General features: G+C 43.2%; 2 long non-coding RNA genes across 2 annotated transcripts; both read left to right on the top strand.

Moving 5' to 3' along the window:
* Positions 1–49,566: 49,566 nt before the first annotated feature.
* LOC135304102 (uncharacterized) lies at positions 49,567–57,075 on the top strand. The gene is made up of 4 exons (XR_010365544.1): positions 49,567–49,759; positions 50,006–52,046; positions 53,479–53,583; positions 56,757–57,075. It is a non-coding gene; the product is annotated as an uncharacterized LOC135304102 (long non-coding RNA).
* A 2,332-nt stretch (positions 57,076–59,407) lies between these two features.
* On the top strand, positions 59,408–71,696 carry LOC135304582 (uncharacterized). Its single transcript, XR_010365908.1, has 3 exons — positions 59,408–59,960; positions 60,064–60,138; positions 70,911–71,696. It is a non-coding gene; the product is annotated as an uncharacterized LOC135304582 (long non-coding RNA).
* Positions 71,697–72,089: the final 393 nt, after the last annotated feature.

The following is a 72,089-nucleotide window of genomic DNA, read 5'->3' as shown; positions in this document are numbered from 1 at the left end:
AGCTCTCCCAGCTCGGGGTATTTACACAGCACTTGGAGGAAGCATCTCCGGAGCTTCCCCGCCTGAATCCAGCGGGAATTGTGCATCGGGGATCCACGCCACCTTTTCCAGGCCCTAAATGAACAGCACATAATGTCAGTATTTAGAACTTGAGGCAGCAGAGCATGTGAACATTTGTGCTGATAAAAAGAGTTGGGTGCAGTTCTGATTTAATTCCTGCTTGTTGCAAAGTCACAAGAACACAAAATTGTCATCTTTAGTGCCACAGGACACAAGTGACGCTGTTGAGACAGGGAGGGAAAGAAAGACTCCAGTCTTCAGATGGATCAGAAGGCTCTGATCTAATGAAGGCTCTGATTTAATGAAAGTACCCGGTCTTTTATAATGTGACTCGCTAAGGTGATCCTTGATTGGTCTCAAAGGAAAAACATCTCACACTATTAGCAGCTATGAAGAGCAGGTTGTGAAGAACCATAACTATAAACAATCGTTACAGAAAGAGAGATAATAATTGCTTGAATTCTTTCGTCTAGGATTCCCAGGCTCATCCTGGGAGAAATTGTCTCTTCTACTGAACTGAGAATATCCACACACAACCTTTAAACTCTAAGTTCTTAAACTAGGTCTCGTGGAGCGCTTTTCAAGGAGACAGTTCGTTTGGTAATTCCAATTTTAAGGAGGAAATTCCCGAGGACAGTGATGAGCAGCAGGGCCGGTGCCTGGTCCCCACCCCGCGAGCGGGGCAGCCCCGGGGCAGCGCAGCCGAGGATTCTTCAGGCTCCAGTGCCGGTGATGGCCGTGCAGGAAGGTGCTAAAATCTCACCCTGATATGCACAAGTGCAAATCGGGCTTAGACCTGAATGTGCCCGCTCGGAGGGATTTGGGGCAGGATGCGGATGAATGGGGCCAGGGCTCGCTGATGGCTGTTTAGGGAAGGGATTCCCGGGGATCCATGGCTGCAGGGCACGGCTCCCACACACACACCGTGCCCGGGCAGCTCGGGAGGTGCCCGAGGGGCATTGCCGGGGGAAAAGGATTTCACTTGCCAGAAAAAGGAGGCTCAAGGGCTCAGCTCATGGCTGGGGTTCCCATTTCCCACCCCGAGGGTCAACTGGAGAGCTCCAGGGGCTACTATGAGCAAACAGAATAATTAATTTCTACCACGCAAGCTAGGCTAAACTCAGGTTTTGAGAATTATTCCGTATTAATTGCACATTTAGAGGGCACCCTCATTGAACAATCCCAGCAGCCAGGGAGGGTGTCTGCCACTTGAAGGGCATTGCAGAGGGAAAAGGGGTGATGTTACTTGCCAGAAAAATGTGGCTTAAGGGCTCAGCTCATGACTGGGGTACCCATTTCCCACCCAGAACTCCCGAGGGTCGCACTGGAGAGTTCCAGGGGCTATTAATGAGCAGGCAGAACAATTAATTTCTGCCACGCAGGCTAGGCTAGGAAAATGCATCTTTTGAGGACGATTCCGTATTAATTGCACATTTAGGAGCCACCCTGATTGAACAATCCCAGCAGCTCGGGAGGGTGTCCCGAGTGCTGCCGGAGGGGCACTGCAGAGAGAGAAGGGGTGATTTAACTTGCCAGAAAAATGTGGCTTAAGGGCTCAGCTCATGGCTGGGATACCCATTTCCCACCCCCGAGGGTCGCACTGGAGAGCTCCAGGGGCTATTAATGAGCGAGCAGAATAATTAATTTCTGCCACGCAGAAACGCGGCTGGGAAAACTCAGGTTTTGAGGATGATTCCATATTAATTGCACATTTAGGAGCCACCCAGACTGAACAATCCCACGGGAGCCGAGCCCACGGGGTAAGGGCAGACCCTCCCCGGTGCCGTCCCACTGCAGCAGCCCGGGCGAGGTGCCAAACCTGTGCCCTGCAGGTGTGACCAGCCCGTCAGTGAGCCCCAAAGGCACCTCGGGCGGTGCTTGGCGTTGATGCTATCGGGCCATCAGCAGCGGGGGGTGCTGGTACCCCGAGCTGCGGAGCCCTGGGAGGAGCTGCAGCCCATCCCGGCCCGGCTGCTGGGAGGGGGCTGCATTCCTCCGCTCCTTCCAGCCGGGCGGGGACCGCGGGCTGACGGCTTTCATCTGCCCTGCTGATAAGCAGACAGCATCCAGGCAGCCCTCCGACAACTTTCCCCTCTGGAAAAAAAGTCCTTCATATTCACGCTCTACCCAGGAGGGGTAAACGTGTGTACAGAAAAACGAGATGCTGAGGGTTCTATCAGGGTTATTTTTGTCCTGAACTGCATCAGAAAACCTCTCATGGCAGCCTAGACTTTTGCCAAGTGCTGCTCGCTTCCTTGGAGTGGGGACATTGTCCCAACATAGCGATGCCTCCTGCTGTGCCACAGTTTAAAAATGAAATTTCGCCCAGGCACGAGAAAAACAAAACAGAACCTCTCAAAAATGACCTGATTGCCAAAACTGATCAAGCTGTAAGATTGATGCAAAGAGTAAAAAATAAGGAGCAAAATTTCTTAAAGTGATGTGGAAAAGGGCGATGGGGCTGTCTAGAAGCAAAGGCTGTCCCTCTGATTGTAGCACGGCACTAGAGAGGTGAGCAAAGGATTCAGGGTGTGCAAATAACACCAAAGGTGGAAAACAGCTTTTTTTTTTTTAAAAGATCAACTGAAAATTTTGACCTGTTAAAATGTGAGGTCAACTTTTTGATCAGTGTGGTTGTCCTGCCTGATTTCCAGCACTATGTTGAGGACTTCTCACAAATACTTTAATCAATTTCTAGATGATCAGTTGTATCTGATTCAAATAACGTTTGGCTTCCTTCCCCAATTTTTGCCTTAATTTCTTATCTTTGGCGTTCTGTGACAGCACTGGCCTTTTAAATTAAGTGTTTATGGGTGGAAATCAGGGTGTATGTAGGTGACCTTATCTCAGCAGAGCTCTAAATCACAGGGCACCATCAGGAGGTGAGGACTCAGCCCATCACTTTAGCAGCTATTTTGTGTCTGTGCGCGCTGACTTCCAGTCAGACCACTTCGTATCACCAGTACCGTTCGCTCCCAATTAGATGTTTAAATTAACCCTTCATTAAGACGACGGGAGGTGACAGAGACACGTTTCACTGCAATGAATAGAGATCAGGGCTACGTTCTGCACCTCCCATTGTTCTGGATGCGGGGCTGGAGATACCTGCTCCAGAGACTGGAAATGAGCAGCTTTGAGTTTCCATCTTCAAAGGATCTGGGATCACGTCTAAAATCTATTTCCTCCCAGTCACACACAAACATGTAACTTTTGGAGAGTAACATTTTGGATTGCTGGAAGGAGAGCATGTGGCCAAAACTGAAATATTCTGCAGAGTATTTAGCACTGAGGTATTTGTAACACCTCATTTCTCATGGTGACTTTGGGCACAGTTTTTACCTGTCTCTGCCAAGGACAAAGATTTTCCTTTGCATTTGGATTGGCACATACTGAATTGGCATTTTTGCAATGCACTAATTTATTTATTTTTTTTTCTTTCTTTGAGGTGGTATTAAATTGAAAGAAGTTTGATTTTTTTTAATTATTATTTTTAGGTCCTGTGCAGAGATGTGTGTAAATTGACCCGAAACACAGCTACTTGGAGATCATTGCACACGTTGGGCAGCATGAGCCCAAGCATGAAGGAATGAGATCTTCCTGCCAAATGCGTGGCTGGCATTTTGTTAATTATATATGCTATTTTATAGGCTTAATGCTCATGCCATGGCAGTGCCCAGAGACCTTGGGGTACAGTTTCCTGCTAAATCTGGTGCTGCCTTCTGTTATGCACCAGGGCTGAAGCTCATTTGGTCACCTGGATTAAGAATCTGATGCTGCTGACCAAGATTTTTCTTCCAGAATATTTTTTTTTCAGCTGGATTAACTCTTGCTAGTTGCCAGTGTAAGAGAGTGGTTGTGAGCAAGGAATGTGGCATGAAGTGTTTTGGTGTAGCAGAGATTTAAAGCAGTGAAATGCTGCCTGTAGGTGTGGCTGGGGAATTTGTGATTCTCTGCTTCACGGGCACTTGTAAGAGAAAAAAGGGATTTAAATAATACTATATCAATGTGTGTGTTGGCCAGTTTTTCCAACAAGCCGAGTATTTTTGATTCGCCTGTTTATTTTCTGTGCTTTTTTTTTCTGTTGCTTTGGGATATGAGTGCAGTAGAGACAGGAATATGCATAAAGATTTTCAGTATTGGGGCTAAGCACAGTCCTTGCTGCAAACAGGTCTGTCTTGGCTATGTGAGTTAACATAATTTTTTTACTTTTTCAGGATATTAAACAATTAGTTTTTAGCATACTCTTCTATCTTCAAAGTCTCCCAGAGTTTAAGTAGCTTTTGAAGAAATAAATTATATTTTTATAGAATATTTTTTATATTCTATGAAATTCTATTTTTATAAAGTCTTTTTCCCATAGTACCCTGTGTATTTTCCTCAAATATGAGGTTTCCTCTCCCCCTTTAAATACATTGAAAAACAGACTTGTATTCATTGCTGCTGTATTCAGAACAGCAGAGTTTTAAATTCTTCACCAAAACCAGCACTAATGTCTGTTGGCAATATAGGATTCTGTCACAGTTTTCATCCATCTGGGTGAACTTCCCTGCAAAAGGATGGGCTGATTCCCACAAGAAAATACAGTGATGGGCAGCTCTGAATTGCTGGGAGAGCTGAAATCTTGGTTCCTTCTTTCTTCTTCCAAAGGTTGGAGGTGATGGCTGCAATCTCCAAAGGAGGAGAGCGGCCTGGGAGGGAATAAATCAGGGACAAGTTCCCCTAATTTCTTGGAAATATTGAATGGTATGAGTTACATGAGCTCTTAGTTCCATTTCCAGGGAATGGCTGGGCTGGAAGAGACAATAAAACCAGCCCTGAGCAGGGACACCTCCACCAGGTTTCTCAGAGCCTTTGTACCTTTAAAATCTGCTTTATCTGTGCCTCTGGTCTGCTGTGCTGGGCATTTCCACTGGGCTGCTTGATTTTTGCAAACTGGTTTTTAAAACTATTTAAGGGATTTGTTTTGGAGCCCTCCAGTTTCTGCCACCCTGCTGGAGTTGGTTCAGCACCTCCCCAGACAAGAAAATGGACAAAGCCCCTTTCCCTCAGTGTGTGATGGACAGGGCTGATTTCAGCTCCTTGTGTCTAGATTTGCTCTGAATCACCAGAAAATTGCAGAAAGGGGATGCCTGAATAGAATGTCTCTGCTTTGATGAACTCAGCTTGCTCTGTGATAATTTCAAAATCACAAAACAGATTTTCTCCAGGATGTTTTTAAGAATTGCTGGGTTTTTTTTGTGCAAACCACATCATGGGAAATGCCAGCCTGCAGGAGTTAGATAAGTCACCAAGGCTACTTGTAAGAATAAAGGTAAATAATTTCAGACCCTATTACTGTGTTATGTTAAAGTAAAATAATGATTGGGCTGCAACAACAGAAAATTATCTGGAAAATAGTTAAATCTTGAAATATTTTGAGAGTTCTTCCAAGAGTGGCAGTGCTGTGCTGGTATTTTTCCAGATGAAGTGGGGAAGTGAAGTTCCTCTAGCAAAGGCAAACTGATTTCTCACTCTCCTGGTTTTTACTCAATGCAGTGGTGATATTCCAGCTAGGAACGTTTTCTGAAGCACACTGTATTGTGTCAAAGGGTGTCTCAAGGCAGCAGCACTGAGGAAACCACTTCTTCATGGCTGGTTTAGGGTTAAAAGTAGCCAGGTTCTGAAATGTGTGTGTTGCTGATCATGTTGGGACTATAATCTGTATAATTACAGATAAATTTATTATTGGTTGGGGGAAATCTAACTGGAAATGAGACATCATCCAGCACATGTTTAGCTCTGGTAATTTATTTTATGAAATGATAGAATTGTGAGGTTGCATTATCAGCTTCATGGATTCCATATTGTGTCATTTATTGATTAGGTGCCATTGCTAATTTGTCATTTTTTTCATAATTTTGTCCTAAAGCATTACCGTTAGCCAAATTTGTCAAGTGGACTCATGTGACCAGACATGCTGTCAGTTCAGACATTTAGAAACAGAGTTGATGCACAGAATTAAGGTGTAATAATTGTTAGAATACACATTGCATTTTTCCAAAGGGGCAAAAAGAAGTCTCACTGAAATGTTATCTGAACCATTTTTGAAAAGCTGCTTTTTAAAAGACAATAATGTACTTATCAATAGCATAAAAATGATCTTCTCAAAATCCATTTCAGGAACAAAGATCACCTCAAAGTACCTGAACTCCTTTTTCTGTGTTCTGTGGGAAATTCTGTGTGTGTGGAGGTGAGAACTGCCCAAAGGTGCTATTTATTTGTTTGTTGGGATTTTGTTGGGATTTATTTGTTTGTTGGGATTTTGTTGGGATTTATTTGTTTGTTGGGATTTGTTGGGATTCCTGCAGCAGCAGAATTCATCCAGGAGCAATCACACTCTCATTTAACTTGGCTCCTGAGAAACCCAGCCCTGGTGGTGTGGTATTGGATTTGTGGGGTGCCCTGATGAAGGGAGGAATGATGGATCTGACTCCATGTTCTCACAAGGCTAATTTATTATTTTATGGTGCTATATTATATTAAAGAATAGTAAACTAAAGAATACAGAAAGGATACTTACAGAAGGCTAAAAAGATAATAATAAAAACTTGTGACTCTCTCCAGAGTCTGACACAACTTGGCCCTGATTGGCCAAAGAGTCAAAATAACTCACACCAGAATCCAATGAAACAATCAGCTGTGGGTAAACAGTCCTCAAACACATCCCAAAAAAACCCAAAACATAGGAAAAGCAAATCAGATAATTATTATTTTCCTCTTCCTTTGAGGTTTCTCGGCCTCCCAGGAGAAAAATCCTAGGCAAAGGGATTTTTTCAGAAAATGTGAATAGCACAGTGTGGTTTAACCCCAGCTGACCACCCAGCCCCACTGGTCAGTCTCTGTCCCCTGGTGGGATGGGGAGAGGATTGGAAGGGTGATGGTGAAACAACTCAGGGGCTGAGATAAAGACAGTTTAATAATTAAAACAAAAGTTGTGTATGCAAGCAATGCTAAACAAGGAATTCATCCACTGCCTCCCATGGCAGGCAGGTGCTCCAGGAAGGCAGGGCTCCGTCAATTACTTGGGAAGACAAACCCAGAATGCCCCCCTTCCTCCTTCTCCCCAGCTTTGTGTGCTGGGGGTGATGCCACAAGGTCTGGGGTATCCCTGGGGTCAGCTGGGCTCAGCTGTCCTGGCTGAGGACCCAGCCCCACAGCAGCTGCTGTGAAGGAAATTAACTCTACCCCAACCAAAACCACAGACCTAGCTCCAAACCTTGCTTTTCCACCTCAGATTTGTGCTGAGCAATACCACCAGGAGCATCTTGCCTGTGCAGAGATGCCCTGGAAGGGTTGCTGGGCTTGTTGAGGGCTCCAACAGTGCAGCACAAGCAGGTAATTGCAGAGAGGGAAGGTGTCTTCCACTAACCCCAAGAGAAGGTTCAACAGAAGGCTTTTAGAAATCTTTCCCCCCATTTTCTCCACACTGTAGCCAGGGCAATGCTGATGTTTAACAACAACACACAAATAATGGAAAGTCAGGGGGCGTGGGGAGCTTTTCAGAGCCCTGTTTCCTGCCATGTGCAGAAGATGTGAAGGTCTGTGTGCTGCCTGCTCACCTTGCCCTAGAGTTGTCCTTGTTTTCTCTCGATTTACCTACTGAAAGGAGAAGGACAAATTAAGGCCTCTCTTGGGTACTAAACTCAAGACTGTTTTGTGTAGCTGGAGCTGTGCTGATAATTTTACAGTTGGTTAGCAACCAATGGCTTCATGGAGCCAAGGTGTAACAAATCTGAGAGGAGGTTTTTTCCTGGGAGTAAAAAACTCACTTCCTCCTGCAGTGAGCTTTCTTTGGATGGCTCAGAGGTTGTAGTTTTGGATAGGAAATAAGTAGAGGTTCTCAGATGTTTGAGGTCTTGGTTCACTGCCATAAATAATTTCTTAGGAGTTGTGCTGTGGGGTAAGGTAGAGAGACACTGCCTCACTTGGTGCTGCCTTTTCTCTTCATCTTTCCCACTATTTGCTACTGCTTGATTCTAATAATCAAAATCCAAAAATTTAGAGCATTTATCATCCTACCGGTATTTCAAGTGACAGCAAGTATGAACTGTGACCCACAGGAAAATCCCACTGGTCTCTTGCAGAAATGGTCAGCATGCTAACAAAATATCCTAGAGAGCAAAGAGCTCCTGCTGGCTCTTGGGGAGTATCCATGTAAAAACTTTTTCAGAGCCCTGTTTCCTGCCATGTGTAGAAGATGTGAAGGTCTGTGAGCTGCCTGCTCACCTTGCCCAAGAGTTGTCTTTGATTTGTGGTGGGGGATGCAGGTGAGAAGACCATCCAGGGGTTTGTGTGGGTGCAGGACAGATGTTCAGTCCGTGTGTCTGAACGCCTGAGGAATTGCCTTCTGCCCAGCAGCATCACCCAGTGCTGTTGTTGCTCCCTCCCTGATGGCTCATTGTTACCTTGCATAACTCCAGCTCCTAGGGAAGGCTGGGAAGCTGACACAGTGAATAGATCATTACCTGTAATAATCAGCAATTTAGAAATTTGCCTCTAAGGAAAGTGTTTGGCTCTCTTGTTTGTTGGGGGGAAAAAAAAGACAAAGTGATAATTTCTGTAATTGGAAATCTCTTTTCATCCAGGGTAAGGGCACTCTTACGCTGAAATCACTGTCATTTAATTCTCACAGCATCTTTGTAATTTGTTGTGGGTTTAATTGCTGTTTAGATGAAACATTGCAGAGCAGAAAAATCAAGTTCAGATTTTTTTCTCTTTATTTTTCTTCTTAGATTACTCACTGTAAAATGCAAATAGGAAATATGGAATGAATAGGAAACTTTGAAGCAAACCCGCTGAGATTATGTGGAACTTAATGTAAAGCAGCAAAGAGTCAACAGTAATAAATGATTATGTAAGGATTATTAAATCTTAATTTAGTATTCATACAGCCCACATTTGCAATTTTTTTATATCTAATTGGCCAGTGTTCTGTGACTGTGAGGCAAAAATGATGATCCAAACTCATAGCTGTTCCGATAAATGGAGATATCATTAGCAATATGAAGTAGGTGATCATGACTTCTCTCTTTTTCATAAATTACACTAAATAACCATAATGCTGCAATTTAGCGGTCCAAAGTTCATCCTATTCAGCAGGCCATCCATAGTCAACAGTTTAAAGAAAGGGGACCTGCTGAGAAAATGGTGGTCTAATCAGATGCCATAAAATCTGGCTGATCAGATGAGCCCCATTTTCTTTTTTTGTAAGGAGATCCTAATGAAGCAGAGCATTGAGGGGATTCACAACTTTTGTTCCTCCATTTGATTATTCAGGTTGGCTGCACCAAGTTCTAAACTAAGCAAGCGGGGTCTAATCCTCTGGGCTGTTTGCATACACGCTGTGTTTTACAGGAGACTTATTAAATCCCACTTTGCCAGCCCCCAAATTGTGTGCGACTTATCTCCAGTGCAAATGATCAAAACACCCAGAGATGCAGCAAATCAAACCCAGCAATCGAGGAGGAATCTGCTATTATTGTCTGCTCCCTGCCTGCTGGCTAATTTACCAAGCATGGCAAAAATGAAAAGTACTTCACAGTGCACTTCATGAATATCTAAAGTGGTGCAGAGGAGAGGGGATGCTGGCTTTGTGCTCAGCCAGAGGTTAAACTTCCAAAGTTTGGGCCTGTCCTTGGTTATAACTAAACCCTGTAATGTCATTTGTAGGGATAAAAGTTCAGCAGTGCAACCCTTTCTGTCCCGTTGTGGCCATGGCAGCTTTGGTTTGGCTGCCTAAAATGCACTGGTTTAAGAAAAATACATGGTGCTTTCACTTTTACTTGCATTTAAATGGGGAGATCCCTTAATTTTTTCCTTCCCTTTAGCTACTGTGTATTCTTGGTATCTTTGTGTGTTGCCCAAGGCAGGGAATTGCTCCCTCACAGAAAATGTGGGGCTGGATGGCAGCAGCCTGATGGAGAGCTCAGTGCAGTCAGTTTTTTGTTGAAGTCTGAGCCTGCCAGGCCTGCTTTGAGAAGTGGTGATCTCCTGCCCTCCCCAGTGATGGAACCAGCCACAGAGCCCCCATTTACTGTCACTGTGAGCCAGAACACTGGAAAATTGCTGCCAGAAACCTCCCAGATGTGGCTCCTCGTCCTCTTTTCAGATCATTGCTGTAAGACTTGGAGAGGACTGTTTGTCAGAAGAGCTAAACACAAACAAGCCCTGGTTTTGTTCTGTAAAGGATGCAAAAGTGTAATGAGCCAAGTATGCTCCTGGGAGGGATGGCCTCTACTGAGGGTTTTTTTTTCTGATTACAGATGCAGCAGGTTCCCTTTGCAGCCTTAGACAAGAGGGGAATTCCTGCAGGAATCCCAGCTCCAGGGCTGTGCTGAACAAAAGGAGAGGGAGTGTGCTGCCTGCCATGCTGCTGCTCCAAATAAATCCCTGCCCAAGGAAAGCTCAACTGCTGTTTTAGCTGGGACCACTATTCCTGTGCCTTGGTTTGCTTTGTCCCATAGAAGAAGCTTCTTTCTATCTAGTATCAAATATTTATCAAATATCTCTGTGTTTATTGTTGCCTCCTGACACCTGTGAGCACTTTTGCATATGAGCACATTAATTCACTTTCTGCCAAACTGATCTCACTACTTTGGACATTGCAAGTCCTTCAGAGTAGTCATTGGCTTTTTTTTGCACTTTCTTCAGTATTTCTTTCTGTTTCAAACCCTTGGAGAGCAGTTTCTGTTCCTGCTTTCACCCTGTAACACGCCTTGCTTTAATGCTCTGCACTGGCTGTTGGGAAGTCAAAACTCTTGTCTCAGTTTTGCCTTCTTTAACCATTGTTTCATCAGAGCCCTTCCCATATCCTCCCCTGTAAGCAGCTGACCCCCTGCCTTTTCTCACCCCTGCAAGCTCAGCTTGTCCCCAAGCTCTGCTCTTGTCCTTGACAGGTCCTTGGCTGTGCAGTGTCCTCCCCACAGCCGGCTGCAGAACCTTCTCTGCTCACCTGTCCTGCACTGATGGCTCCAAAACTGCCACAAAAAACGGTCCTGGGGGGAAACAATGGGAATCGCTGGTGTCTACCTGCCTTGGTTTCCCACAGCCTCACCTGGCTCTGCAGGTGTCTGGGTTTAGGGAACCCCACCTCTGGCTTCTCTCAGGGTGTCTCCAGGACAAGGTGCTCCCAGGCATTTACAGCTTCACAGAGATCACCACTGCCCTGGTTCAGCAGCAGAGCTGTTCACAGGAGCACCCCCAGGCCAGCTTCATGTTGACCAAGCTGGGAGTGTTTCAACCCTTCCAGGGAGCCTGGTTTGCTCTGGCTGGAGCATCTTCGGAAGCAAACGTGTGAGTGGTGCTGCTGGGGCTGAGGGTGCTGACCTTTGGCAGATGGTGTTGCAGAGATGCTCGGGGGCAGGCTCATGAGCAGGAACCTTTTCCATAAAATTGTCATGTAGAGCATGATTTTCTGCCTGGATATGTTTACACCACAAAAAGAATATATATATTTTTTAAATTTTCCAGTATAGTTTGCCATTGTTGCATAAGCGATTGTGTCCTCACCACATAAATCAGTATAATTTGTATGGCAAAATTCTAGTTTTAAAATTCCTTCTGCAAAACAAAGCACAGATTGCCAGTTTCTTGAGGCAGAATCTATTTTCTATTCTATACACACTGATTAGATCTGTAAACTTTCCGAGAGTTGTAGATATTGAGGACATAAAAATAATTAATAATGTTGACTTATCTACTATCTACCTGTGCAGGAGAAGAAAATCTTCAACAAATAAAAAGCACTTAACAGCCAGGCTGTGTGTACATATCAGAAAGAGAAACTGTTAATTCTCAGTAGTGTGATTTTTTCTGGGGAAGGAGGGGACCTAAGTGAAAGGGAAATGATCAACAGCTGTATTTTGAGGGCAGGAGATTGCTCTGATCTGTACTATTAATTTTTTGGAACTCTAGCACAGCAGGGATTTGTTAGCTCACACAGAGTTTGGTTGAAACATGCTCAGTACTTTGTGTGTGCCTGATTGCCAAAGCCCTGAGATTGGTGGCCTGCTAATCCCAGTGACACCACCCCTACACCACAGCCAAGTGTTTTGGAAGAAATCACATCCTTTGCCACCCTTTCTCATCCCAAAACTGGTGAAATGGACCATTTGTGAGCAGTTGAGCTGGGGTTCTTTCTCCTCTGTTGTACTCACAGACAGTGCTCAGAGGGAATTCTCATCACATTTCTCTGCAATGGTTGTGGTCACCTGAAATCGTTTCAAGCACCAGATTTATAGATTATTTTGTAATTATCAGGATCTCCAGGGCACTGAGATTTATTCAGCCAACTGATTTATGTTACTCAAACACAGCTGTTTAATAGTATTGAAATATTCCTAAGTTTTATCAGGTCACATTACACGTGCTGGGATGGAAAAGCTTGTATCATCCTCTGTTTGCTCAGCACCTCTCCCCTTGAATAAATAAAATATCCTAAAGTTCCCAGTGTCAAAGCAATGGTTGATTAATGACTTTCAGGCTCTGGTTACATCACAGAGTGCTGGACTGCCTGATCTCCCTCCCACTCCTGCATTTTGCATGTTCAGCCCTTTAAAACATGAATGTTCTATCTCCAATTTGAACAAACCAGACCCAGAGCTGTGATCAGGGGCTCCCCAGCCTCATCCCTGACCCCCTGGCAGCTCCAGGTGAGGTGGCCTGAGCCCGTCCCAGTGGTCAGGGTTAACCATTCCCCAGGCTCCCAACTGCCCCTTCCTCAGACCTGAGGTGTTCCAACCCGGGCAGCTGGCCTGGCCTGTGACTGCCTGCCTGCCTACATCAAACTTAACTAAAGGACATCATGAGTTTTAAACTTTTAAACAGTTTTCTTTGTAGGTCAGGTGCTGCTTGAGCATCCAGACATACCCAGGAAAGTTTGTGAGGCTGCTTAAGAGACCTTTACAGGAGGTGCTGCTGTTGATAAGTTGGAAAGAACAGCCCAGGAGTTAAGATTATACTTTCAAGGTAAAATATTTTCCCTCCTGTGATGTTACATACTCGGGGGTTTATTTATTTTATTTTTTCCTGTTTTGAAGAAAACAACTCAGCAACGCAACACCACAAAAGCGACACGCACATGTTCAGCCTCCGCAGGTTTAGACTGATGTTTTACTTGAAATAACACTTTATTGATGTTTGGGATCCCCCAATTTCCAAGAAGAAAAGCTGATTATCTTCGGAGGCAGTCTTATAGAGAAGAGCAGACCCCCAGCAGCCTTCCGCTCCAGACTGGATCAATGCAGAGAAGTGCTCTTTGATGGACTTTCAGGGCCTGTGATCTCCCAGCCCTGGGGGTTTAAAGGATGAGCATATCAATCCAGGAGCACTGAACTGCATTTCCATTGCACCAGGGCTCCTCCTCCTGCCTTTGTCCGGACAAACTCGGCTCCTCCTACTTTTGTCACTATTCTTTCATGCTTTGTTTAGCAAACACAAAAAAAGCTTTGTTTGTTGCTGGGTCTTTTTTAAGCTTTGCATAAAACAGTTTAAAGTGCCGTAATGCTGTGTACCTGTGATCACCTTCAGGGTCAAAATCAGTTTACAACAGATTAACCTATTTATCTTCCCCCCACCTCACCCCTGGCTTATGATTTGCACAAATACAAATCGTTGTTCTGATGAGCACAGTCTTCCTACTTTATTCTGAACTCTGACTTTGCAAGAATCTCCAACTCTGCGGATTTCCCTGGGAACAGTTTTCTAGAAGGCAGCACATGTGTGCCTGCCTTTCTTTCCTGCCGTTGTCCTGCTGTGTTTCAGCATTCTGAGCAAGAAGAAAACTGGTCACATGGAATTTGTAGAAGTTTGGGTAGCACTGGTGCAATCATTTTGGTTGCCCTAATAGCATTAAATATATGTGTGCTTAGTGGTGGTTGTTTTTTTTTCTTTTCTTTTTTTTTTTTTTTTTTTTTTTTAAATTAGGTGTAAGTCTTACAAATAGAGTGTTATAGATTCCATTTCTGGTATAATCTCCCTCTAAAACAAACAAAAAACCCCCATTCTCTGTGATATTTCCCCATCTTCCCACTGCTTTGGGGTAGATCATACCGAAGTTTTGAAGTGAGAAATGCCCATCAAGCACTGCAATTCTTTAATAGCGAAGATCAATGAAATATCTCAGTAGCAGAACAGATTCTGCATTACCTGCATTTTTTAAAGCCACTCCCCATGGAAAAGATCACTGTCCATGGGAAAATAAACCTGTATTTATTCATGTTAACCTGGAAGTAGCAGTGAAGTTCACACCCAGACTCCCCACGAGTGTGAGCACACACTTAACAAACCCAGGAGCTGAGTGGCTCCCCAAAACTGCTGAGGAAGTGTAGCTGGGAGTGAAGTATAGCTCTGAGGGAGGTGTAGCTCTGAGGGAGAGAATGATGTTGTCTTGCCACATCACACCCCAAGCCACCAGAGAAGCTCCTGAGAGTCCCGTTAGGTGAAATTGTGGAGTAATGCATCACCTGGGAGAATCTGGTGTTTGGGCAGGTGAACACTTCCTGCAGGGCTCCTTTCTGAACTATTTGTAGGTTTCCCATAAGGAAATCTTCAAAATCCTAATGTGATTGAGCAGATCATACTGGGGTGTTGGACTCAAACCAGTTCTTTTCCAGCTCCCCCCAAAAAGAAGAAGTTGTCTCCTCTACTCCAGGAACCCCTTATGAAATCCTTTTGCTAAAAAGGACAGCAGAGCTACAGTCCTGTGCTGATCTTTTAGTATTTCTGGGCTGTCTTGCTGTAGAACACTGATCCTAAAGCAGTGCAAGATCCCAGGAACAGGGGCTGAGAACTCGTGCTGTGCCTTGGAAACTGGTGCCAAGAGCTGCCTTTTCTGAGCAGGCCAGGCAGGAGCTGGGGTGGTGCCACGTTCCCTCAGCCAAGCCCCAGGCTACTGCCAGGCCTGGAAAGAGCTCTTTGGGATGGGCTGATCCTAATGGACTGGCTGCAGCACTTGGCTGTTATTGATCCCTGTCCTATTTCCCAGAGCTGCTGAGCCTAAGGGAAACTCCTGAAGTGGGTCAGCCTTCCTTTCTTAGGCTGACAGGGCGAGCCCTTCCCAGCTCAGGCTGATGCTCACAGTGGAGCCTTTTCTGAGGGCACAGGCACCGTTTAAACTCCCAGCCTGGATGTAAGAGGAGCTGTTGATTTTTATTCTGTGCCTGCAGCTCTGCAGTCCTGGCACTTACTGTCCCAAGTGGGCTGCCTTGGGCACAAAAGTAATGCACCAAAAGGCAGGGGGTGACAGAATTAACTGTGCTCTGAGCATGAGCATAATAACGAGCACAGATGATGGGGGCTGGCTGTGAGAGAGAATAGGAACAGGGATTTTGGGACACAGGACCAGCAGGTCTCAGACTGGCTTAGCCATCTTTGGCTGTCTTCTGCACAACCACACTTCTCTCAAGTGTGAAGAGAGTGGGAGAATTGGTGAAACAAATAAAGACAAAGAGCCAGCAACTCAGGAGCTCCATGAATTTACTGCCTCCACTGTGTCACCCATTTGCAGCAGGATTTCTTGGCTGTCCTTACTCTAAATCCAGTTTGGCAGGGCTGAGGCTGGAGTAAACTGCTGAAGACTTAAGGGAGGTAAATGTGAGGTTAAGGGGGGAAAGGTGTGTGAGGAATGATACTCACTTCCAAAAATTTAAAAGATTTATTAAAATCTTATCAAAGATACAACAGAAGACTGAATAGAGTCTTCTCTATATAGAATAGAGAAAATATTGAATATAGAAAATATTATGGCGCCAGGAGCAGAGGATTTTCCCCACCATGTGCTCATCCACACAATGGAGGGTCTGCCTTTTAACCCTTTAGCTTCCCCAAAGTTCTGTACATCCCCCTTCACTGGCCAGTTATGGAGATCACTGCCTGACACCTTGATTAGAGGTCAGGTGCTGCCACAGTAGTAACAAGCCAGCCCTCCCAACTGTCCCAAACCCAGGCCACCCCATAACAACAATGCAAGGGTGGTAAAACATAAATACAAATCTATAAAACTTCTCTTAACATATATTATACATGATTATTATACTATTATATATTATACATGATATTTGCCTTTTAATTGTGAGAGTCAGCCATGGCATTACTCATCTGTCACAGGTGGGGTTGGGGCAGGGCGCTGTGCTCTGTTTGAGCCCCTGGCTGCTGCAGGTGCCTCCAGCCAGGACAGTGAATTTCCCCTTCCCTCTGCTCCCTGAGGTGCCCTTTCCCTCTGCTCAGGGTGACCTAAAGTTTCCTGACCTCCCCAGCACTCAGCTGAGCCACACGTCCCAAAACCTCCATCACAAAGGCAGCGATCAGCCCCTCTTAGCAACCATCAGCACACAGCCTGTGTCCTGCTCTGAGCTCCAGAGCTGGATGCAGAGCTCAGTTCAAGGTTTCTGCCTCACCTCTCCAAGCCCTTGGCTTGGTCATTCCTCCAAGACAGCTCTGCTGATAAAATGGGGTAAATGATGATAAATACTGGTTGTGAATCTTCTGTGGGAATTTCAGGGCTCTGGGAGCAAGGCACGTTGGGCTCCTGTCTGTGGCATTCACTTTCTCTGGAAAAATCCCTTTGCCCATTACTTTTCTCCTTGGAAGCTGAGAAACCTCAGAGAAAAATGAAAACAAATCTTATCTCATTTGCTTCTCCTGTGTTTTGCTCCTTTGGAATGTGTTTGGAGATTGTTTACCAACAGGTGATTGTTTCACTGGTTTCTGCTGGGAGTTGTTTTCACTCTTTGGCCAATCAGGGCCAAGCTGTGTCGAGATTCTGGAGAGAGTTACGAGTTTTCATTATTATCTTTTTAGCCTTCTGTAAGTATCCTTTCTGTATTCTTTAGTATTGTTTAGTATAGTATTCTTTAATATAAGAGAGTACCATAAAATAATAAATTAGCCTGCTGAGAATATGGAGTCAGGTTCATCATTCCTCCCTGCCACGAGGGTCCCTGCAAATACAATACCTGTCCATTTGTAAATGGATTTTCTTGAGCATTTCTTCTTCGGCTCTCTCTTTTGCTCATATGCACATAGACACAGTGAAAAAAAATTAAAATCTGCCCCAGATATTGATAATATTAAAGAATAAATTGTGGTTTTGTTCCAGTTTGTAGGTGTTTTTAAAGTATTTGAGTGCAACTGGAATGGGGCAATAAAAGCACATAAGGAGATCTCAAGAAGCTCAAAGTTTGAAGGCTGAATCCGAGTCTGGGAATGATCCATAAATCAGAATGCTCCAACCAGCCCCTTTGGAAAATACAATCCCATAAAACAACATTCAAACCTGCAGGCCATGACACAGCAATAAAAAATTATCCAAAATCCCATGTGGCTAAGCAAGAGATCTTCTGAGATCAAAGCCTGACTTTAACTGGTCTGAATCCAGTTTTTATTTGGGAACTAATTCCTAGTTCAAACATTATTATAGACCAATCTTAGGAGGAAAAATAAATTTAATACCAAAATAACCCCCCCAAAAATTGGTGCCTTGAATTACTGGTTTGACTTTTGTTGGATGAAATGGAAGAGGATATTTCCTAATGATCTAAAATTACCAAAGAGGATAAGATGACAATTAGAGCATTGCACTGGTAATTTCTACTTTATGGTAAAGGGCTACAATAATTAAGATATCACGTGTCACTCACAGATACCATGTTTGAAGTCCTTCAGTCTCATCCTGGTGTCAGTTTTTAACTGTGGCCCACAGTTCAGTGGCTTTTTGCTCTTTAGAGAAGAAAAAGATGAGAGAAATTCACCATCATCTGTGATGAGCGGTGAGAACAGAGCTAAGTAAATTTTAACAATTGAAATCAGAGGGAAATGTGCTAGAGAGTGACTCTCCTCTCTTCCTTTCAGAAATCTGGTGGAAAATATGATCAATCCCTGCAGCCTCAGAAGAATCAATTTACCTTACATAATTTCACTGTATTTCACCGTTTGTGGACCATGTCTGATGTGGAACAGTCACCTAAGTTTTGGGGAATTCTCTGGCTTTTTCACACTTAATTTCTTCCTTAACATTGTATTTCAGCTTGACCAATTAAGGTCATCTAGAAAGGAAACAAAGTTATTCAGACATGGGTCAAAGGACTGCACTTTCCTCTTTCCTGGAAAAGGTTTGAAAGCCACTTCATCCTCTCCCTGTGCTGCTGTAACAATTTTGGCAACTGTGAAGAGCTGCTCCATTATATTTGTGATAACTTAGCTTTAAATAATTATCAGCAGCTTCCTCAGCCACCTGACACTGGTGATCTGTAGGGTTCCAGGAGTTTGTGTGTGCATTGTGGGCATGAACAGCATTTTTATCTGGGACTTTGGGTAATTCAGGAAGTTTTCCTGGACAGGAAAGCCAGATTTAATTTTTAACATCCATATAATGATTCTTGTTATGTTTTAGGTTGTAATAATGTTCTCAGGCTTTCATTTTGGTAGAAGCAAATACTTTAGTCCTGAATAGGTGTGTAGGTCTGATGTATGCCCAGACTGTGATTTGATGACACAATTGGGACTGTGGATTAAGGCCTGCCACTAATTAGGATTTTTTCCTGCCCATTTTTACACTGAGGGTGTCCTGAAGAACTATGTTCCCTCTTTGAGTACCATGAATCCTCCCCTGTTTATTTTTCATTCACACTCCTCTTCCCTGTGCTGGAAACCAGAAATGAAGTTAAGTTCCTGCAGTGTGGACTTTTTACTCTGCGTTAGGAGCTTTGGGATTTGTCCAAAAAAAATGTGACCAGCTGGTTGAGGGCAACTTCAGAATATTGGGTACTGCTTGTGGGAATGCAACAAGGATAAAATTTTGGGGACAGAGTGAATTTTCCCAAAGGGAAGGAAGCAGCAGCCAGCATTGCCATCACTGTTATTGTTTCTGAAAACATTGAAAATGTTGAGTCTGACAGTCAAGGCACCAGTTCAGCTCCTGCAATTCAGTGCCCCAAAATTCAGCTTTTCTCTTTGGGTACCCCAGGTGTGTTCATCAGAGCTCTGAAAGAGGACTTTCTAAAACCAAGGTGGCATTCTAAAGACTTCTTCACTTCTGCAGAAAACCAATTTTCATATGGTTGTTGCAGGTTGGGTTGGGGTTTTCTGCCCCACCACGTGCACAAACTGCTGCTGGTTCAGTCTATTTTAAAAGTAACTAATTTCTGGCAAAATATTTGCAGAGAACAGCTGTTTGCTTCAGCTTTCTGAGTGGAATTTTTCATTCATTTTGTCTCACGGAATTTTTACAGGAGGTTATATTGTTAAAATTATTTTCTCTACTTAAGCTGTCATTGCCCCTTTCTTTCAAAGGCTTATTTTGTGAAATCCAAGTTTCCATGGAGATTTTATTTAAATATTTCCTAGCTCTTATTTAGTTCATAAATCAGAAATGGATAAACTACACTTCTTTCTTCTTTAAATGTACAAGGACATTTTTTTGAAAGAGGATGTTGTTCACTGGCTTGTCAGTCAAATGTGTATTTGCAAACACTGGGGCTGGGGTCTGGCAGGGAACAAATTCCTGATTTGAAGAGATTTATTTTATTCACTAAGAAAATTGGAACCTTCTGACTGGCAACACCATACTAAACAAAATATAGATCAGCTGATTTCAAAACACCAGAAATGCTTTTTTCCCCCTCTTCCATAGTTTGTGTGATATATCATGTTTTAAAATGAAAATATTTTATTTGAACCTAAATGAATGGAAATCTCAGGCTGGTTTGAATACCATGAATGTAGTAAAAAAAAAAAAAAATCTGCATATTTCTAATGTGATGAAAATATTTCTAATAACGAATGAGAATCAGCAGGAGAAACCTTTGCTAAATTAATGTCTCTATTAAACGTGGGCACTGGTAGAAGCCAATTTTATTAAATTATATTTTATTGCTATTTTATGACATTCTTGCCCATAGTTCTAGCTCTGCTCAGGGAGAAAGGGAAGCAATGCTGTGTCCAGGTTTTTGACCCTTTGGATCAGCCCTTGCCAGCTCTCTGCCCCACTTCACTCCAATTTTCCTGCATGCCTTCTCAGACTGGCCAGCTTGTCTAAATTGACAGATCAGGACAGATAATTAATCCAAAGCACCCCAGACTTCCAGTTTCTTTCCCAGCAAAGAAGGCAGGCAGGGAAGTGAAGGAATTTATGGCAGAAAGGAAATTCTGACATTAGTGGGGCAGCAGAGGAGCCAGACCTGTGTAAAACTCACACAGCGAGGCTTGAGCACTAAAAAAATAACATTTACTTGGGCAGTAAATTAAAAATCAGCTCCATTTTCAGGTGAAAGAAGGAAATAAAGACAAGGAGAGAGAGGATGATGAGGAATCCCTGCAGTAACCTCAGCCCAGGGCTGGATCTTGGAGCACAGTGGCAGCACCACCAGGGAAAAATGGGGAATGCCAGGGGGTATTCCATACAGACAACACAGACAGGGCTGGGTTTGGCAGCTCTTCAGGGAAATCCTGCCACTGAAATGATCTTCCTGGGCAGCACTGTGACTTTTGGGGATAAACATCCTCTCTGAGCATTGCTGGTGTGTCCTGAACCACAAACTCCTCTTTGAGACCCCCCTAATCCTGGCATGGCTCATCAGAGTGTTCAATATCCTCCCCCAAGAGCACCACGATAAATCTCTGCACAGCCTTTCTCTCATTCTGCTGAGATGGGATGAGAGAGGAGAAATAAACCTGTGTTTTAGCAGTGAGATATTATTCCAGCCAGAGGAGGGCTGGGGAGGTGGGAAATGCCAGCTCAGGGCAGGCATTTGCTCCATCAGTTGAACACTTGTCCCAAATGATGGCTAATCAGAGATAAAGCAGGCACCAGCAGTGCAGCTTCAGTAGTGCAGCTCCAGCAGATTTGCAAGGGAAATTCAGATCGACAGGTGGTCCTTACCTTTGGCAGAAGGTCAAAAGAACATCACAACTTTCTTATCTCTCTGTTTTATCTGCTGAAGGCGGGGGGAACTGGGGAAAATATCTGAGTTTTTGTAACCGTAGCCATTTAAATAGAGACTCACCATTGCAGGGACTGAATGATGTTTTCAAGATCTTAAGGATGGCAAAATTAAACTTTTTTTTCCCCACAGTGCAGGGCTGCAGTTTAGAAGCTTGTTCCCTCCATGGAAAAGCTATGAATCCTGATATTCAACTCCATTAATATATTTTTTAATGTTCCTGTGGTATTATTTTTGTCAGCTTTTTTTGCAGAAGGAAAAAGGGTTTTAAACTATAAATTTTATTGATTCTCCTCTTCTGTATTATTTTTCCCTTGTTCAAACCCTACAAAAATCTTTGTTACACTGAATAACCCCAGTAGCTCAGGTGAGATAATGATATAATGATTATATGAGATAATGATTGATCCACACAACCCTTGGTGCCAGGTCATTGCTGGATGCCATGGTCAGGATTCACATCCTGATTTCTGACCCTCCTGCTCCTAAGGAGGGGAGGTTGGAGCACTAGAGCAGATCCTCAGCAAGATCTCTGATCAGATCAACTGCAGATTTTTCCAGTCTGAGCTATCTTTGGTGTATTGCCATTTCCAGGTGTCATTTCTGGGGGATCTGTGAGGATGGGAGAAGTTTTGCCCTGGTGCCAAAGTATTTACATGTATTTTTTTCCAGCAAACCATGTCCACTCAGGTGGTTTTCTGTGCTCTGAGGTAGGTTGGCAGTGGGTACAGAAATCTCCACATGTTTTTCTGCCACCTTCTGACACACAGCTGGAGCTGTGTGGGTGATAAAGTGGCTGCAAAACCTCTTAAAAAGAATATTTTAAATATAATTGAAGGAAAAATAATTAGATAATTCTCAGTTGAAGAGCCAGAAAGTGCTTTGTAGAAAATGATTTGTTGTGTTCAATGATGAGCCACATATCAGAGCTAAATAAAAATCATCAATGTTCCTTTTCTTTTTGCAAAGTAAAAAGTTCTGGCTCATTCATGGCATTGTTGCACAGATGGATGAGGGGGACACAAAGTAAAGGTGATTAATTAAAAGAAGAGGAAGAAATAGAGGGTCAGGAGAGGCAAATTGATGTGAAAGACAAGATAATTTGTACTCTCTGTGCTGTGTAATTGTAGTAAGTGTTCCAGCTGAATTTGTTGTTTGAAACACATGCCACAAATTGTTTATCCCATGGCACAGCTACCTTGGGCTGCCAGCTGAATTTCTGATTCTATGACAAAAACTTGTGTTTGGTCTTCCTAAATGCTGAACATCCCCTGTTCCTGAGAGCTTCAGAGACCCAACAGCCTCATCACTGTCTGCTGCTTCTTCTGGCTGAGCTTTAGCCTGGTTTTAAATTTCTCCCCCTGATGGTGTTGCTGTTTCTTCCTTGGGAAATTTTGGAATACTTCAAGATATCTTTACATCTGCTCCTGTGGCTAATTCTTTGAAGAGAAATAAGGGAAATATGACTTTCAAACCACTGTTTAAAAGAACAGGAAGGTTCATTTTAAGAGTTTGATTTCCTAGTGAAGAGAATCAGCTTTGTTTTTAGAGCAGATCTAGGGATCTGTGGGCAGGCAAGATATGTTTGAGTTCCAGTTTACCAAGTTGGAGCAGAGCAGGTAAATCTTTGGTTCACATCCTTCACTCTTTTTTGCCTTTTTTTCCTTTTTTGTGTGATTTTTTTTTTTAGGAAACCTAATGAAGGTAATTGACATTTAGCAATCAGGTTTTAGGATCTTGACAGTTCTGCAATGTGGTTTCTGTCACTGCTCTGGGAAAGCAGCACTGAGGAGGAAATGGGAGCTATCATGTCATGTGGATGAGTAACTGGCTCAGACAGAGCTTCCTTTGTGTCAGTGCTTGAAGTCACACTGCTGTCTTATTACAGCCTGTGGCTATTGCAATAAAAAGCAGGTGCAGAGGAGAAATAGGAGGAATGGGAAGGTTTTTAAAAATTCCACTTTTTTATACATTAACACTCATTTTTTTTTAAACTAACTGTAAGTCTTGGGATATGTTTGAATTCTTCAAATCTCAGTACAAAACTGACAAAATAGATTTTGTCTGTGGTGTTATAATTTACTTTATCAGCAATGTCAGCCTGAAGCAGATTTTTAGCAGTCACTCTTGGCTGTTTGTATCACTTTAATCCCACAGAGGTAAATGTTTAGCTCTTAGGAAAATGACTCACTTGTCTTAGGTGTTTGCAGCTAAATATTTATGTTCTTTTAACCAAATAATAAGAAACAATACCCAATTTAAATGCTTGCCATATTCTAAATAATAATTTGCTTTTGAAGAACACTATTAAAACTAAGTACAGAGTTGAGCACAGAAATGCATTCACCAATTCTCCCTGCTATCAATTTGGCCGAGTAAAAATCCTTCAGATGCTTGGCTTTCTGTGTTTAGCTTCCCATTCAATTCCTGCTTGCTGTTTGTTTTATTTAAGCTCCTTTATTTCCTTGCTGGGAAGAACTCAGCAGAACAGCACTGGGAATTAATTACAGGCTCAGGAGTGGAGCCCCTCAGATGTCTGCACAGCTTCTCAGGCACCAGAGAAGTACAAAAGGTTCTTTTGCAGCATCTGCCCTGTGTGGCAGCACAAAATTTCAGGTAGTCGTGTAAGTTGCTGTTGAGAGCCTGTAATTTTGACTGATTTTTAAATGAATTGATTATTTTGACTGATTTTAAAATTAATTTAATTAAAAAAAATCTATTTAGGAGCAGCAGTCTGTGTTTCCTTGCAGGGAGCAATCCTAACTTCAGACCAGTGAGCAGGGTTTGCTGTGACAAGTGACTGCTTCATTCCTGTAAACCTGCTTTAGAGAATTGATCATCACAGCCATCCCTGACTTCCCTGGGACAGCACCTGGATGCAGCAGGGCCAAAAGGGGTGGTGGGAGTTCTTTAGGGCCCTGTGCCATTGATAAAGATAATTCAGCTTCTCATCAGCAGCCCTAGGGAGGATTAAAATTAAGATTAAAGACTAAAACTCTCCAGGAGTGCTGGTTTGGGCAAGCATGGCTCAGTGCTGTGGGTTTATTCTTCCAGGGTGTCGTGACCAGGTTGTGGGCAGGTGTTGGGAGGCTGAGTTACCTCAGGCTGGTCAAAACCATCAGTGTGAGTTTTCCCAATGTCTGTGTTTGCATTGCCATGCTCTGCTGGCCTTTGGAAACACTCCAGCAGCATTTCCTCACCTCTGAGAGCTCAGGCTGCCCTCAGCTTGGGGGCTCCCCATCCCTGGGGTGCCCCAGGCCAGGCTGGACAGGGCTGGGAGCAGCCTGGGATGGTGGGAGGTGTCCCTGCAATGGCAGGGGGTGGGATGAGGTGAGGTTTGAGGTCCCTTCCAACCCAAACCATGGTGGGATCCTGTGCCAGGATGTTAGCTCTAGGCAGAGACACCAGTGCATTTCTTAAATTCCTAACATTTCCTGTAGTAACTGGTGAACAAGCCTAAAATTAGTTAAATAATTATGGAAAAACTGGAATTGCCTGTGGCTTTAAATTGTCTCAGCTGAGCTTGTGTGAAAAAATGTGTCTGTGGTGCTAACCCTGTAAACTGAAAAATCAGGAGTTCCCTTCCCTGTGGGGTATTTAAACCTGTCTCATGCTGGGGAATACAGATGAGAAAGGCAGATATCAGCATATTTGAAATGGCTGGACTTACATCAGCCCTGGTATCAACCCTGTGCTTTCTATACAAGCAAAAACCTTAGGTATTTTTATAAAATGTCTATTATTATTATTATTATTATTATTATTATTATTATTACTACTACTACTACTACTACTACTACTACTATTTTTTTTATGACAATGCTAACAAATGTTTCAAATTGCAGGAAGTGTTTCAGGGAAATAGTTTTTCATCTTGTTTGCCTCTGGCACTGTTTTGAAAAGGAGTACTAACAAAAGTTTATTGTGTGTACCATGTTATCAATCTATATGAAAATGCTTTCATGCTCCCAGATTTTCTCTCTCTGGTACCACTTATGAGGTTTGTTTCTCTCTTCTATCAATACCATCTCATTTATGTGCCTGGCATTCTGGAACTGATAGAAATATCACAGTTAAGGTAAAAAAACAAATAAAAAAATCAAAGTAAGCCCTGTTTCCTTGTGCTCAAACATGTCCCACAGTCTTGATAGGTGTGAAAATTAGAGGTGTGTTGCCAATAGGTTAAATCATGGAATGGAGTGAAGATCACTGATTTTAATGTTTAAATAGTCCCAGCACTGCTTGGGAATAGCTGCTATATATCAATTACACACAGAGTAGGAAGTTTGGAGACAACTGGTACTGCTAGAAATTCTGCCTGTCAAATTTGTCATAGTTTATTTAATTACAAGTATGAAGAAGAAACAACCTGGTAGCTTTTCCCAGTCTCCCCCCCAAGGGCAGATGGGTATTAAAGCCAATTCAGTCTGTTTCCTGATTGCTCCAGGCTACAGAAAATTGTTCCCCAGGGAGGAGAAGTAAATCAGTTATGATCTTTAGTCTCTCAGAGGGAGATTAGAGCCACCACACTGGTGAAACAGCAGTAGGCTTCCTCTGTGTAACTGATTTCACCTTTAATCCTGCCATTGATTGAATATTGCTAAGAACACTGCCATGCATTTTAAGGTCAAACCCATGATGAACACCCCAGGGAAAGGAAGTTATTTACACAGAAAGGTAAAGACAAGCCTTCGGCTTTACTGTTTCAAAAAAGCAGTGAAACATCTCCTTTGGGGAAAAAAAAAAGAAACTATTCCAATTTCAGCCATCAACCTTGCCCAAGTTTTTGTAGGGCTGCTTATCACAGTGGTATCTGATCATCTTCCAGGTGATGTGGAACAGTGAAGGCTTTTGTGGGCTCCACTAATGTCTCACTCTTCTTTCTTTTCCAGGTAAGGGTTGTCCTTAATGTGAGGCTTTTACTCTTTACCTGTTGGTATTAATTTTCTTCTAGGATTAAGTGGAGTTAGGACAAAAAGTGACACAAAATTTGCAAGTGATTTTATGGCAGAAGGTGCTTTTATAGGGAGACAAAAAGTTTCCTAAAACCCCCTAAATTTTCTGCTACTGCTGAACCTCCTCTCTTAGTCTGTCATTTTGCTTTTCATATCCCAGCATGTTTTTTTTCTTTTTTCCCCTTTGAGCTATTATTAGTTTTTAATCAGTAAAAGAGGAATTTTCTATCTTTGCTGGACTGGGAAGCACAAAATGATCCTCACAGGAGAGCTTTGTGTGGTTGTATGGAAAAGCTGTGTGCACAGAGCTGTGAGAATTACTGAGTACAGGCCATGAGGAATGGGCACAGTGTCCTGATGGGGCTGCAGGTGAGGTCTGGCACAGAGAGCTTCTCTCTTGATTTTATATTGCTGCCTGGAAACACTGATTGCTCAGAGGCTCATTTGCCTTTTCATAAGGATGCACCCACCCCTGGAAGGACAGTGAGGGTAATTTCTTCTGCCCTGGGTGTTTAGGTAGGGCTTGTAGGGCTGTTTATTTGACATGACACTTGATTAGGTCTGCAGATGTTAGTCCACTGAGGATTTATAAAGATAAATCTCTTCTTTCTTTTTTCTGATTATTTTGTGATTTCCTATATCCAGCTGGAGCATGATTTGTTTCCAGTCCTTCACACTTAAAATGAGCCTCCCTGGTTTTTCATCATAGAGGTCTTCCTCTAGAGTGAGAACTTGTACTTACATCTCATAATTATGTGTTTCTGTCTCTGGAATGCAGATCTGATCTCTTGGACTCCTGTTCTCCTCTCCAAGTGTGCTTCTTACTTATACTGAACATTGTTGGGGCAGAAACTTGGAGCCAGCTCTTAAAATAACTTCAAAACTTTTGGGAATTCTGATAATGACACATTCCAGATAATAAAAGCCAGAGTGAGACCTAGAAATCCATGCAGGATAGGTACTTGGAGATAAATGCCTAGACTGAACCAAAGCTGAGAAAAATTAAATTAAATGAGAGGCAGAAAACTGCTTTATGTTTGGGACAAAATCCTGCCTTCCCCACCTGATCCCAGAATTTCTGAGGAGATTTTGGCTGACTTAGGTCCCCCTGTGTCTGTTTGTTGCTCCCTCCCCAGGACCCATCTCACGTGATGCTCCTCAGTGCCAAATGTCCTTTATCCAGAGCCTGGGTCCCTGCCCTTTGTTCCTCTTAATCCCAGCACTGTGGGGATGCTGGCAGGGAATTCTGGGTGTGGGACATGATTCCATCAGTCCCCACAGAGCTCCATGCTGAGCTCTGCCTGTGCCTCCCTGGTGGCTGCCCTGGGCAAGGAGGTGACTTGGCCACCTCCCCGCGGTGTCACCACGGCAGAGCCTGGCCACAGCTGCAAGCCAGCAGGTGCCTGGCAAGTCTGGGGACGTTTAGAACCTGCCACCAACACCTGGGCTCGTAGGGGAGGGTGTGGAGTGACTCCAGCAGCTCTCCAGGAGCAGTGGACAGCAGCCATTTGGGGTGTCCCCAGCACCACCAGCTCTGCAGGGCTGACAGCATCCCAGCAGGGCCTGCAGTACCCCTGGGAAGGGCTGCAGAAAGGGCTGCTCTGCAGGGCAGAGCTTTTCCTGACCAGTGCAGACCCCAAACTAACCCCTGGGCTCAGGCTGACCTTCTCCTCTGCAGACAAGGACAGCACCCAGCAAAGCTAGCCACGCTCTCAGGGGCTCTGGGTAGCAGGGCAAGCCTGGCTCCTTCCTGCCCCTCACACAGGGATTTGCCTTTTAGATGGATTTTCCACCCCTGTCCCCTTCTCCTGCCTCCTGCTGGGGGGAGGTTTAGGGCCAGGACTCCTGTTTGCATCCCAGGACTCTCTGAGGGTCTGGGGGCAGCAGGCAGAGGTTGTGCCCCCCTTGGCAAGGAAGTGTCTGCAGAGCTGCACTATTTTTTGCAGCTCTCATTGTGGCAGGAGGGATTTCCTCTCCTTTTTTTGATATTTTCCTGGCTTACTTCACAGCTCGTTGCTGTTCCCAAGCACTTCTCTGGGTTAGCCACAAGGTGCCATCAGTAGACACTGCTACACCAGTACTGGGGGCTGGAGACACAGAGAGCCAGGAAAACCACCCTGGTGCTATGGGAGGGAAAAGCTAATTAATAAAAACCATAAACAGAAAGAGATCAAAATACAAAGGAAAACACACCAAGGACAGGCTGCTGCACCTCTGTGTCCCTTGCAGGTTTTTTACTGCAGCACTGACAATCTCATCAGTTCAGATTTGGGGTTTTTTGTTAAACAGGTTTTAATCCTTCTTGCCCCTAATGCCAGGGGCATCAAGCAGTGTCTGTGCAGCCCCTGGTCCATGGTGCTGGCTGCTGGGAGAGCACAAATCAGAGGGTGTGACCCCTTCCTCTGAGGCTTCCCATCTGACCCAAGGCATTGAGCACATAGAGGGGAAAGAACTGGAAAAGGGAGAGCAAGAATAGGTTTGGATACTGTGGTATTCACATTCTCTGAAAAATCCCTTCACCAGGATATTTCTCCTGGGAAGCTGAGAAACCTCTGAGAAAAATGAAAACAATTCTTCTCTCATTTGCTTCTCCTGTGTTGTGCTCATGTGGAATGTGTTTGGAGATTGTTTACCCACAGGTGGTTGTTTCATTGGGTTTCTGGTGTGAGTTGTTTTCACTCTTTGGCCAATCAGTGCCAAGCTGTGTCAGGGCTCTGAAGAGAGTCATGAGTTTTCATTATTATCTTAGCATTCTGTTTGTATCCTTTCTGTATTCTTTAGCATAGTTTAGTATAGTATTCTTTAATATAATATAGTATCATAAAATAATAAATTAGCCTTCTGAGAACATGGAGTCAGGTTCATCATTCCTCCCTGCCACAATGGTCCCTGCAAATACAATAGGATCCCCTTTGACTTCTTCAAATTCAGAAAAGCCATTCTCAGCCTGCTTGGCTGGTTTGCTGGTAGACAATTGGCCAATACCACAAAATGTCTCTCCAGATCTTTCACTATTTGTTATCAATCCCACTGAGGAATGGGGTGTCTGGACCAAATTTCTCCCTGAAGCACCTTAGGAACCTCAGAAACTGGAAATCCTTGGCTTGGTGAAAATGGATTTTTGTATAATATTTGATTGTCTTGGGTCAAAGCAAAGTAAAGACAACATTACAGATGTCACCCCAAATCACACCTTGTACAAAAATGCGACATCTTGGTGCAATTCTGAAGAGATCTTCCTGAACGTGAAAGAGAATTTCCTGGTGAGATTTTGCAGTGCCCCCCTCAGGTGTCAGCTCACACAGGCAGAGGCAGGTGCCAGTGAATTTACAGAGCAGCTCTGGAGGGAGTCATGCCTGGGGAACAGCAAACAGAAAGGGAAACCCAGGACCCGCCTGAAATCCCAGCAGCAGCTCTGCTGGAGACAGACAGGTTTTGTTTATAGAGCAGGGCAAATTGAAGTCTTTTCACGTGTGTGATGCCTCTGCAGATTGTACAGTTGTTTTCTGACAGGCTGAACTTTGGAAATTGGGATGGAAGTCCTGGAAAAGCAAGTTATACTCCATGGGGAAGGAGAGGACACAAAGATCTTCCCAACAGGAATTGTTATAGTTTTGCTGCGTGGCAAAAACTGGGGGGTAGGGGCTGATTGTCACTGGTCTGGAAAGGAACAGCCAGGACAGGAGTAGTGTCAGTGGAAGAAGTGAGGAGGATGAGGATGGTTTTGGAGGAGCTGCCATGCACAAAAGCACACCACGAGTGCCAGAGCAAGGGGGTGAGTGGGAAAGCTTGGGAGGAATTGGGCAGTGAAGGTGAGGCATGTGTTGCCTTCTTGGATGTGAGGAACTTCTCCCTAATTGCATTTCTGAGTGCCTCTGACACAGCCTGGCTTGTTTGCCCAGTTTCCTTTTTGGCTCCTTTTACAAATTGACCCATTTGCTTCACTTTGTGTATTTTTAATTTTCCTTTGCAAAATAGGCACACTTTGGGCTCATTTGGTAAATTAATATTAGTGTTTCAATAAGGCTGCTATCAGTCCTTATTTTACTCTAAATCTTTCCTACAAGTTTTTCTTTCTCCCTCCTCCTCTCTATGACTAATAGATATAATTTCAACAGTTTGACTAACTGCCGTGTTATAGAAAAGGCAGTAATTTATACTGATGTAATGGCTGTGATAAAAATCATTTGTGTGCTGATTTTATAAATTAGGTAGGAAATGTGAGTGCCTCTGAAAAATGAAGTGCTACCACATGAATTCCAGTGTTGTTAATGCTTCATACCTTTCTGCTTCATTAAACCAATTTCACGGGGAGATGAGTTAGAGGAGGAAGCTGTGCTGCTTAAGAGAGGCAACAATGGTTTATTGAAAGAAATGGGGATAAGATTAAATTAAGTGCTACTTGAGAAATATGGAAATACAAAAATATTCAAGCTTAGAGATGGCGAATTCAAAAATATGATAAGTTAGCTCTTTCATACCCAAAGAACTGTCTCATCATAATTGCATAGGCTGAATTCACAGGCTACTAATTAATATTGAAGAGTTTCTTGAACCACTCTTATAAATGAATCAGAGTGCCCTAGAACTAATTTATAACTATTTCCTTTTGGAAATCAAGACAACTTAAAATGCTGCTTTCTGTGCATTCCTATCTTAGCTGCTAAATCATTTGAAATTACTTCTGCTGTATATTTTATATTTATTTATTATTTCACATATTCCATTTATCAGCTGAATTTAAAGGGAAGACTGAAAAAAAGGTGTAAGATTAAGAAGCCTTCAGGTCTGGTAAGACCCTTCTAATTTAGGATAATGATCTGGAGCAGCCTAAAATAACTTTCCTGACCACTTTTTGATCTGAATTCAGCTGCATTGAAACCAATGCATTTCAGTTTGATTTATATCAGAATTTTTTTTCTGATTAAAGCTGTGGAATATGTAACTTAAACAAGAATATGTAACTTAAGAAAGAATATGTTTGTGTCCACAGAAGGCCTTGGAGATCAGGTATGATCTGCAACTAAGAGGCTAATTGATTTTTTACCACTTCCATAAAATAGCTGCAGCTATTTTTTTCCCCCCCTCCCTTGAGGACGAGAAGTTTTCATTCTCAAACCACTAAACCCTATTTGTCCTGTGGATGGTGGAACATGTAAATACAAAGGGAGTCATTCATTAAATAAGAGGCTTATGCATACACAAGTTTTAAAAAATGCATAGTTTCAAAGCCCAACTGCGAGGCTGCCATTTTCCCCCAGCTCACAATGAGAACCCTGTGTACAAGTGACCCAAGTGCTGGGATTTGGGCCAGCTCCCAGATTAGCACAGAAAACACGTCCAGGCTCCATCCCCTCCTCCCCGCGATGCTAATGGGGGCTCAGACTGTGCCCATGGGGGATCTCAGGGACAGCAGCCCTGCCCTGGTTTCCCTCTGTGTTCTGGGGGTGCTGCCCACATGACCTGCTTTGAAATAACTTGTGGTAGTTGAGACAGAGAAAATACAAAGCAACACACTCCATTTTCAGAAGGCTGTTTTATTATAGCATGCATGTTTTTTGTACTTTCTTACAAAACTCATAAGTTTACTCATTGGTCATGAGAGACAAACAAAGTGCTTATTAGAATAAGCAGTTGCAGGTTTCTCTTTTTTATCCTTCTTTTTTGATTTCTGTGTCAGCTGTTGGAGTTCTGGATGCTGAGAATTTTACATATTCTGTAGAGACAGACTCCGACTCCCAGGACAGCACTGCATTTCACCTGAGGCCATGGAAAAGACTTCCACAATTGATTGATGACACTAAGATTACGAGTGTGTAGTTGGTTAAAAATGTGTAATATCACAAAGTAGAAAACTTAGAGTTTGGGGGTTTAGAATATAGTGATATATATGCAACAAGATGGAAGTTTTAGAGCAGAGGCAGGTTATTCTTCTTTACCTTCTCCTTCCTTCTTTTTCATGATCTTGGTATAAAATTCTTTCAGGGGTGAACATGGATCCTCTTACCCAACTTCCCTCTGGCTCACAGAGGTTTCTGTAAAAGTTCTTCCCCAATAACCCACGCCACAAAAGGGAATAATGTGCCAGGCAGCTCTGGGGCTGCCTCCTGCCAAGTGCTCTCCATTCCCCAGGAGGAGGAACCAGCAGGGAGGATGCTCAGCCCTTCCCTGAGCAGCTCTGGGCTGCCACAGCACAGCTCAGGGCACTCCTGCCAAGGGTCTGCCCACCAAGTGCTGGGCACCATCCACTCCTGGTGCTGCTGGAGGGCTCCAGTGGGATTTGGCACTGCCAGGACTGGCCTGGGAGGTGTAATTAACCATTCAGCTCATCTGCAAGCACAGTGCACAGCACTCAGAGCACTCTCTTACTTCTTTTAATCCCTTTCTTCAAAATCTGTTGAAGGAAGGAAGGAAGGAAGGAATAGGACAGCAATAAAAATGGATTTCCTGCAAAAATTCTGAGAGTCCAAAGCCTTTGTCACTGCACATAATGAAAAGTTACAGTCTTAGAATTTGGAATTATGTGATATTATAAAAGTAGCCATTTACTTTTACATTATAGAAATAGCATGTTTTGGCAATTTTTTTCAGAAAAACAAAAGGAACATGTACATGTCCATCAGGATTTTTAGTACAGACATCAATTTCCTAGGAAAAAAATGCTTTGAAGCAGCCATAATTGCACAGGATGCATATGGCTTGTCTTTGAATTACTCCTCCTGTGAGGTTCTCCCTCCTAACTGTATCAGAATAACATTTTTCATTATCCTGTAGAGATATCAGGATATTTTCTCTGCAATTTGGTGAGTTTTCAGAGGTTTGAGTATGGCATTTCTTTCTCTGTAAGTTTGTTCCTGCCCATTTGCAGCCAATCCTTCCTCACCCCTGCCTGGATGCTCAGGATGGAGCTGAGGGTGGTGCTGCATGTGGTGAATTCCTGCCTGCTGGCACTGCTGTGTCACTGGTGGTGGTGGTTGTCACCCAGGCTGCCAGAGATCAGCTCTTGCTACCCCTTTTCTCCTCTGAGCAGTCATGGAGAGCTCTGCTTGCTCCTGGGAGCCTGTCACAAGTCTGAGTTTATTTTTACAAATTCAATTTCTTTCTCCCTTTGATCATGTATTTGATTTTATCCCTCTTTCTCTTTTGAATAGGGTTTTTTCCCCCCCCCCAAGTTTGTTTTCTTTTTTGGTCTCTTATTTTTTCCTTATTCTTTCCTTTCCCCTTTACTTTTTCATCTCTGTACTCTGCCTTTTATCCTGCACTAAGTGAATGCAGCTTGTTTTGAGTCCAGGAATAGAAATGCTTGCCACTTTCCCTTTGCTCTGCTCCAGGCATGTGTAAAGCAGCAGATAAATGTTGACAGCATTTTGTCTTTGTACAAGTTGGGCTTACTGCAGGCATTGAGTGCAAATTGCAGAATAAATTCACGTGCTGAATGCTGGAGAAGAATTACTTCAAAGATCTAATAATGGGGAACTGAAGCTGCCCACAGTTGCTAAAGCATTTAGCTTAGTGAGACACTTATAAAAGGTAAACATAAGCACAGAAAAGAGCTCTGTAGTTTGCCTGTATAGATTCTTGAACTCCATTCTTTTTTGTATCAATGTGCATTTTGAATCAGTTCATTAGAAGAGAATGAAAGATGGAGTTTGGTTTACAGTGGCCACAAGATTTTGGCACATCATGAGATATCTCACTCTTTTAAACACTGAGTTGTACAAGAAAGTCTCATTTTTTTCTACCCCCAATTATATTATTACCCTGGTTGGTTTTAATTTGGAGGCTTTCTAGCCTGCAACCTCAGCTTGGAAGAATTGCATGCTTGCTTTTATTAGAAACTGCTTGTGCATCTTGGGAGCAGCTTTGCTGTTTAAACTAGAAATGTTTTGGGATTTGTTTCTATATTTTAGATAATCTGAATTGATTTTAGAGATTTCATGGTAATAGGTGGCTATGTCCAGAAGCAGAGCTTTGTAACAAAGTGTGAAATTCCCAGGATTGAAGCTCCTGACTGGCACAGTTTGGGTCAGTTTGACACAAGTCTTGCTACTGCTGCTTCCAAATTTCCTTCTCTTTGAAACCATGGCCTGGCAGGAGAAGGGGCTGAAATATTCTTTATCTTGTCCTAAATTATTTCTTCTCTGTCCTTCCCAGCTGATCTCAGGTCCACGTGTGAGATTTAAATTCTCCTCTCTCACTCCCCACTGCCACATTGATGATTCCCTACCCTCAAAGCTGCTGGTGCCAACAGCAGGGATTGATTTGTTTTGCACAGTGGAAATGGCAGGGCTTGGTATGCTCAGCCCATGGAAAATCTGGACACAATGAAATGCTTTAGTGGCTCATCTCTAGGTGAGTCTCATGCACATCTCTTGCAGGGTTATGAAACCAAACTCTCCAGAGTGCAAAACAAAAGTCTGAATAGTTCTGTGGCCCTGCTCATCAGCTGGCCAAAAATCATCAGCTCATTGGGGCTGGCTGCCTCATGCTGTACACGGCACTTTCTGGAATGTTTTATTCACTCACTGAGCATTTTGAGCCGTGGAAGTGACTCATGAGCACAAATCCCAGTACATTTAGCCTTTTTCACTTTAGGATGTGTGTTTCCAGCATCAAACATTAGTTGGATTTTCCTGTCAGAATAGCAACCTCCAAATGTGTAGATTTGGTGCCAGCATCAGAACAGACTGGTAGAAAATCCTCTGTCTGATATCAGAATAGGGAAAATACCAAATACCTTTATTTTCTACCCCCCCCTGAGATGCAAGTTGAGACTTTTGAAAATGACATTTAAACTTTTATATTTTGCTTGATTTCACAGCCAAGACACCAGGCAGAAACCTTTGGGGGCTTTTAGTGCAGCTTTTCCCCTTTAACGAAGTTGAGCACAGCTTGTTCACCACCAGCTTTAATTAGTTCCTCACCACCCCTGTGCTTACCAGGCTGATGATGCTACTGGTAAAGCAGATATAAAATTTACTCACCAAAGTTTTTCGCTCGTTAAAGTCTAAGCATCAATCATTTTTAAACAGCAGTGACAATCCTTGGTTAGCAGAAATGTCAAAGAGTGGGTGGAACATTCAGAACAAGGAGTTATCGTGATATCTGGCATAGAATGGGAGGGAAAACACGATCACAGAAGGGATCAGTGATCAATGATCAATGATCAATGATCAATGATCAAAGATCAATACCATTTGTAGGCAGTAAGAGGCCTCCCATTAACCCCCCCAGCCATGGCCCTGAGGTTTGCATGCTTTCTTATCTGTTGACATCAGTGTTTCTTTCATGTTATTGACCTGCAGGATGGTGAGGAACTCAAAAGTGCTGCTGGCAATAAAGTGCCCAGCTCCAGAAATGTGAGAGGAGAAGTTAAACTGAGAGCTCAGCAGGGCAGGAGGGGGTGAGTGAGCAGACCTGGCCCTGACAGACCAAATCAGCAGCACAGGAAGCAGAGCCTCTCTGTTCAGGGGTTTTTGCAGGAGGTTGCTGCTCTTTGGCTGTAGAAGTGACACATTTGCCTTTTTCTGAAGGTGCTGGTCTTATTTTCCCCAAATGTGCCATAGTAAAAAAAACCAAAAACACCATGACATGCACCAATGATGACTTGCCCTGCCTTTATCCCTGTGTTTCTTTTCTGCTAGGAGAAATGCTGCACTTGAAAATCTTGTGGTTGATGACTTAACAGAGTTTGGCATCTTCTGGCACAGCTAAATATATTTTAATGCCAGGAAAACATTTCACAGAACAATGGGCCTTCGACTCTCTGTTGGAACATTTAAAAAAATGTGTTATAAGTTAATTTTAACATCCAGCTTCTCTGTCTGTTGTGGAACTATGAATCTCCTTCCCTCCTTAAGAATTCTAAATCAAGTTGTGGCCTATGTAGCCTATTGTACAGACCCTCATAAATGGAAATAGTGCCAAAATAGGCCATCAGGAAGGTGCTGCTATAATTAGTGCTCTTGCAGAGAAAGAGAGAAAAGTATTCTGAGGTTTCTTCTTCCTTCTATGGATAAGAAATATAATAATATATTGCCTGATGATAGAATGATTCCAATGCAAATGGCAGGGGCTGGTGGCTTATTTAACAGGCCTGGCCTGTAGCAAGCCTCCCTTCCCCGCTTCAGTTCCAAATTGATTATTTTAATACAGAATTCCTGAATGAAAGAGGTTCTTGGCCTTTTCCTGGGCTGTTGAATAATGTATGTGGGAGAAAGCAAATAGAAGCAGAGGGTCTCAGCTGCTGGAACAATGGGCTGAGCACAGAGCTGAGGGGGCACATTAGTTTATCATTGCCTTGTCAATCCTCATAGGCTGGGAATCGTGGGATAGCCTGGAAAGAAGCAGCTGCTGAACGTGTGGTAAACTGACCGGGGCACTTTGGAGAGACGACTGCATTTACACATCTGAAAACAAGATATTGATTTTCCCCACAAAGCTGGGCAGAAATAGCCGTCCTGGAAAAAAATATATCTGGATGGAGGCTCGTTTGCAGAGCCATGGTTCTGTCCTGGCTGTGCCCAGGGCTGGGAGCTTCCTCGTGATGGGGCTTGCAAATCTAAAAATAGGCTCTGCATAAACTTTGCTTTTCCTCCTCGCTGATTTGCCTGACCTCCTAATCCTTTTAGTGATTCAGTACAAGTAAAATGTAAATGCAAGTGAGCTTTGTCAATGTTCACTAAAAGATTTTCCCTCGATTTCACTTCTTTTTTATTTCATATTTTTAAAGTTACATATTCCCTTTTTGGAAGTGTTTGGTTGATCTTGAAGATACATTTGTGTGATGTGCCTGATACCACAGCTCTGCCCTTTCCAATGGAAGTGGGATTCACTTCTGAACTCCAGTTTTGGTTGAGGACACATCCTCAGGCACAAGGGCTTCTTTCAGAAGTGACAAAAATAAGAAAGTGAAGCAATGCTTGACACAGGCAGAGTGGGATGATTAATTGCTTTAAACAAGGAGAGGTTTAAGGCAGAGATGAGCACACATTTCCCGGTGATTAATATTCAGTAAGATGCTGATGTCTTGCTCTAGGCCCAGCTACCAGGATGCTTTTCTGTGGCTTTATTGCCACATGTTGATGATTATTATTTCAGCTAAGAGAAATCCTATTTATGACTCAGGAATTTCTCTGCATACAAGAATATGTTCACAATGTGAATCACAACAGATTAAGAAGTTTCAAGTGAAAAAAAGGTGGCCTGTCAGAGGGGACATATTTTTTGTCTGTGCAGGTCTAGTTGTGGATCCAGATTCACCACAGGAGTAATGAGCTGGTTTGTCCTTATCTCTGCAGCTTGAATGACACAGCAAACATGAAAAAACTTTGGGTTTTATGAGCTGCTCTTATGATTTTGTCTGTCAAAAAGCAGCTGCCTCAGCACTCAGCTGGTGCAAACATTGTATTTTAGCAAATATTGTAAAATAAAAGAATATTTTGATATGGGATATAATCATCCATAGTCAAAAGGGCTTCCAAAAGCAGGACAAAATGAAGGCATGAATTTGTGCAGGGAATTTCCAGATTATTACAAGGTTTTCCATCTGCATAGATACAGGAAATCTGTATCTATGCAGGGATCCTCATTGCCTTCCAGTCTGATATTGTGATGAGAGCAAGAGAAGAACATGAACAGGATAGAAAGATTTTTCTGCACCTTTCTAAAGTCAAGAAATGTTTAACACCTTTAGTGTGGTTGGATTCCTCTATCAGTGAGCTGTATCACAAAGTATTACAAAATATAATCACTTCAAATCAGGGTTCTAAGTCTGCATCTGATAAATGAATAAATGCTCAGTTTTCCTGGTGTTCAGAGGAGCCAGATCCTCCTGCTGATTGCAATGAGAATTCAGTGATTTTCAAAACAGTTTCATTCATTCATTCATATGTGGACTCAGCACTCTGGCTATAGGCAAGTATTGTCTTAATTAATTATTTCTGAATAGGGGATCAAGGCAGATTTTGCTCTCAGATGTGATCGAGGTTAACCTATTAGGAATTCACAGATTGTGCTGTGTGGTTTCCTGACATCTCTGGGCTCTGGTTTGAGCTGGTCCCTGTGAATGTTCCCCCAGGAATAACCACATCCAGAAAATGTGAGGGGAGACACTTAAATTCTGTGGTGAGAAACTCCTGACTAAGCAGCAAGGAGAAAAGGCTGAATGACATCAGCCAAAGACCAAATTTATCTCTTACTGGAACTTCACATTCTATTTGCTTCAGAGATCTTCTTTTGAACAATAGCAAGCTCAAAGCGCCCAATCTTTCATCCCTTTCCCTGTGACTTTAATTTTGCACTGGGTGAGCCAGAAAGGATCCTCTTAAACTGTGAAATAGAGGAAGGGTTGTTCCTCCTGTACATTAGTATAATCCTACAAAACTTGAATTAATTGCATGGGCAGAAAGTAGTAACAAACAAGATGAAGTCTTGATCAAAAAGGAGCTGTTTCAGTGTCTTTCCTTGGTGAAACAAATGCCAATAATTTATAAGCTAAGAAAGCATTGGTGGAGTTTTACTGAGTACTTTTAAGACTCTAGATTCATTAAAATCCATTAAAATTCATGACTTTTAGAGTGATGTGCTGTCAGCTCGGCTCAGTTTCCATTCTGGTGCTGCAATTGTGCCACTTGTCCATGGGAAAATCTTCTAAGCATCATGTCCCAGGTTATATATATTTGAATTCCTTAAATTCAAAGCAAGAACTACCCCGGAAGTGAGTATAAGGAGGGAATATACAAATATAGGCAAGTGTGGTTGTAGATCCCAGACAAACCTAAAAAATCCAATGAAATGGTGAGTTATAACACCCGCAAATAAAAAATCCTTGCAGAATTCCTTGTAGGTGCCACCTTACTCTTCTCCCAGCTGGACAAACACTTGGTTCCTCTCCTGCCCTTCCTCAGTGACCTTGCCAAACCCTGCTGTCCTGGCTGTGCTGCCCCACAATCTCCTTTCCCCTCTTCCCACTGCAGCTCAGGGAATTTTGTGCCTCATTTTCCCCCTGGATTGCCAAACTCCTGCAGCATCCCTTGCTCGTGGCTGTTCCCATCACACCCCAGCACCTTTCCCTGTGACCAGCAATGTCCTTTCCTTGTTTTGGTTCACATTTCCCTTCTCCCAGTTTACAAAGCATTCTGCAAAGTTAAACATCAATCTGCCCTCAGCTCCCAGCCCCAGAAAAGTGCCACCCTGCTCTGAGTCCTGCCTTGCTATCAAGGCCTCTATTACAAGAAGAATAGCAATATTAAAGTAATTTTCTCAAAACATTTTCTTCTGTGCCTGTGGGGGAGAAGCAAGAAGGAATACCTGCATTTTCTTCCAGAGTAAATGCTTTTCAAATTATTCATTCTGCAGAGCAGCTAAATGCCTTTCATATTCCCTAAAATTTCCTGTTAAAATAGAGGCTGATAGGTATTCTCCCACTTCAAAAGATTTTTGAAATATATGAAAAGTTTTAATAGAGAATAATTAGTCTTGCTTTGTTTCCACTGATGTTACAAAAACATTTAGCTATTCTCCCAAACCAAGAATGCTTCATAAAATAAAGTTTTGGAAAATGTAATCTATGTGTTTTGTTTCAGAGGACAGAAATAAGTCTAATCAGAGCTATCACTGTAGTGTAAAAAGTAGTTAAATTTAACTTTAAACAGTGAGGGGGTACAGAAAGACTTTTAATGTGCTCGTTCCTTCTTGCCCACAGTGTTTTGCACTGGATGCAGTCTTTCATATTCATTTTTTTTATACACCTGGCTCAGGATATCCTGTCTTTGAAACTGTTGGTGAAAGTGCAGGGAGTGAAACTTTTGATTAAGAATCTGAGTTGAACATCCTTTTCTTTGAGTAAAAACTTTGTGTCAAATTTGTTGCTTCTATGCCCTTCCTGCTGTGTTCTCCCACAGGGAGAGGAAACCTGGCATCTTTTGCTCCTCCTCTCCCTCAGTCCTGACTCTAAACCAGTGATCTCCTTCACTTGGGTCCCTTTATCTGCTCAGATAAGGCTTGTCAGAAGTTAAACTCTTCTCTTCCCACTGGCTCACTGTGGTTTATCACCTTTTATTGTTCAGGGAAGATGTCCCAGGCAGGTGCAATGTCACAGAGCAGCCTTTGCTGTTGGTTGGTTGCTTTCAGTACACTGCATTTTCTTTCTGTTCCACCAAGAGTTCATTTACCAGCTGGTGATTTTCACTCCACCTCTCTTTCCTGGAGAAGTTTCTTTCCCTTGCTGGCAGCTGCTGGCTGTGGAAAAAGGACTGTCTTCCACTCTTGGAAAAGTTACACTGGGAGGGTGAGGAGGGGCATTTGTGAGTGCTGTGCCTCTGCTTTCAGAGCAGTAAATGTCTTCCTTTTCCCTTGGACTTAAAATGAAGCTGGTGAAATATAAATCCAGTTTAATGTCATCTGATGGAGCAGGATCTGCATTTCTCTGTGATATCTCCCAGTGCATCTTGTTGCCACACCTGAGGGCTTCCAGGTTTCATCTCAGCAAAGCATTCATCAAATTCACCATTTCTTTTCATGCAGGATCAAGTATCTCCAGATGTGGCCGAGCAGCGGCTGCAGCTCCTCTCTGCACTCAGGCAGACCCACAGGGAAGAGGCTTCTTGACCTCACCTGTGGGGTGGGAGTTAAGAAACACAAACCATTTTCAGATAATCTGTAAATACCTCTGTTACATTATGCACTTTTTGCCAGTTATTTTCCTGTATAAGTCAGGCTGAAATCAAAGGCAGCTGCAGGTAATCAAGGGTAACTTTCTGTCAAACCTTGCTGCAGTGTGTGCAGCCAGAAATCAGCCTGTTCTCCTAAACCCCAGCACTGTCACACTGTCAGGGACAAACACATCACTGGAAGCACTCACTGCAGCTTTTCCTCTACAGGAAAGGCAAACCACTGCTCTGATGGGTGAGATCTTGATACAGGTGCCCATACAGAAGTGTGGGATTCACATTCTCTGAACCTGAGAGAAGCAGTGAGAGAAGCAGAGAAAAGAATGATCAAAACAATTCTTATCTCATTCACTGCTCCTGTGTTGTGCCAAAGTAGAATGCAATATGGAGATTGTTTACCCAGAGTGATGGGGTTTTGTTTCCTTGGCCATCAGGGCCAAGCACATGTCAGACTGTCAGACAGGAGACAGTCACAAGACTTGTTCAGTGAGTTGAGTACTTGTGTAGTTTCAGTTTAGATGTGTTGTAATATAGTATAGATTAATACAGTATAATAAAGAAATTAATTAACGTTCTGATATCAATGGAGTCCTCCTTGTCATTTCTTCCTGCATGTTGAGAGCCCTGCTTTACAATGCAAAAGTTCACAGCAGCTGATCTATTTAATGAGGTGACATCCCCCACCAAAATAATGCACAGTGCTGCAGAGGCTGTGTGTGCAAAAAGTCTGTGGTCATTTGGCCACTGAAAATGTATTGATGTGCTTGGCATATATTTAATGCATCTGTCTTCAGATAAGTCTGAACATCAGTAAGATAAGATTCATGCAGGAACATTGTCTTCCTCCATTTTCCAATGATCTTAAGAGATTTTTAAGGTCTGTGTGGCTTTGCTTAGTTTAGTGTTGTAATGAAAAGTGACTTTTTCTACCCCCACAGCATCAGGAAATTCCCGTCCCTTGTGGTGGATGGGGGTCTAAATCAGAAAGTTCATCTGGATACTCAGCCTTCCTTCAGCCCTGCTCTGGTGCTGGTGCCACTCACAGGTAAGAACCAACTGCAGGAGAGCAGAACTCTCCAGGCAACCCTTCCATAACTTTATTCTGCACAATCCAGAGGCTGCACAAACATTTCTGATGTCCTTGGGGAGAGTGAGCCCCCTGCTCTGCTCCTGCAGCACAGACCTGCTCTGCTGAACACTGCACATGGTCAGTGTGGAAAGCCCAAAATGGGACTGTGTGCTCTGGCCTAAAAGGATTTATTAATGCATTAATGTGTATTAAAGTATTAATGCACCTCAACTTCTCCTGGTAAATATAATACTTTTATATTTATATATATAAATTATATAAATATATATATTTATACAAATATAAATATAAAAGTATAGTCTGATATGGCAGTATAAGAGGAGAGGTGAAAGGGAAGCTCAGTCCCCATGGGGGAAGGAATTTGTACATTGACAAAGCAAAGAAAATCTCAAAAATACAAATGTTTCATCTTGTTCATTGCTTCACTGATTGCTTAACTATGGAAAGAAAATTCCTGACCATTTTCTTAGAGGTCACTCCAGGTTTCCCAGTTAACCTTTAGATAGCCTAAAATGCTAACATTTTCAATTTAATCCATAAAATAAATACAAAGCGAAAATATTCAATTAATGGGGAAAAAAAGTTTAAAGCAAATTGTGGGCATCTCCTATGTAAGCTCATCTTCTGAAGAATCTCTTTATCCCAAATCTCTCTTACATTTTTTAAACTCACAGCCTAAAGCATATTTTCTTTTCCCAACACTGCTAGAATTCAAGCTGCATCTTTAACTGGTTTAATGGAGCCACAAGGCATTACATTAGACAGCTTTTTCCTAGTTCACAGAGGTCATATTGACATGTAACTCGTGGCATTTCCTTGTTTCCAAGATAAGATAAAGCAGAAGGGAAGTGTTCAGTTCCAGGTGAGTGGGAGAGGGCACAAGAAATGGGAAGAAGATAAGAGTGTTTGATGCAGGTGGGAATTTATCATGCAGGGTCTTTTTCCTCTCAGGTTGCAGTTGCAGAGGAGGCTGCTGCTCACAGCAGCTCACTCCTGCCTGAGGAATGCAAGCAAATAAGGGAAGGATCCAGTGGAGGAATGAACTGTTCATCAGTCACTGTCTCCTTTCAAATCTCATAAGGCTGCAGCAGGTTTTACTTGAGATGGGATAACTCTCAGGCTCCTCTCATGCCAGGATAGCAAAATAAATGCAAATAAAGCCTTTTAGTGGGTGGTTTTCAATCCTGTCCTCCCAGCAGAGCCCAGTAAATTCCAAAGCTGTAAAAAATTGATTGGATTTTATCAATGGAATGCAACTTCTTTTCAGCAAAGAGATTTCTAAATCTTCTACTCTCCTCAGGGAAGAGTTTTCTGCTCTCTTCTACACCAGTGCAGCCTTGACTGGCAGTGATGGGAGAGCTGTCCTTGCTGAGTGCTGCTGATCAACAGCACAAGGCTACAAGATTCCCTGGTTCCTGGATTCCCCTTCCCACTGGGAACAACTGCTCTGAGCCTTTTGAGCAGCTCTTGTAGAGGTGGAGATGCTCTCTCAGTCTGTTTCTTAGGATTCTCACAGTGTTTCTTGGACACCAGGAGGAATTTCTTCACAGAAAGGGCTGTTAAACTTTGGGAGAGGCTGCCCCAGGAGTTTTGGGGTCCCCATCCCTGGAGGTGTCCAAGGAACCCCTGGATGTGGCACTCAGTGCTCTGGGCTGGGTGACAAAGGTGGTGACTGGTCACAGGTTGGCTTGATGGTCTTGAAGGTCTTTGCCAACCCAAATTATTCTGTTAATTTGTGATTTTTTGCCAGCTCATGGCTGTAAGGGACAAACTGAAGTTCATGATCAATAGATTGCATATAGATTGTTCTAATAGTGGGGTTCTTGTCCAGTTATCTTGAATATGAGCTTTATTTTTTCTTCCCGACTTGGGGCCCAGTGAATCCTTCAGTGGATGCCATGGATTTGAAAGGCACTGGGGACAATTGTGGGCATCAAACTTAATTTCCTGAATGGCCTAAGCAGTGCATTCCCCTGTGAACTACTGCTGCAAGGTCAGTATGTCAGGAGAACATAATCTTTAAAAATGTCTTACTCACTCACATGCCTTTTCTCTTGACCCTTGGATTCTCTGGTATCATTTTTGTGTTGTAAATGTCAGATTTTAGGATCAGTAACATCCTGATGTCACTGATGTGTAAGGGTAAGGTAAAGTGTAAGGGTAAAACTCTTGCTGTTCCTGTAGCTTCTGCTGCTTGTGTGCCCCAAGCTCTCACTGAGCCCTCACCCTATATTGTGTAGGACACTCATTTTCATCCACAACTCCACTGATTTTTTCCAAAGCTTCCTGCCCTGCAGACAGATTCCTCAGCCTGCTCTTGTGGCCTGCACACTTCATTTCCAGGTTTGTGATTTTACATTTGGTCCTACTGAGATGTGGATTTGCTCATATTTGTGCATAATTTACCAAGCCATCCAACTCGCTTTGTATTGCTGGCCCAGCCTTTTTTAGTTAACATTTCCCCACTCTCTGCTCTTTATCCATGATGTTTTTATGTTTGCTGTTTTCCCTGAGTCATTGATAGAAATATGGAGCAGCAGAGAACAGACCCTTAGGGACTGCACTAGAACCAGCTGCTAAACGTGATTTCTACTTAGCAGCATGTGGAAATTCATTATTTAACCAGCATTTAATCCACCCAGTGACAAAGTTTTAGGGTTTATTGGTCTGGTTTATTAATCAAGATGTCTCCTATAAACATCACAGACATACAAACACTTTTCACAACAGCTGGCCATAAAACTGTTGGTTTTGAGTTGGTCTGGCAGTGCAAGTTGTAGACAAACCTTTGCTGATCAGCTTTGGGCTGATGCCTTCCTTCTTCTTCTCTCTGTCTTTAGCTGGGGATGTGTTGTTTGATTCTCCTGGGATTATTTCCTACTTGTTTTTTTAGACACCTCCTGATTTAATATGTCCACATGTAGCTAATGAAACTCTAAACATAATACAATTACAACCAAGAAAATACCCATTTGCTTTACTGATGGGTAATTTTTAAATAGGTAAAACAGCTAAAATGAAGATTGTCCAGATAAACAGTGTGTGGTTTGGGGTTTTTTTGAAATCTAATCATCATGCAAAGCAAGAAGATAATATTACTTTATGATATGATCACAGGTAATGTTGAAATGTGTTAATGACTATGGGTAAAACACTTGCATTAGAGTAATGCAGCACAATTATTTCTGTGTTGTTAGGTTGTATCTAAGTAGGTATCTGGAGCAGCCTTTGTTCAAGAAAGCAGAAATCTCTGAGGAATAATACCATGTGTATATTGCCTGAATATAATAAGCAGTAAATTACCTTCAAGATCTGATGGGAGAAGTTTCTCCTCAAAAAGCACATCTCAGAGCAGCTCTGTCTCATCAACGTGCTTAAATAAAAGGGGAAATAACCCTAATGTGGCCTGCTCCCAGATTTTTCATCATCCAATTTATATTGTACCAAACCATCATATTTAGGCAGAAAAAATGTTTTGGTAAAACCACAGTGAGTTGTTTCTCCATGAACTGCCTGCTGCTGTTTCAGTTATAGAGCCTCAGTAGCTGCAAAGGAGCATTGCCAGTAACTCTTCAACAGAAAATGCAATGTATCACCTGGGTACTCAATTCTGCAAGCTGGGAAACTGGATAAATGATACAAATAATCCTATCTGTTCCATGGGAATTTTGAGAAAAATATTTATATTTAAAATTTGTATTTAAAAGTTCATAGATCATATACAAATATGATATAGAAAATTTTAATAATTATATATAAACATTTATATTATATAAAGATATAATTTACATAGATAGATATATATCATATAATGTATAATAATAGATTTTGGTAATTTAAATATATAATTTAAATAGTTTTTATCATTATATAAAAATTTATATACAATATAAATATATCATAATGCATTCTATTATAATTATAATACTGATATATTATGTATAATTTTAATATAATGTTAATAATTTATAATAAAATGCTATGAATATAAATATAGATATAAAATTATAAATTTTAGAACTATAAATATAAACATATATATAATTATATAAAGTATATTAAATATATGTAAATATACAAATATATATATATAAATAAAATATATAAAAAGTATAAGCATAAATATGTATTTAACTTACAGAAGAATGAAGAATTCACTGAAAACACTTTTATAACAGGTGTTCAGCCACTTTCTTCTGTTTTATTAGCAAGCTAAAAGCTCATTTTTGCAAAGCCAGTGCTGATTTTGCCCCTTGGAGAGGACGGTGACCCTGTGGTGGCACAGAGGGCGCAGCTGGCCCTGAGCAGGAAGGGTTAAGCTTTTTGGGAAGTGCATTGTTTGGAGATTCCCAGTGTGCTGAGCTCACCGAGGTGCAGCAGCCCCAGTCACAGAACCAGATGTGACTGACACTGTTGGACATGCCAAGCCACCCAGGGAAGTGCAGCAGGACAAAACCCATCTTTTCCTGAAAACCTCTGGTTAAAGCGGCATTTCCCCAGTTTTGTTTTACACCCCGTGCTTGATCATGGGCAGGGGGAGGGAGAACACATGAAAAGGTTTCCTGATGGAGAAAAACCACAGGTTATTGTGATGTGGGCACAATAAAACTTGGGCAGAGAGTGGTTTGTGCAGGCTTTCCACGGGGGAAGACGATTTCTGTTTGGGTGTGAGCAGCTGAAGGCACATCAAGGATGATTTGTGATGTAAGAACAAACACATCGCACACAGGAGGGCTTCAGGAGCCACAAAAGAAATCACATATCTGTGTAACTCTGTATCTGTTTGAAAGTACAGTTCTGGCCAAAAATCCTCTGAAAAATGCAAACCCCTGGGTTTCACAGACCTGAGGAGAAAGGCTCCTCTCACAGCAGAGCTGTTGTCTCTGCTTCTGGCTTAGTGCCATGCTCAGGACATGAGACACAACATTTTCACAGGGATTCCAAAGTTATTCTCAGGATGAACCCTGCTGCTGTGCCTGGGCATCCACACACAAGGACTGCAGCAAAAACCCCCTGTAAATACTGATACATCTTCTTGGAGTAGGGATGTGTTTCACTTTCCTTGGAGTGCTGTATAATTAAAAATGTCTCATAAGTTTATGCAGAGAAGAGTTCAGCTGCAGCTTGGTTTTGCAAGGCTATTTTCTCTTTTTCATTTTTAAAAAAAATAATTGATGGCTTTATTTAAAAATTGACTTATATATGTAGATTGGACATTATAACAGTCCTGTAGGAGAAATGATTGAAAGAGGTCTGTGAGAATTCAAACAAGGTGAGATATAATAGTAAAAAATAGCTGAAAAATATTCCAGTGCTAAGAAAATTATCCCATAATTAAGTTCTCTATGTTTTTCTATTTAGCCATCTTATTCTTTGTACCCTTTTCTCATTTTTTCTCGGTGCAGTTAAGCAGGCCACGACTTACATGCAGGAAAATATAAAGGTGTAATGTATAAAAACATACAATGGTATAAAGTTCAGGGTTTTGCAGCAAGGCAATGAGAAATCAGCATTCAAAAAAATGAAAGACTTTGCTTTTTTTTCTTTGCATGAATGTGGATTTAGGAGTTTAATTGCAAGTCCCTGAGTTGGTGTTTTGTGCCATGAAACAGCCAGATCCATGCTGTGATAAAGTGGCTTCTCAAGAAGCAAGAAACTGAGGTATCAGCTTTCAAGAAGCTGCCTTTTCTTTTACTTCTGCAGTATTTATCCCCTCAGACTCTTGCCAAGCAGAGGAGGAGAAGCAGCTGTTTAAAATTAGAACAGTACACATGTTAACAAGTGCCTGCACATCCCCTAGCAGAGGCATGGGAATAAACTGGAAAATAACAGGCTTTGAAAGCTGCACTGAAAACTGATGGTGTCTGAGAGCTTCAGCTTGCCAGGTGTGACCTGTTCTCCAGGCAGGGCTCCTCAGCTGCCTGCACGTTTTCTGTAACCTGCCAGGGAGCTGGGCAAACAAGGAAAAGGCAAAATTGGTGGAACATCCCTAATTTTGGGTAGGGATTGGCACAGAGCATTCTGCTCTAGAAGAGTTTCTGTCACGGGAGTGTTGTTCCCAGGCAGAATGTCACATTGGGAACCTCCAATTTCCTACACAGAGGAGTTTTTATATCCAGCCAAGCACAAATGAGTGTGCTGAGCTGGTGCCTGTGAGTGTCAGTCTCTTCTCACTGGTAGTGAGTGACAACGTAGGAGGAGATGGCCTCAAGTTGTGCCAGGGGAGGTTTCAATTGAAAATTAGGAAACATTTCATTGTGGAAAGGGTTGAACAGGGAGTTCAGTGGAGTCACCATCCCTGGGAATGTTCAAAAAATGTGTGGAGGTGGCACCTGAGGACAGTGCTGGTGCTGGGCTCATGGTTGGACTTGGTGACCTCAGAGGTCTTTTCCTGAGCAATTCCAGGTTTCCACATCTGTGTTTAGGAGCTCAGTGGGGCAGCTTGGTCCAGGTAGAGCCAGTGCTCCTTAGTTTGGGGATGATTTTGCTCTCACTGAGAGCAGGGAGAGCATCACTCACCCTTCCCCTCGCCCTGCCCCGGCTGAGTTCGGACAGCTCCACACCCACATCTGCTGTCCCTTCCCTGCTCCCAGGGTTGCCTTGTCCTCAGAAAGACCCTCTCAGCCTCCTCTCCCCGGGGGGACTGGAAACCTGAGCCTGTGAGCCTGCAGCTCCCCAGGCAGAGCGCCACATTAGCCTGGAATGATGACCTGGCCAGCCGTGTTTCCCCGGGGGTCTCTCACAAGATATTATTTCAAACCTGGGATCACCTTCCCAGAGCCTCAGGACTGAGTGCCAGCGACATCCCCTCTGTGTTTCCAGACCTCTTCCACTCTAATCCTTCTGTTTTCCTTCTCTTTTCCCTCTGCTCCCCTTTTTCCCTCTCAGCATCTTTGTGTCTGGGGGAATATCTGAATATTCTTGGGCTAAGTTTGTTACTGTTTGTATTCTGCAACCCCCACCCTTCCAAAAACATGGATTATTGAGGTTCTTAAATATAGGTACATTGCACTTCCCAACTGATGGTTAAGGGTCGATTTTGCATATTTAAAAACTTCTTCCTTGACTTTTCTAAGTTCAACCAAAATAAAAAACAAACAAAACACTGTAAGGTGGAAGTAATAGAGTTTTTGAAGGCAACAGTTGAAACACATCCGTGAGAATGAACCTGTTTTACTTTTGGTTAAATCACATGGAGATTAAACTTTTATTTTAGACAAGCCCTTGGCTACTCCTAAGAAGCAGTGTAGTATCAAAAAGAGTCTTTCCAAAGTGCTTTGGTTATGTTGATTGTTACTCTGAGAAGAGGTTGCAGAAAAAAATTGAGGTTAGACTTCATGTTGCTGTCCTGATTTCCTTAAAATTCTGCTTTTCATGTGTGATACAGCCATTAACATCTGGATGAAAAAAGCTGTCTTGCAGCAGTACTTCTGAATACTTAAATCCCAGCTTAATAGGTTGAAGGAGGAAACTTAATTGTTCTCTAAAGTATGCAAAAATAATTATTTCTGTTCTCAAAAATATAGATCTTTCTCAAACAATTTGTATATAAACATTTTTTCAGAGGGGATTGTTTGACTCCTGTTTACAAGTGTTTGGCTTTTGTAACTATGGTTTTGCTGTAAGTTTCCCCCCCTTTATTCCCCCCCCCTTTTCCCATTAGAAAGCCATGCTGCAACCTATTTGTTCAAACAAAGATGTTTCCTCTCAATAAATCATCAGATGAGCTATTGGCTTCATAATCTTTACTTAAACCCAAAAATATCCACATGGGTGCACAGCATTTGGCTAATTAATTTCTGATAATTTGCAGTGTTCACAGCCAGCTGCCAGGGGCTCCTGTGAGTGTTAATCTGTTAGCCATGGTGAAATGATTGGAGATCTGCTCCTGCTGGTTGCCAGATAAATTCTTCCTATGACAATGTCACTAGGTTAATTAATTCAATTAATGACTCCCAGTGCAATGTTTTTCTTTGTCTTTCTCATTTGCCACAGGCTGCTGAACAGGTACTCCCAGGGATGCATTCTGAAGTTGTGTCACAGATAAGGAATTATGCACCACTTGCATGTCTAGTTCTGAAGTGGCTTAATTTTTTTTTAATAGTGTTCAGTAGCAGCTAATTCCATCAGAAATTAGTTTGTTTTCTGTTTTCTTAAATGTAAGCAGTCAATTACCCCTCATCTTATTATTTTTCAGGCGCAGTAATGAATTTAGGTAACTTTACTGTTAGATAATTTTTATTCATTGTGCAGCTTTGCTCTACAGATGCCACAAACTGCAAATTTGCTTTTGCCCTTGAAAAGAGGAACTTCCAAGCTGGATCAGCCCTCAGGTGTATCTGCCTTATCACTCCAGATCCAATAACAGATCTGTTCTCTGGTTGGAAGTTTAAAATGTAGAAAAATGCATCTTACATCTAGCTGGTGGGTATTTTATTAAGGAAAAAGTGAAAGGAAAGATGCTTCCAAAGGGGACATGTGGAAAGGATCTCAGAGGCAGCCTCAAGATTCTCTCTCTTGAATGCCACCTCATTTTGGTGGGCAAAACCAGGAGGGTTTGGAGAGAGCAGCCTTCACTTTTTAGATCAGCTCATCTAAAAATGGGAATAAAGCACAGAGCAAGAGTGAAATGAGAATGAAAGTCAATTTTTCTTCTCAAGCTTCAGCTAAGAAGCAAAGCAGGGTCATCATGACCAACATCCCAGTCATAGTCTCTGGTTGTGCACCACCATTCCTGGGGCTTCCTGCAGATCCCTGTGGATTTCCATTATAAATTGATATTTGTACTGAGGTTACCCTGTATTATCTCCACTATGTTTCCCATTCATGGCTTTGTTTTTATTCCTTTTTCTTGAATACAAGGTGAAAACCCGTTTGAATGTAAATTCTGGGTTTGGCAAAGAACTGAAACAAGCTGTAAATCCAAATCCCACCACCACTGAGGCTCTGCCCTGGCAGCTGTTTTGGGTTAGCCCCCATTTGGTACGTGACTAAATCAGGCTCAGAATAATTTTAATCATCTGGATGATTAAAACTGATTTAAACCCAGTGAAGGCTCTAAAGGGCTTCCAGCGAAAGCTGTGTCTTGCTCTGGGGCATCCTAACAACCTGGAGGAAAAATGCAGAGAGGAACAAGTTGAGCTGTAACCAGGAGATCCATGCTGGCTCTTAGCATCCCCCAAAAGCTGAGGAGCAGCTCACAGCTGGTGTCAGCCCTGCAGTAAAGGTGTGAACGTGGAAAACCCTCTCTCTGAAGGACCAGAGAGAGATGCCTGGCCATTTGCCCCACAGAGGAATATCTGGCATTTGGGGCTGTATTTTCAGAGACTCTCAGCTGGCTCCCAGTGCTTTTCCCTGTGCCGTATTCACCTCTCTGAATTGTGGATTCCAGGGTCAGGGGAGCAGAGGGTGAGGTGTCCCTGCTGCTTTGGGAGGTGTCTGCTCTCCCCACACCAGGTGCACACCCTTGGCTTTGTTTCCAGGCACAGTAAGAAGTATTTTGCTTGAGTAAAGGCAAGGAGGATCAGGCTCCACAGCGCAATTTGATATGAAAATGAAGTGGATGAGAAGTGAAGTGGATGCTTCTCTCCAGCCCATGCAGGAGGAGAGAGCAGGGACACCTCAGGTTCAGTGCTGAGCTCTGCCAGCCTTAAACAAAGCCTGCCCTAAAGTTTATGGCATCTTCTGACACTTGTCATCTCATGAAAAGCCCATTATCCCCCCGAGGGGGAAATCACCATGTGCTTTTCTTTAAATCCAACCCAAACATATCATTTTTAAATAGAAACACTCTGGTGCTTGGTGCCAGGGCCCTTCAGCAGGAGCAGCTGCCCAGGAGCAGCATTTCACTGGAGCTGCTGCTTCCCTGCAGCAAAGGCTGTCCTTTGTCCCTAGAAACCAGGGTATGCAAATTTGGGCAATGGATCTTAATTATGAGCAGCAGGTGTCTGTGCAAGAGAGCTCAGGTGAGGGGGCAGCCAGCTCCCTGCCTTGCACAAAGGGAGGGCTGCAAAGTTCCAATTAATTATCCACCTTAATGAGCTTGGCGACCCAAGTGAAAGGAGAGGGCCTTGTCTGCTGCTCCCATTTGGTTTTCTCCACAAACAGTAGTTTAAAAAGCAGTGATGCAGCTCAGCCTCTGAAGAGCAGCAAGGATGAAATTACCATGATGAACCTGAAGAAATCAATTTGTGGGAGTGCAGACTATGATGGATCATCCTGCTGGAGAAATTAATTGTCTGAGGAACATTTCTTCAGGATGTCTTGACCAGAGGAGCATCTTCCCAGTGTGTTGGTAAACGTAAATCTTTGGGGAAATAACTCTATTTATTTTTTATTAATTTTAAAATTGGTAATTATAATGATTATTTTAAAATTTTTGTCAGCATGCCACTAATCACACTGCAAGCATTAAGGTCAGGCAAGTCGGGGGCATAATTCATGGCTAAAATAACATGTAATTAGTATTGGGCTGCTGTGTCTCTGCCTCATGTCTGACAGGCACAGGTAAGGGCGGGCACACAGGGATGGTGCCTCCAGACCAAGTAAAATCCACATTTTGTCCAGTCTGAACCCTCATCTGAATGGATAATTCAGTTTCTATGTCCAATCAATGATGATTTTTGTACCAAGGGTGTAAATATTGTACCATTTATTGAAAAATTAACCATTCATTTTCCTTTTTGCTCAAGTTACCAATCTGTTTAGTAATGAAATGAATAAAAGCCAAGTTAGACACTGTGGTTTCAGCTGATTTAAGGTCATGCTGCTGTGTGAAAGAGAGAATCTCAGGGCCTGATTGTGTGATGCTGCCCTGGTCCTGGCTTTGACACATATGAAGCTTTGTACCAAAACCATTAGCTTGCTGAGTAATAGAAAAATGACAGAAAAAAGTGGCTGAGATCTTCCTTCTTCCTCCCTTGGTGTGAAACCATCCCTCTTCCCTCCACCACAGACATAATTAATTTTTAAGCAGGGAAGTTTAAGTAGTACCAGACAGGAGCCCCACGTGTGGACAGTAGGGAATAGCCTGGAAAATATATTTTAACTGAATGTGGTATTTTTGGGTGGAGACCTTGGGCCATTTTTGGCACAACCCAATTTTTTTTATTACACAGCTCTTGGACTGGAGCAGGTTCTGTTTGCAGCCTTTCAGTCAGTCCTCTTCCCAAACTTCTTTTGGTTTTCTTTCTTCCTTCTGCCCCCTCCAACTGTGGCAATATTTAAGCAGACATCTGGGCCCTGATTATGCACACCTTGTGTGGCCACTGGGGCTGCTGCAAAGTGGGTGTTAAACAGCATCATTCTTATGTGGCACTGCTTTACAGCCCTGGGTAAATGATTACCTGAGGTCCAGAGAAATGAACTGTCAGCCTCAGTGCAGTTCTGCCACGAATTTAGAGCCCTGAAGTTTGAAGGAATCAAATCCTTTCCTCCTTTGGAAAACAAAATCAAACGCAAAAGAAATAAAAAATCTCTACTCGGTGTCACCATGTGGAGGAAAGGCATTTGGCTGGTTTAGAGCAGGATAGCTGAATGGGTGACCTCACATGGGAAACAGTCTATATAAACAAATAGTTATTAAACAAAACCACTTTACTTCTCTAGCCCTGCTACTTCTTGCACAGCAATAACCCCTGATTTGTTTTGCAGTAGGAAACTTTGGGATATGGGTGCAAGTTTAAAATTGTGACATCCTATCCATTTGTAATTCTTTCCATGGCCAGGAATACTCCCGAGTGAGAACTGAATCATCTCTGCTTGTTTGGAGGAAATGCAGGACAAAACATTTCAAGCCACTTTAAACAGGATGAATGGATGAAGGCTTCAAGGTAGGATCATCTGTTTATTTACACCCATTGTCTCCTTGTTTCCCACACAAATATATTCTGTGTTTAAAATGTATAAAGCTGGGCAAGCCCTTCTCACGCTGTTCTCAGTAAAATATTGCTCACTGCATCTCACTGCTGACAAATAGGCTCTTGTTGTCCAACTTTCCCTCTGCTGAGGTTAATGATTAAGTGGTTCAGGAGGTTAATTCCTGGAGATAGTGTTGTCTTTGGCTTGAACAGATGTTGGTAGTGCTTTAATGTGGTTATCAAACTCTGCTGCCCTTCATCCTTTGCTCTGTGCAGCCCTGGGCTTTGTTCCCCGTGCATTCCTGGCCCCCTCTATGGAGATCCAGCAGAGCTGAACATCCCATGGCCCCGGGGCTGCCTCCCCCGGGGTCACGCTGGGCGATGCCAGATCTGCCACACAAACCGATAACAGCCACATCTGTAAATATTTGGCAGTGCAGAAAGGTGCAGAATGCCTGGTGGGGCTCACCTGGAAAGCCACTCCCAGCTTTTACACCATCCCAGGCCCCCACAGGGCAGAGCTTCCCCCCAAAATCTGCCCCTCCTCCTCCTCAGCACCTCCTGTCTTGCCAGGAAATGAATTTCAAGGGTGCCTGAAGAGTTCTGTGCTGTAACCAGCACCCTCAGCAGCCTGGTAAAACCCTGGGGTTGGACCAATATTTGCAGCCTGAAGCTGCATCATTACAGGAGCTGCTGGATGTGTGCAGGAGCCCTTTATTCTACACCCACTGCCTCACAACCAGCCAGCAGGAGTTGAAAAAAATTTTAAAAACCAACCAACCAACAAAAAACCCCAAAAACCAATGAAAACCCCAAGAAACCCCCAAAACTTTATGATTTCTGTAAACAGACCTTGAAAGGGTTAATTTTAGGCTGGCCTCGAGCTGGATTGGTTATATTTGAATGTCTGCCAATACCATAAATGAAACATCATCTTGGATTTTACCTGTTTGTCATTATTTGTGAAATTGCCTCCTGTCCTCTCCTTACAGCTCCAGACCTGCTGGCAGGAATCCTGTTGGGGTTGAAAGCATCTAACCTCACTCAATCTGAATATGACAGTATAATTTTAATTATTGCAGTGGTTTTCCTGTTATGTGCATATTGGTATCACTAGCTGACAAATTGTATCCAGATCAAATACAGTGTAAAGGACTGAATTTTAATTTGGGGAAGAATACTGTTAATTTAAAGGAGTTAACTGGCTTATAGAATCCCAAGAACCTTGTGTTTCTATAATATGGAGATTTAAAAAAGTAATTCACAACTTCAAAGAGAAGCAGGGTCCTGTGACCAAAATACACTTTGGTATTTTAAATAAGATGCAAAAAAAGAATACAAACTTTATGATTTCTCTACATAGTCCTTGAAATTATTAATTTTAGGCTGGTCTCATGCTGGGATTGGTTATATTTGAATGCCAATTCTTCCAATGCCATAAGTGAAATATGGACTTTACTAATTTGTCACTATTTGCGAAAATTTAAATGGAGAGGAATTGTGGCTTTTTGCATTTGTTTCATTCCAAGCTGGGATGAAACTCTTTGTTGGCCTGTCATTGATCAGAAACTCCTTCCCAGCCTGCCTTTCCCTCTCACTCTCTTCCAGCTGAGGGTCTTGCTCTCTCTGCTGAGGCCTTAAGGAGCTGCAGCAGAGGCTAGATGGAGTTTAGGCGAATAAAGAGGAGATTTATTGAAGTGCCTTCAAAGGCCACACCCTGGCAGTGCCAGAGCCACAGCCGTGGCTCTGCCTGGATGGCTCCAAGATGGGAGCAGAAGAGGGCTTGGTCACGAGATCTCACATTTTAAAAAGTTCTGCTCTGTTTTCATGTTGGAGTTAATTGCCCAAAACGAGCTCTAGCCCATGAAGTCCCATCCTTCTTGTTTTTCTCTCTTCATTCCACATTGGTTGTGCTCTTGGGCCTGAGATTTGGATAATTTGTCCTTGGTCCCCAGCTAGAGAAGGAATTGTTGTGTCTACCTATTCTGTGAAGAGGGAATTGTATTTGCAGGGATTCCCAATGTAGGAATGAATGATGAATCTGACTCCATGTTCTCAGAAGGTTAATTTATTATTTTATGATACTATATTATATTAAAGAATACTAAACTATGCTAAAGAATACAGAAAGGATACTTACTCAATGCTAAAAAGATAATAATGAACCTTGTGACTCTTTCCAGAGTCCCAACACAGCTGGGCCCTGATTGGCCAAAGAGTGAAAACAACTCACACCAGAAACGAATGAAACAATCAGCTGTGGGTAAACAATCTCCAAACACATTCCAAAGCACCAAAACACAGGAGAAGCAAATGACATAAGAATTGTTTTCATTTTCTCTGAGGCTTCTCATCTTCCCAGGAGAAAAATCCTGGGACAAGAGATTTTTCAGAGAATGTGAATGCTACAGAGAGCTCACCATCCCTAATATGAAACCCAGGCCCACATACCAAAGCAGCACAAAATAAAAATTAAAAAAAGGAAAAAATAAAAAGCTAAAACCCAAGGTATCACTGCCTTTGCTCCTTCCTTGGGGCTCACTCACTGTGTTTGCTGCTGCAAACAGGAGACACAGCTCTGATTTAAAGAGATGAGAGCCAGAGGAGCTCCCAGCCCTGAGGAGTTCCCAGTGGCAAACACGAGCCAGTGTGGGCATGGAGCAGCCAGGGTCAGACTTCCCAAAGTGCTCCTCTGCACCCTGCTGGAGCTGGAACTGGGGTTCCCAGAGGTTTCCACAACAATGGAGTTAAAATTCCTTTCCCTATGGATAACTTACATTTAGCCAACAGTCTGGATTGGGCTAAAGCTCTCTGTGCTGCTTGTGTCAAACCTGGCACTGGAGAGAATCATTGGATGGTTTGGGTTGGAAGGGACCTTAAAAATCATCTCATTCCACCCCTGCCATGGCAGGGACACCTTCCACCATCCCAGGGTGCTCCAAGCCCTGTCCAGCCTGGCCTTGGGCACTGCCAGGGATCCAGGGGCAGCCACAGCTGCTCTGGGCACCCTGTGCCAGGGTCTCACATCCTCACAGGCAAGAAATTCCTCTTAAAACCTACTCTAAACCTTCTCTCCTTTACTTTAAATCCATTCCCATTTGTTACTCTGTGCTCTTCTAAAAAGTCTCTCTCCATCCTTCTTGCAGGCTCTTGAAGGCCACAATGAGGTCACCCCAAAGCCTTCTCTTTCCCAGACCGAGCAATCCCAGTGCTCTCAGCCTTCCCCGCTCAAGAGCTGCTCCATCCCTCTGACCATCTCGGTGACCTCCTCTGGACTCTATGCCTGACGGGAGATGAAAATTGTAGGGATTTTATAAACCCTGGAGGAACAGCCCCTCGAATATTTCTGTGGAGGAGCACAGGCATGGAAAGATGGGATAGCAGGGAATGGAAGGGGCAGGGCTGGGGACAGGAACAGGAGACAGGGGCAGTGACAGGGGACATGAGCAGGGGACAGAGGCAGTGAGAGGGGACAGGAGTAGGGGACAGGGGCAGTGACAGGGGACAGAAGTGGGGACAGGAGCAGTGACAGGGGACAGGGGCAGTGACAGGGGACAGAAGTGGGGACAGGAGCAGTGACAGGGGACAGGGGCAGTGACAAGGGACAGAAGTGGGGACAGAAGTGGGGACAGGCCGTGCAATTCCTCCTCTCGAACAGCAGAGGGCGCAGCGGGGCCCGGCCCGTGGGCGGCTCGAGGAGACGAAAAAGGCTGGAAAACGGGCAAAATGCGGGAATTAAAGCTTTTATCTGCTTCGTACAGTGCCTGACACATCAGGAGAAGCGCAGCAACCACACAGAGCTGGCTGCAGAGCGATAAACAGAGCGGCTGTGTTTGTAACTCGCAGAAAATCGCTGTGCCCCACAGCCTGACCCCTCCCTGCTATCCCGGGCTCTTTGGGCCGCTGTCACTGGGAATGACCCGGGAATGATTGGGACACTGCCTATCCTGAGCAGGAGCAGGGACACGCCGCAGTGAGTGGGTCTGGCTTTCCCCGGGGCTGTGAGGGCTGTTCCCGGTGTGTGCCCTGCAGCGGGATGTGAATTCATTCCCATTTCACAGCGCAGGGCTCGGGAGGATGGGCCCGCTGTGACTCGGGTGTGCATGGGCTGGGATCGCTGGCAGTGCTCCCGGGCTGGATCTGTTGTGCTGAAATTGATGTTGGTGAGCTCCGGATGCCGATGAAGGCTGTGATGAGTGTGGCCCTGCCTGGCTGGCCCTGATCCTTCAGGAATGTCTCCTCTGCGGGGACATGTGTTTGAAAAAAGCCTGGATGTGGCACTCGTTTGGTTGAAGTGTCAGGGAACAGGTTGGACTCGATGATCCTGAAGGTCTCTTCCAGCCTTGTGATTCTGTTACCCAGGGGTGATTCTTGCAGAAAAGCAGCCCCTGGTCCCTGCTGCTGATTTCCAGCTCTTCTCCGGCTGCGGTGCTTGCAAAACACATCATCAACCTCGACTGGATGAAAAGTAGCCCAGCAAAGATAAAGAAATGATCCTCTTTCAGCAATTTCCCAGTTTGGCTCACCACAGAACTGCACACTTGCCTGTGCTGCTGTGGCACAGGCACAGGAGGAGCAGAAGCAGGATGGAGAGGGGGATGTGATTCTTAGCCCTGGTGCTGAGCAAAGCTTGTTCTGAATTAGAATTTATACTAAAAAAAATAAAATTTAAAAAAAAAAAAAAGGTTATCATCCCCTGGAAGTATAAAATCTACATCAGCAGTTTCCTACAGTGGGGGAGAAATATAGTTCAGAAAGAGCAGTTTTTGTTTTGGGATCTTCCAAGGGGAATTGAGCCCAGACCTCCACCTGACAGGGCTGGGGGACGTGACTACTTAGCCAGAGCTACAGGGCCAAGCCCTGTCACACCACAGGAGCCTGGAGAACCTGGGAGGAGAGTTAATTAACCATCCAGCACGGAGGAATGATCCTGGTGCTGGGAGAAGAAAGCTGCTAAATAAAGGGAGCTGGTGCAGAGGAATGAGGGAATTAGGCTGGTCAGTGGAGCAGAGCAGGCAGCTCTGCAGAGGAAAAGCACCAGGGCTGCAAGGGGCAGGAGGAGCTTCCCCAGGGTTCTTGTGGAGGGTTTGGTGGAGGTGTTCCAGTGTTTGGGATGTGTCACCAAGGTTCTGCTGGGTGCCAGGGGTGACAGGAAGCGGTGACACTGAGTCAAGGCCTTGCCATAGATCACTCACAGGGTGGTTTGGGTGGGAAGGGACCTTAAAGATCATCTCATTCCAGCCCCCTGCCATGGGCAGGGACACCTTCCACAAGGCTACAGTGAAGAAATTCAAGTCATGCTCTAAAAGAATTGTACAAACCTCAGTGGAAAGGAGAAAAGTACAAGTAAGGGATCTGGTGGAGTTTTGGAATGGAGATCAGTAATTTCTCTTTAGCTGAGGTGTTACAATGGAACAGAAAGTCTTGAAGTTTTTTCCTTCATGACAGTCAAGGCATGAGAAAAAATCCAGTTCATTTTTGTCCCCTTGATTGCAGGTGGGAATTTTCAAAGTCAGCCAAGACAGTGGGGCACAAAGATTACAGTAAGATTAAAAACCAGCTGAATACTTGCAGGCATCATCAGGTCCCTTTGGAAAGCCTTGTTGGCTGACCAATGTATGTTTTATATGTATCTTTTTGGGGAAATGACGGGTTATTTCCTGCAGCAGAGCACGGGAAGTCTCAGGCTCTGTGAAAGTCCTTTTCAGATTACTCTTTACTTGCTATGCCCCTGTTATTTAAAAGTCTGCTGCACTCTAGAGGATGGAAATATTTGTGGGGTAAAGACGTGCCTCTTTTCTTTGCCCACATCCCTGGGTGAGGCATTTCTGCACTTTGAAACAACGAAAGTTCCCAACAGAAATGTTCAATTAACTGTTAAACACTCTCATCAATTCAGGGATCATTTCCAAATCTGATGGATGAGTTCAAAATCTCCAATTCATTCTAACCATCAGGCGGAAAAACAGTTGAACTCCTGAGGAGAAAAGAGCAGATAAATGCTGGAATGAACTTGCATATCTTTGAGAGGTGCAGTGCTCTGCAGACAGTGAGTTATGAACAGGAAAACTTCCTAAGTGTGTACTGTAAGCAGAATAATAATGGGCAATGGGCTCAAGCTAAAGGTTTTTTCCCTCTTTCCCTCTGGCTTCATTTAGATCCCAGTTTAAAAGGCACGGAGTTTGTTTTTGTGTACACACGGGGAAAGTCTCACACCATGCACAATTAAATTATTTCCCATGACAGTAAAAAAAAAAAAAAAGTTCTATTAAAACCAAGAATCTAAAAAGTATGCAAAAATTCAAGTGGAAGAGGAGAAGCTGAAAGAGGACTTATGAATTCTTGGTCAAGTGAGTAATTTATTGAACTCTCAAAATTAATGCTAAATTTAAGTTAGTTTATTTGGACAGTTAGGATTTATTCTGAATTTTTAATCAGGTCTGTTTCTCACAGGTGCATCGAAAGGATTCAATCTGCAGGAGCTTCTGAGAGAGTTTTTAATTAATGCAACCTGTAAGCCTCTGAAAAGTGAGTGGAAACAAATGCAATTCCCTGCTCCATAATGGCAGGATTCTGTTTTGTGTCAGCAGTGCTCTTAAACTCACTGATTCTATATTTTATTAAGAATAGGTTATGTAACATGAAAAAAAACCATAGTGGAGTATATTTTTCTGAATCCCATCACAGTTTCCTGTAATTCTGCATTATGCATGAACAGACTCAATTATATTTCTATGAGATTTTTAGACTCTGGCTCCACTGGCTTCCATTCAAACCTGCATTTTGAATATGCTGAGCTATGAATTAAAAACCCAAATGCAAACAAAACCAGCAGTAGGTGGACTGATAGCAGTGGAAAATCTTTTTTTCCTGGTAATATCCATCCTGTTACTTTTCCGTGTACCCAGATTCCAGCCATTTCAGCTCTTATGGGGTGATGTGACCTGGCATAAGTGAAGTATTCAGCACAGAATGGAGGTCAGTATGTTTGCTTAAACAATCATTTAAATAGCAATAATTTTAATACAAAAATGTATCCTAGCTGCTCAATGCATTCCCAGAAGCACAGTGCCCATTCTGTGCTTAGGATTGTATGGAAAAGGCCAGGAAGCTGGAGAAGAAGGAAGAGTTCTGCCTCCCATTTTGCAGGCAGAAAATTCTGTCAGTGAGGGATCAAGAGACAGATCCAGGCTGATTCAGGGAGTTGGTAAATGACCTAAACTGAGCCTGAAATTAGTGAGTCTCGGGGTGCTGTTCCATGGTGCAGCTGAGGTGCTAAAGCTGCAGGTCCTGCTGGAGAAGGAGATTCCCTGAAAGAGGAGATTCTGAGCCAGGACAGGGGGCCCAACAAGCCAAAACCCCAACTCAGCCTCTGCTGGGAGTGGGGGAAATGAGAAAGCCACAGGGCTCCCCTCACTGTCTCCTGCTGTGTCTGTCTGAGGGTTGCAGAGCTCTGGGGATGCTTTGTGAGCCTGTCCCAGCACCACAGTCCCAGGGCAGCAGAGGTTTGAGGATGGAAAAGGATCCTGCCCTGCTTCCCCTCCCCACCACCCCTCCCCTGGTTCTGCTGTGCCAGCCCCCAGCACAGCTGCTTGGATTTCACCCTTAGATCTGTGTGAATTGATTTCACATCAGCAGTGAAATCAATTTCACCGTGAGATAAATAAACTGTGGGCACAGGGAAATAAGTTCAGTTGGCAGAAAATGGCATTTATGGTTTGAGTGTATCACCTCCAATCGTTTGTAATAATCAACTCTTTGAAACAATAAACTTCACTAGCTGACCCAAATCTAAGTACTAAAAATAAACAGATCAGCACCAATTTGCTTGGTTTTTACAGAATAAAAGGCTCCTGTTATTTTCAGAGCCTTATTTTTCCATTTCCCTTAATGCCCTGACCTCTCTTTACTGGCCCACTTATTAGTAACACTCACTTTTGGGAGATTGTAACGTCACTGAAAGCACAGAAAATACAATTCCTGCAGCCATTAATCCTTGTCTTGATGCTACCTCCACAGCACAATGCCTCTCTCTTTTACTCCTGGATTTTTTCCTCCCTCTTTTTCTTCCCCTTTTTTTATCCCCTCTGTTTACCCCAGTGGAGCCACTCCACGAGGTAATTCCCTTTGTGACCAGCTTGCTGCAAACTATCTCCTATTTACACTGGCTGCAATTTTCAATTAAAGACAAGAACTTAACTTTAGTGGAGGGTCCTATAGAGTCCAGCATTTGCGACTTAAGATTTGCTTTCCCAGCTTGAGACTTTGAAGTTGGGAAGCTGGAGAGGGAGCCTGGATGAGGTGGCAAAGTGTCTTTCACAGAAGAGCTTTAAAGCAGAAAACATGTTAACCCCCGGGCTCTGGGGCTGGGCAAAAACAAAAGGTAGGGAAACAAATCTCATGCAGAAATGAGGTACAGGCCTGGTAGCCAGAAACATGATTTAAGTGGCCGAGTTACCCTTTGTACAGTGTAATGATGTCAGCACATAACAACTGGGCTGCTTTTAAAGAATATCCTGAAGTGTCCAGTCTAAACCGATTAGGCTTGAAGCAGAGGACTGTGAAATGCCACTTAACATGCTGTTTTAAGCTCATAAAAACCAACTGTAGGCAGAAGGAACTGTAAGCTTTTTGTTTGCTAAATAAGCAGGACACACGAGAAATTATCGTCAGACAAGGAGAAGAATTTCAATGTACAAAATTCCCCTTACATTTCTCATTTAACTCTATGTATTGGGATAGCTTAGGAGATTGCAAATAATTTTTTTTTATTTAAAAGATGGCAGGTGCCAGTTATTGTGTCTGTACCTACCAGAGTAGATCATACAAATTGGGAGATTTTCTGGCTACATTAAGTTATATATTATATCTATATTTATATCTATCTATATCTATATGTCGTAAACAGGAAACAGTCCTGACTATTTTTGATCCTCTCAGCCCCCAGCTGAAGAAAAAACACATCTAAAGCAACCTTTTTTTGAAATTTCTGTCAGCTCATCAAGCTTTAAACCCCTTACATGCTGTCTGCTAATAAGAATTAAATCATGTAATAGCCAGTGGATAAATTAGCTGAGCAAAACCACAATGCTTTATTTAACAATTTTTATCATTATTTCGAAGCATCCAAGAAGAACAGGGCCTGAGAAGTTTTAAATCTGAATTAGCTTAACTACTTGTGACAAGTTTACACATGAGAGACATCGAGACTGTGTTCTACTTGCTACTTGGAGTTTCATCCTGGCTTTCTGTTTGAAAGATCCCAGCCGAAGTTAAATCAACCCACCCTTTGCTGATTTCCAACATTAGACATGTCCCCAGCTCTTTTTTTTTTTTTTTTTAACCTTGCTTTCAGGCTGACTTTCTCCCAATTGAAATTCAGTTCCTGAATGGTCGGTTTTTCCCTTGCTTCTAAACGTTGATAAAAAAGGGTTTTCTTCACTCCCTCAATTTGATGTGACAGGGCCCTGACATGAATAATGGACGTGTTTCTTTCACAGGCAAATCAACTTAATTTAGCATGCTTTTATACTTTCAATGGCAAAGCCACAAGCCTGTAAATTCCATGAGATCCTTTAGGTTTGCAGAAATCTTTAGAATTAGCAGAAAATGTATAAAGTAAACAGCACTTATTTTGTCAAAATACTTGAATAACTTTTATACAGGAGCTAGAGATGAATATATCACTGCCTAATCAGATTGTGATTTACACGCAGTTGAGGATGGGCTGCCCGGGTTCAGCCGGCCCTTTTGCTCAGGGAGAAAAGAGGGGTAGGAAAACGGAATAATCACAAATATTAAATAGAATTAAAATCCTAAACTTTCTTCTGAAGGAGAAGAGTGGAATTTGGAGAGGTTCATGCAATAGAGGTTCTGTCAGAACTCCCTTCTCTGCCCATCTCCCTGGAGAAGTTGCTGCTTTGCAGCTCAAGAAATGAGGAGGGGAAAAAAGAATATTATTTATTATCTACAGAGGAGGATGAGACAGCAAAACAATCCACCAGCTTTAGAACATAACCTGCCTGTGTGCACTGACAGGTATTGTCTGGGAGGGGTCAGAGCCTTGGAGCCCTGATGTCACAGTTTTACTGTGGATTTCCACCTCTGCCTCACTTTGCTGGTCAAGGTGTGCTAAAGCAGGGCTGGAAGATTTCCTTCGTGCTGAACAACAGCAAAACTCCTCTTTGAAGCTTCAGAGAGCAGCTTTGGGCTCCTCCTCAGCCGTGTGGTTCCAGGATGTTCCAGGACTCCTGGTACCTCCCTCCTGACCTACCATAAATCTCCTGTGAAGCCAACAAATGCACGGGGAGCTCTGCTCTCTTCCCCCACAGAAAGCCAAGGGGTGGAAATGAGGAGAACTCTCTCAGCTTGCCCTTTTCACCTTTAGAACTCATCTCCCAGCACTGCTGCTGGTAGGGAGCAGCCTGGTGACACTATCAAAGGAAAATAGAGGTTAATTCTATTGTCATTACTTATTATTGGAACATCGGGCAGCTGTAGAAGCTCATTCATTAAAATACCCTGATAGTGCTGATAGTGGATCAGGGAGTAGGAAATAGTTTGGTTTGGAGGTGCTAAATGCTAAAAACCATCCTGTTTGCATAACAGAGTGTTAAAAAAGAAATCCTTTCTTTGTAGTATTACATAAATAAAAGAATAACTAGTTTAGAAAAGGGTCTTCTCAAAGGAAATGCTACTGGACTCGAAGCCATCAGGCGGGGTAGGGAAAAGCCAGCCCACAGAGATGCTCTGCTGCATTCAGCCTTGCTTCCCTTGATGCAATCAACGTGGCTAAGGGGATCCCACATACCTCCAGCTCTGTCTGTAATAAGTAGTTAATCAGCCAATTAGGGGAACCAACAATTACAAATTGGGAAGAGGAGAACAAGGGGAGAAGAAAGGAGTGAGTCAAGGTAGGCTGCAATCCCTTTGAAAAGGTTTCTAACATTAACTCCTAAAGAATTACGTTCTACCCTACCTTGACTGATTTGTTTCCCCCCTTCCTCTCCCTTCTCCTTTTCCTACTCGTTGGGTCAGTTAATTGGCTGATTAACTAGCAATTACCTCTGGGACCAGCTCTATATAGGGTCTCTTTTAATCGAGAATTTTATTGACAAAGGCACCAGAGCAAATTCATCTGTGGTGTGAGCTTGCTGGAGTGAATGGCCTGACACCCAGGACAAAGTTGATCCATTGTACCACAGGCACTGTGTTTTTAAAGCATTTGATTAACTTGGAACTTTTAAAATTACATTCTTTTGGGGTTCATTTTGGGTAGGAGCAGGAACAAGAATTAGGGAGGGAAGTCAGTCAGGAGATGTCTGGAGCAGCAATGTCCTGCTCTGGGTGATGGCAGAGCAGCTACACAGGGTGGCACCTCCCTTCTCTCAGGCTGGCACTGCTGCAGGCTTGCTGGCACAGGGTTTTTGTGCCCAGTGAGTAATTGGCAGCCCAGGAGGGTGGGGGACATCTCTTATCACTGGTCTGGTGTGCACAGCTGAGTTCTCCAGCCAGGGCAGAACTCCTAACAGTATTTGGGGACTCAGCACAGAGAGGAAAGCAGCTCAGCTGTCCCTGGTGCCTTTCCAGGCCCTGTTTGGACCATCTTTTACATCACTTTCAATCTCCTTGTTGCTGGCACTCTGCTGGATTCCTGCAGCCCTGTCAGGCTCTGTGTTTTGTGCTGCAGGAATCAAACCCAGTGCATTTATTGCAGCAGAAAGCTTCAGTGGGACGCTGCAATTAGAAATCCTGCATTCTTGCATGTGCCTGTGCTGTCTGGAGCTGCTGCTGCTGCCTCAGGCTGCTCTGCTGGGAGGGGAATGATGAGCTGGGCTGGACCCATGGTTACCAGGCAGTGGGGAAAGCACAATGAGGAGGGGATGGAGATCCTGTTCTGGGAGACCTCAGACCAAGGGGCCAGCTCTGAGCACTGCAGCCAAAAGGCAGAGGATCAGATTATTGAGGGATCTGGCAAATTCCCTAGAACACTGGGGCCTGGCAGGAACACATCCCTCCCTGCATGAAAGGGGCTCTGTGTTTCACAGTTTCCAACAGCTCACGGGTTAAAGATGGGCTAGCCTGGGGATGGAACAGGAATATGGGATCTCTGTGGGGAGGGAAATGGGAGAAAGAATGGCTCTTTCCCTTGCTTGGCAAGGACAAAAAGAATTCCTGCTGCAGATGAGGCAGTGACAGGTTTAGCAGCAGATCTGTGTCTGCCACCCTGATCGTGGAGCTCCAGATGCTGCAAGGAGCAGCGCAGGTGAGGCAAAGCAGTTTTGCAAATCTAGACACAAAAGGCAGGGGTAAAAGTCACAAAAGGGACAGTGGATGTTTTATAGAGGTAGAGGGACAGAGATGGGGCATAGAATTGCATCCTGTCTCTCTGCAGCTGTCCAGAATCAGTGATGGCACCCTCTGTAGCCAGCAATGCCAGCTGGAAATGTCCCTGTTTGTGCCTGGAGGTCACCTCTGTGTGGGTGCTCACTCTGAGTCCTGCAAGGAGGGTGTCATGTAAATGTTTTCTTGCTACAGACCAAATATTCCTGACTAATCCAAGCTGTCTTGCTAAAAATGTTTATGATACAGGTCCATATAATATAGGGATAACATATAAATGTTATATCATATATAAATGTTATATCATATATAAATCATATAAATGTTTATGATACAGGTCCTATATAACAAAAAATGCTGATATTTTTAATAAAGCCTTGTTAATCCTTTATCTTTCAAACTTCTGCACTTGGAATGAGAGGGAAAAAGCAGAGAAAAAGAGGGGGAAATCACTTTTTTTCCTAATGAAAACATGCTGTCTGGTTCAGGGAGCAGCTGAAAAATATCAGTGGAAGAAAAGCTTTATCATAATTATTCTCCTGACAAAAGACACTTGCTTGCTGAAAAAAACTCTGTTATCCTCAGTGTGATAAGAAACTTGTAACAGAATTCCCAGGATCTGAGGGATGTGGTTAGCAGAGGGAGAGAGTAGCTTTGCCTATCTTTGAAGTAAATTCAATCCCACGAGGTATTTTTGAGTCTGAGAACACCTGATACCCAGTTTACATGGGAACTAAAGAACAATACATTTGAATTATCATAAAAGTGATAAAACGTGTTCCCCAGATCCAGACAAAGCCTGTCACTTTGGTGGCCACAGCTCTGGATTTCCCTGGAATACAGCTCATCCTAAAGCTGGATATTTATCAGTGTTGTGGAGGGACTTAGGGAAGGGCTCACCCAGAACCATTGTGGATTACTAAAAAAGATTCCTGTCTTTAATGCTAAAGGGTTTAGAAGCCTCAGATTAGGAACAAATATTCCTCAGATGCCAAGGCATCTGAGGCAGGAGGCCAGACAAAATTCGGTTTATAACCTTTTAATAGCAATGTATATTTGCCTTGTGAATTAAGATCCACATTTGCAGGCAGGAGCAATAACTCTGTTCCTGGCCATGAAGGGAGGAAGGAAGTGCAGGCAGAGGGTCAGGAGTGCATCAGTGCCTCTGATCCGTCTCAGTGTAGGAGCTGGTGCTGCTTTACTCCTCCTTCCTTCACCTCTGCTCTTTCCACAAACCACTAGAAGAAGTTTCCAGCCATGGCAGAGTATGAAGTGAATGGGTGACATTTCCAGGAACACATCCCAGGACCTGCTAAAATCAGGATTTGTTATAGGCTAGAAAAGTTCTTTCCATCCTGAGCCAGTGGAGGTCTGTAAGCCAAGAGGTGGGTGCTGTGCTGAGCATTTAAAAATTCCAGGTCTTCTGTCCTTGCAAAGGGAATGGGGGAAAAGGGATTTTGTGTCAGTTGCTTGATGGAAGATGATCTGGGGAAGGCACAGTTGGCCCTCTGCAGCAAAGCACACCAGTTAGGGACTTCCTCTATCTAGGAAAATGCACAACCTGTTAGAAGTGATAAATAAAAATGATTTCTCACAGCTCTTGAAACTCTGCTTGTCCTGTGCTGAACAACTGTCAGAGTGATGGTGGAAAGGTGTGGTTAGTGTGGTTTTGGGGCTTGCTAGAGAAACAAGGACCTGGACACACTATGTGAAAACCAAAGGAGTATTTTAAGTACATAATATAAGTGTATTATATAAGTGTATCTTGTTCTTATCCCCTACTCATTTGATGTCTCTTAATCTTGTGCTGCCTCCAATATTCTGGTGGGGTGGAGGGAGAGGGGGTCTTTAATGGGTGCTAGTTTGTACCTACGTGGTGTGATCAGCTCACTAGGAGTGAAAGTGGCCTCTTCTCAAAGGTGTGGGATGGCAGATCCTCTCCCAGCTGCAGACTGGGATTCAGGCAGCTTTCATTCACTGCCAAGCATGGGTTAGACATGTGAGGAGTGACAGCTTAGGCAGCCCATCTTAACAACAGTAAAGACATCACAGAGCAGGACAAGAGGAAGAGAACTGGTTGGTTTTCACTTGATCAGCCAGCTCCCCCCTTGGGATGTGCCCTGCAGCCCTCCTGGCCAGCAGGCTGCTCCCTCCCGGCGGGGGCAGGAGTGACCACCGTGACACAAACAAGGTGGGAGCAATGACAGAGAATCACCTTTATAAAAAATGAGAAATACAGGAGTCCAGCGCTCCAGTTTCCCTTCTGCTGCCCCCATGCATCCCTGCAGAGGCTCAGAAGAGACAAGCCCACTATTACAATGTTGTCAGGGCCCTGCTAGTTTTCTAGTTCATATCCTTGTTCATGCTGTTTGTTAAGTACTTGTTCACTGTGACAGCTTTCAGCAAAACAGAACACACTGAATGCTTCTTTCCAAACAGCTCTGTCCTGCTGGGCTTCAAGTGAAACAAGCCCTTCAGACTCCATCATGTGAACTTTTCATAAGGAACAATCTCCTTTAGACAATTCCTTTCAGAGATACTATCCGTGAAACTGGGACTTGGGGATGAGGTGACATCACAGCCTTCTTCCTCTGGCCAGGGTCATGGCCACCAAAGTTGTATTTGTTAGGAGGCCTCCACATGGCATGGTGCATGATTTCTTTAATTACCTAATGTTTCCCTATTTAAAAAAAAATCTGCAACCACTTGAAAGTGTATTTTAGTATGTTTTCTGTTGAAAGAAAAGGCTTTTGTGCAAGCAGTCAGATCCTGGCTTGTGAAAATCAGAACTGATTAATGAAAATATAACTAGCCTGCAGTTAAATGTTAAAGGCAGATGTGCCCGAGCTGGTGGACCGAGGCAGGCAGATCTTTGCTATTTCCCTGGTTGGTGTCTGTTACTTGTGCCATCCCCCATGGGCTCACCTGTGGCAAGTGTGGAAAAAAGCAGGAGGTTTGAAGAGCAAGGCAAGGTGTGCATGTCCAATGAATAGCACAAAAATGGGGCAGAAAAGCTGGGTTAGAGAGTCTGGAGTGTGCAAAACATTCATGTGCACTTCAGCATAAAGAACTTGGCCCCGTGGGTCTCCTCCTGCCTCACTGCTGAGGGGAGACCGTAAAAAAGTTCCACCACTTTTCCAGGAGGTGGAATTGGAATTGCTGATCCATGAAAGGTGTCCCATCCCAAATATCTGCCATGACTGGAGAGGAGAGGAAAAGTAATGTGGTAAAAGCTCCAGAGAAGCAGTCACATGGAGGAAACTGAGGGGAAAGAAGATTCAGGGTTAGGATTGGGTGCAGAAAATGGTCCTTTGGGTAGTGGTGTGTCCCATTGATACAGGAATGGAGATTTGAGTGGCTTTGTGCTTTTAACTGTTCCTGGTTTGTTCAGCTAAATATGAAAAAGATATCTCATGAGCAGCTTGATATTTCATTCTGGTATTTCTCTTTTATACTGTATTAAAGAATTGTTCTTCTGCACTGCATTACAAAAAAAGAAAACCCCAAAGTGCGTTAAGAAGGCATTGCCCTTAAAGAACTTAAAATGCTAACTGGAAAACAAATTTAAGAAAAATGTCCCTCAACCCAAGCAGTGTTTGGTCCCCCATGAGAATGTGTTAGTAGTGTGTCAGCTGCCTAGTGGTGACATTTGGAGCTGGAGGCTCTTTGTTTATCCAACTTTCATGACAAAATGTATGAGAGGTATGAGCTCCAAAATGTGTCTTTCCTTTAACACTGTTGGAAAAGTGTTAACTCGGTGTTTTTTCCCTCTGTGCTTCTCTAAATGTTATTTTCTGAACCAGGTTTGATTTGTGTGGCTGAATCAATCTGTCGGCCAAATTTAAAAGGCAAGTGATTGATATAATAATTTTGTCTGTAACATATGTACTCTTTAAGATACTTTCTGTACCATCTTTGCATGAAATTAATTGTATAGACTGAAAAAATTTACTTTGTTATGTCCAGAAGTAGCAGTTTAGTTTTTCTGACTTCCTGTAAATCTTCATTCATTTTCAGTCAGACCAGGGAATTCCATCACTCTTTTTTTGTCTGGCCAATAATTCAGGACTAAGCACGTGCAACACCAAAGCAGTAGGTCTCTCCTTTTATTCCACATGCCTCTAATGAGAAATATTAATTCACAACTGCAAAAAGTTATGCATTTTGCCTGCAGGGTTGGAAATGAAGTCAGTAAAATTGGGGCAAGCTTGGGGCAGAAGTTGCTCAGGATCCTGTGGAAATTTATGCACACATGGAGTTGTCCCTGTTGCTGCTGTCATGGAAGGCATTCCTCTTCCCAGCTGCATCCCACCTTAATGAGAAACCACTTCCATGTGCAATTTCACAGGTGCCCAAAGAGAGAAGGAAAGTTTGAGGACAAATTTTAAAGGTATTGAACAGACAGTATCTCTGCTAGATTTTGGTTGGAGCATTTACAAATGATCAGTACTTGTGATTCCCTCACTGGTGTGGAAAATGGAGACCATCCTCAAACTCAAGTGTTTATGTCTGTTTCTTTTCCTTTTCACAGCTCAGTGCTGTGCAATTCCCACTGAGGGCACTGGGGTTTTTTTAACACCCTAATCTAAGATATTAAAATAATTTAAGCAACAATTAGTGACTAAGAATTAGTCCTGCTAAACAAAAAAAAAGAACAACAGAATGAAAAGACCTCTGAAGAGTCTCAGAATATTTACAAATCGATTTGTCTTAATGTCTGTTCTAAATGTAACCATAATGAAATCATACTTGGCATTAATAATATTGCTTTGGAGTGGTTTGCCTTAAAATGTTCATTGTATCCTAAGCTGTTCACATTCAGCAGGGACAGGCAGTGATAACCAACCAATTTCAGGGTCAGCCAGGTGTGGGAGCTGGTCACAGAGCTTGGGCTGTGTAGTACAGGACCTCATAAATAACAATTTGCTTCTGTTTTGTGTCCTTTAAACTCATACCAGAAGGAAAGGAGAGCAGGAAGAGAAATGTCTGCATGTGGAGAACTTCGACATAGAGTTATCTGCAATCACCTATTGCATTTGTTTGTGCTGTGCAGAGAGTGACTCCTGTGCTCGACTATTTCCCTTTAAAAACTGAGAAGAGTAGCTCCTGTGCTCGACTTTTTGCCTTGGAAAAACAGACAAGAGTAACTCCTGTGCTAAGCTATTTCCCTTTAAAAGCAGAATAACTCCTGTTCTCCACCATTTCTGTCTAAAAACTGAGAAGAGTAACTCCTGTACTCGGTTATTTCCCTCTAAAAGCAGAGAAGAAATAACTCCTGTGCTCAACTATTTCCCTATAAAGCAGAGAGGAGCAACTCCTGTGCTCGGCTATTTCCCTCAAAAAGCAAAGAATAACTCCTGTGCTCGACTGTCTCCCTTTAAAAGCAGACAAGAGTAACTGTGCTCGGCTATTTCCCTTTAAAACCCACGGCAGGTTTCAAGTGCAGCCTGGAATAAACACAAACAAACGTGGTATTCATTCAGCCGGGGTTTCTCCCATTCACGCTCCGCATTCTCTCACCCTCTCAAAACTGAGGACCGCACGTTTCCAAGCGGGGGGATGAGGGGGCGCTGGGATGGAGCTTTTTTTCCTAAGCAACCCTTGCTTTTTCACGATTCATTAAACCCTTTCTCCCTCGCGTGTAATTGGAGCCCTCTCATTTACATGCATGAGGGATGCATAACTCTGCGAGAGGTGCTGTGCTCAGGGGGGATAAAAAATAAGCCAGAGAGAGAGGAGGCGGGCCAGGGTGAAGGAGACACGGGAAAACTTGGCCAGGGAGAGGCGAGCAGGGCCCGGGGCTCTGGAAGGAGCCGGGGCAGTGCCAGGCTGGGAAGGGAGGGATGCTGGGCGATGCTGCCTCGCCTGACCCCGGCGCTGGCCCTGCCCAGACCCATCCAGAGCTGGGCCGTGCATAGATACATAATATAATACTGGCTTTTCGCAAATATTTAAATTTTATTTATATTTTTATTTTATATTTATTTAATATTTAAAAGGATTCTGTATCTAAGGTATTAAAGTAACTTTGCTATAAAGATATGGTTTTTATTTCTGTTGTTAATTAAGCTTAGACCTAGTAGTGAAATAGCTGATATAAATATGTTTGTGTTAAAATGCCTACTAAGATAATATCC

The sequence above is a fragment of the Passer domesticus genome, chromosome 7 (genome assembly GCF_036417665.1).
Source record: "Passer domesticus isolate bPasDom1 chromosome 7, bPasDom1.hap1, whole genome shotgun sequence".
Taxonomy (NCBI): domain Eukaryota; kingdom Metazoa; phylum Chordata; class Aves; order Passeriformes; family Passeridae; genus Passer; species Passer domesticus.
Note: the sequence above shows the minus strand (reverse complement) of the source record. Positions and strands in the feature narration are given on the sequence as shown.